The sequence below is a fragment of the Grampus griseus genome, assembly GCF_964374135.1.
Source record: "Grampus griseus genome assembly, chromosome: 19".
NCBI lineage: Eukaryota > Metazoa > Chordata > Mammalia > Artiodactyla > Delphinidae > Grampus > Grampus griseus.
The window spans coordinates 30036168-30108256 of NC_139013.1; the positions used below are offsets into that span (position 1 = coordinate 30036168).

Here is a 72089-nt window from a genome sequence, read left to right on the forward strand (position 1 = left end):
AGCATTGAGCTGAGATCTGATTGACACATGGGAGTCAGGCTTGAAATGCTTTGGGGGCTGAGCATTCCGGGTGGAAGGAACTGTAAGGTGGTTTAGTAAGTCCTGACAAGTGAGTTATTTAAGACGTGAATGTTGACATATTTGTATTGACATCATTCATTCACCAAATATTATCCGTCATGTGCCAGGAACTGTTGAAGACACTTGGACGACGTTAGGCTGGAGTATCCTTTGCGGAGGCAGCAAGAACATTGCATGACAGTCCTGGTGTCTTTTGTTCCTGCTGCTCTGCCCTGTCTCCTGGGGTGTGCAGCTCAGCCGCCCCCCGGGAGCTGGCCTGCCTATTCCCCCAAGGGTAGTGAAAGAGGCTTGCCTCCCAGGACTTGGCCTGTAGTTTTCCAGTGATGAACAAATCTCCTGATTCTGGTGTTCAGGATTAGGAAGCCTATTTTCTGGCAAATAGAAGTCACATTCTCCATTATCATTTCTTTTTTTTTTCTTAATAAATTTATTTATTTATTTTTGGCTGTGTTGGGTCTTCATTGCTGCGCATGGGCTTTCTCTAATTGCGGCGAGTGGGGGCTACTCTTTGTTGTGGAGCATGGGCTCTAGGTGCGCAGGCTTCAGTAGTTGTGGCACGCAGGCTCAGTAGTTGTGGCTCGAGGGCTCTAGAGCTCAGGCTCAGTAGTTGTGGCACTCGGGCTTAGTTGCTCCGCGGCCTGTGGGATACTCCCAGACCAGGGATTGAACCTGTGTCCCCCGCATTGGCAGGCGGATTCTTAACCACTGTGCCACCAGGGAAGTCCCTCCATTATCACTTCTCACAAAGGAAAAAGTAATACACTGACCTCCATCTGCCTGATTTCTCTTTCTTTCTCTTGAGGTGGGGGTCGGGAGGTACTGGGCTCCCCTACCAAAAGTGGGCAAGACACTTGAATTCTAGTGTGGAGAGACAAAAAAAACAAGTAAAGAAATAAATAAAGAAGATCATCTCAGAAAGAGAGAAACACTTTGAAGAAAATAAAGCAGAATGATGTGAGAGTGAGAGAGATGGAGCAAGCGAGGGCTGGGGCACTGGGCAGGTCTCTCTGAGGAGGGGAGCTTTGAGCTGAGATCTGATTGACACATAGGAGCCAGGCTTGACAAGCTCTGGGGGCTGAGCGTTCCAGGCAGAGGGAACTGTAAGTGCAAAAGCCCATGAGGGGGCTTCCCTGGTGGCGCAGTGGTTGAGAGTCCGCCTGCCGATGCAGGGGACACGGGTTCGTGCCCCGGTCCGGGAAGATCCCACATGCCGAGGAGCGGCTGGGCCCGTGAGCCATGGCCGCTGAGCCTGCGCGTCCGGAGCCTGTGCTCCACAACGGGAGAGGCCACAACAGTGAGAGGCCCGCGTACCGCAAAAAAAAAAAAAAAAAAAGCCCATGAGGTGTGTTGGGATGATTCACAGACGCCAGAGTTCTGTAGGCCAAGTTAAAAGTTTGGATTTTGTTCAACTTGTAATGGGAAGCCGTTGGAGGATTTTATGTAAGGGAGTGACATGATCTTATATTTTGATTTCAAAACGTAAAAAAAAAAAATCTACTTCCTAGAGGCATAATTCACATACCATAAAATTACTTATTTTAAGTGGACAGCTGATGAATTTTGATGAAAATGTTCCATTTTAATATGTGTTTCTCACTTAGTCTGACTTTCAGCATCTCTTCCTGAGGTCATTCACAGACTTAAGCTACAAGCATCTGAGCACCATTGTGGACCCCGGCCTCACCTGGGGATGTGGCAAGAGCCCCAAGAAGAAGGCAATGATGCTTCGAGGGATATGGGACCCTGGGCGCTGGGATTTTTGGCCTCTCCAAGACGTTTCAAGTCCTATGGAAGTATCAGAGAACCCCCCATAACAAGAAACCACTGAGACCTTGGACAAGGATATCGGCAGCAACCACAGGAGACTGGGGGTCAGAGACCCCTCCCCCCATTTTCTGGCATCAGTAGGCCTCCCTAGTTCTGATGGGTCTCTGAGGTTGGGGTGTGGTAAAGTGGGTGATGGGGGGGTACCTAACACTGATGGATGGCATTTCCTACCAGTTCAGTGAAATGTGCAGGTTGGGGAGGAATAAGGTGGGGAGTAGAGGAAAATTGGAGTTGAAATTAGTCTGTGCAAACTGTAAAATGGGGATAATAATATTACCTCTCTCATAGAGTTATTATGAGGATTAAGTGAGATAAAAATACAAGTAAATAATTTAGAGTCTGACACATAGTAAGTGTCCAGCAGATGTTAGCTCCTATTATTACTACTTAGCTTTTCCCTGTCTGCTGACCAGAGGTTAGCTGTTCCTGTTTTGTATAAGTGACATGCTGTGAAGTGGCTTTGCATGTGTGAAATGGGCCGACAGAAGAGACCAACATGAACGGCTTCACCTTCACGGCCCCCAGCAGACGCATCCCAGAGTTACCAGGAGTCATGTGATGAAAGATTGAAGGATGGAGCGTCCGGGAGGGCTACTTGTGAACCGTTCTCACAGAGCCAGGCTCTGTGCCGTCTGCCCTGCCCAGTGGTCCCCAGCCCCTGCCCCTCCATGGCCTAATGGTCACTCGCTTTAAGTTTGGGGAAACTTAAAGCTGGGGTCCCTTATCGGCAGGTTCTGGGGCAATGGGTGGGGAGAGGCTGTGGATCTCTGAAGTTCACAGACAGTCCCCACCCTCACACTCCTTTATTTTCAAGTTGTGCTTATGTGTTAATTACAAAAGTAAACCAAACTCACTATAAAAACAGCCAACACCACAGTGCGTAAAGGTAAAGGCAAAAATTCTTCTCCAGCTGCTCCCCTGCCCCAGTCCACTTCCCAGACGTCAACCCTGTGACTAGACTAGTGGAGGCCACAGGTCCTGGGGGCCCTCTCACCCCGCTTCTGTCTAGGCCTTTAATCCTGAGTCCTAATGTGTGAGAGCCTCCGTTCTTTACACCTGCACACCCTCTAGTGTGGGTGCTTTGTATAGGCGAGGTGAGGACACAGAGATAGAGGCAGGTGGCAGGCATGGCCCCTGTAAGTCAGGATCTGAATTCTTGGTCTCAACTAGGTCCACCAGACCTTGACTAGTGAGGTTGGCTTTTCTAACCCCAGTGCTGAGAGGATATTTGGAACAAAGCTACCTGCTAAAAAAAAAAAAAAGAAGAAGAAAGAAAAGAAAAAAGACACCAACTTTATTACAATAGCAGCCCTAACAAGTCAAAAGCAGCCTTTTCAGCTATAGGTAATAATAATAACCTGATAATAACGACGATAATAACCATTTATGGGGTCCCTTATTAAGTGCCAGGCGTTGCCTCAAGTCGTTTATTTATATTCGTTGGTCTAATTCTCACAGCAACATTCCCCAGAAGTAGTGCTATTAATCTTTCTCTTTTCTAGAAGAGACACTGGTGCTTGGGGTGTTGACTGAAGGAGACAGGACGTGCAGTGGTTAGCGGCTCAGGCTCTGGAGGCCAGACCACCTGGGCGAGCCCTCCTGGTTCTGCCACTTCCCAGCTGTGTGACCTTGGACTGAGGTTATAAAACGGCCCGTGACTCAGTTTCCTCTCTTGTACAATGGGATGATGACAGAATCTCCCTTACCGGGTGGCTGCGAGGATTCAGTGAGTTAGTGTGTCCAGTGCCTGGCACAGAGAAGGCACTCAATACGTGTGGGCGTGAGGACTAAATGATGGGCCCCAGTCTCAACTAGTGATTGACCGAGGAGGAATTTAAAGCCAGGTCTGCAGGTTCTCAAGGCTTGTGGGCTCACCTGCTATGGAATGCTGCCAACCTGGAGCCCACAGGCTCCTCCCCTCCAAGTCTTGGGTTCTCAGGAGCCTCAGATCTCCCTGATGTGAAGATGTGTCCCCTCTGAAAAGCCAGTGATTCCTAGTGGGTGGTGAGAGGTAGAGAAGACTGTTAGGCCAGCCTCTCCTGGCCATGGTTGGAAGGCCTCCAAGTCCCTGCCCTGATCAGCGCTTGGCAGGGAGGATGGGGATTCTCTACGCTTTTGGGGAATCCATTGCTGTTCCTATTTAGGGTTGTGATGCAAAGACTCAAATACCCCCAATATGGCGAATGATATGACTGCTGGGGGACCCATGAAAGCACAGAGAGGAAGGGAGGCTACCTCCCAAGTGTGGTAGCTGCTGTAAGAGAGACCGTCAGACGCGACTCCCTGGAGTGGTGCTGTCCAACCTATGAGGTGAGGGTGAGGACATTCCAGGCAGAGGGCTAGTGTGAGCAAAGGCGGAGAGGCTAAGAAAGCAGCTGAGAAGGGACTGGGCTTGAGGCAGGAGGCAGTGAACGCAGAGGCTGCAGCGGCCAGCAGTGGTCAGAACTTGGAGATCTTTGCGTAATCTGTCAAAGGGCTTCAACTTACTTTGGCCGCAAATGGGGAACCAGTGAAGAGTTATGAAGGGAGGAGGTGACTCCGGGAAGGTTTTGTCATCTGTCAAACGGGATAACAGTGGTATCTGCCTCATAGGGAGGATTAAGAGAGATGATCCGTATAAAGTACTCAGAATGGCACCTAGAAAATGCTCATTAAATGTCAGTGATGGCTGCCACTGCTGCTGGTACTGTCCTGTTGGGAAGAGCGAAAGCAAAGTTGCAGGCCCCCAAGGCAGTACACTGAGTGAGCGAGGCTTCACCGGGTGGATGGAGGCCAAGACCAGCCTTACGTGGATATCCAGCAGGCCATGGACTTGTCTGCCTGCTAGAGACTAAAACCCAAGCTCCTTGGTGTGGCTCACAGTCCTGTGTGTTGTGGCCCCTCCTGGCCTCTCTTTCTCACTCGCTAGGCTCCCGCCACCTTGTCTTCTTCCTGATCTTCAAACGTGCCCAGCCTGGGCCTTTGCTCTTGCTGTTCCCTCTGTCTGGAATGCTCTTCCCTCACATCTTCTAATGGCTGACACTTTCTTGTCATAAAGCTCTTTGTTCAAATGTCACTTCCTCTGAAAAGCCTTTTCTGAGCCTCAGCACATCAGCCATATCAGAGAAAGTGATCTTATTTGCTTTCCTGTTCAGTGTCTGTTTCTCCCTGTCCCCTCCATACAGGCTGAATTGTGTACCCCTCCATCCAAATTCATTTGTTGAAGTCCTAACACCCAGTACTCAGAACGCGCCTATCTGGAGTTAGGACCTTTAAAGAGGTGATTATGTTAAAATGAGGCCCTTAGGGCAGGCCCTGATCCAATCAGACTGGTGTCCTTACCAGAAGAGGAAATTTGGACACACAGAGAAGGGTGCATGCACAGAGGGACAACCATGGGACGAGGCAGCAAGCCAAGGAGAGAGGTTTCAGGAGAAATCAATTGTTTCGGCATCTTGATCTTGGACTTCCAGCCTCTACAACTGTGATTGCATAAATTTCTGTGTTTAAGCTACCCAGTTTGTGGTATTTTGTTATGGTGGTGTATTAGCAAATGAATGCACTCTTAGATGTAAATTCCATGAGGGCACAGATTATGTCTTCCTTGTATACCATGGTGTCCCTAACTACTTGAACACTAACTAGCACACAGAGACCCTCAATACATGTTTGTCAGAAAAATGAAGACTGTGAGATGACCTTTATTAGAGATTTATTCCTTATAAGCTGTTCCTGGGAGGGGTGGCCTGTCAGCCTTGTGATCAGCTATTAGCAAAATGGAGTGGATTCAGTGAGCTGATGCCTCCCTGGAGGCAGAGTCTAGGGGCTGAGGGGAGGGGTAACTCACAAAGTTCTAATGGTAAAAGGCCGGAGGACAGACCCAGGGCAATTTCCATTACAGGGCTGGTTGGGTAAGTGCTACAGGACTGTGGGGTCTAGGCAGTGAAGCAGAGACACCGGGACAGAAAGGAGCTGGGAGAAGTCAGAGGCAGGGCCTATCAGACGGGGTTTATCGGGCTATTGGCTCAGGCCTTACATTCCATCGAGGCCCTCAAATTTAGTCTTTTATAAATTTACTTATTGAATTTATTTATTTATTTTATTTTTGGCTGCATTGGGTCTTCATTGCTGTGTGCGGGCTCTCTCCAGTTGCAGTGAGTGGGGGCCACTCCTCGCTGTGGCGCGCGGGCCTCTCAGTGCGGTGGCCTCTCTTGTTGTGGAGCACAGGCTCCAGGCACGCGGGCTTCAGTAGTTGTGGCTTGCAGGTTCTAGAGCACAGGCTCAATAGTTGTGGTGCACGGGCTTAGTTGCTCCGTGGCATGTGGGATCTTCCCGGACCAGGTCTCGAACCCGTGTCTCCTTCATTGGCAGGCGGATTCTTAACCACTGCACCACCAGGGAAGCCCAAATTTAGTCTTTTGACATTATCTCCAGAAGAGAATACAACTAGTCACAGACCACCCCCAGTACGCTTGAAAAAAAGATGCTCATTTTTACGGCTGTAATTACAAAATGCAAATATCAAGAATATTCTAGAACCCATCTTTCAAGACCCACCTACAGCATCTGACACTCCTGGCAACACTGTCTTCACTTGGCTTCCTTCTCAGTCTCCTCTGTTGCTTCCCATTCATCTCGTCCCTCAGCCCTAACCGTTTATTTCCAGAAGGCAGCCAGAGCGATCCCTTGGTACCTTTGCACCTGAATTTCCTCTGCTGGAACCCTCTTCCTCAAAACTGACTCCCTTACTTCTTTCAAATTCTTGTCTGGACGTGACTTTCTCAGTGAGGTCTCTCACCCACCACCTTATTTAAAACTGCACTACCTCCAAACTTCTATCCCTCTTCCCTCCTTACCACTTGCTACCAAAAGACCTCCCACATGTATTTCTCAGTTAGTGTTTGTCTCCCCCGAAATGGAGGTCAGCTCCAGGAGGGCAGAGGTTTGTCTCATGCTAACTACCATACCTCTGTTGTCTAGAACAGTGCCTGACACATAGTGAACCCTCGTAAATTATCTGAATGAATGTCGAGAAGTTTAATGACTTTTCAATCTTTCGTGTTCGCATTTAAAATTTATAAAGCATCTTACAAAGGAGCATGGACCATTTAAAGGTGAGAGTTTAAAACTTTTTTTAAAAGAGTCTATATATTTAGTAACTACTGTGGGCATCAACGTAACAGCTAAACTAAGGGGAAGAGTAGTCATTCAAGGCATGTTTCTTTAATTAATGACCTTTTGGAGTGTGGTTGACGTGCGCGTAGTCTGCAACGGTGCAGAAGCTTGGTTGTAGTGCTAGAAGAAGCCCCAGGGGTGCGCTGGCTCAGATACCGCCACTGCAGACCTGTTAGTTGAGTCGAATCCAACGCGGATAAGTTACAGCTGCGAAAGACACGACTCCACCACCGAGACCCAGCTTCAGCCTCAGCCGCGCCTGACGCCCGACCGCGCAGCCGCAGAACTAGGTGGGCGGGCCTGCGCAACCGCAGAAAAAGCCAGTGGCCGGGGGTCCAGCTCAGTCTCGCTCAGTTTCCCGCCCGGCCTGGTCCACGCTTTCTTCACCGCCGCGGGTGAGGCCGGCTTCGCTGCACCGGTATCGGACCACTAGCCCTCTTCTCCTGAGCTGTCGCCATCATGCTGCTGCCTGTGTTCACCCTGAAACTGCGCCACAAAATCAGCCCCCGCATGGTGGCCGTAGGGCGCTACGACGGGACTCACCCATGTCTGGCGGCCGCTACCCAAGCAGGCAAGGTAACCGCTCCCACAAGTTCCCACCCGCACGGGGCCCGGGCCCCTGGAGTCCCCACGACCTCTGCCCGCTAGGTCCCTGCAGTCCAGCTCCTCATTCTCAGGCTCCTCCCCCAGCCAGGGTTGCCCGGCAACCTCCGTAGCTCTCCATCCTGCGCACACATGAATAATCACGCAGAACGGCTTTTCTGAGCAGTTAACTTGTCTTCAGGCACTTAGACTCGGACAATGTTGGTGTCTCTCTACAGACAGGGAGCTTACGGAAGAGAAGACCCCAGAGGGGGAATGGCTTAGGGTTAGCAGTAATGGCAGACCCCAGATTAGAGCCCAGGGCCTCTGCCCTTCGCTCTGGAATTCCTGCTATCTCAGACTGCCTCTCAGAGCCAACAACTTTGCGGGGGGGGGGGGGGAATCACAAAGACCCTTAATTTAAGTGATTAAAATTGCACTTTCGGTCTTTATCCACGTACAGTCACGTCTCTCCCTATAATTTATTTACTAAGTACCTTTTGGGGGCTTACTATGTGCCGGGTGCTGGGCAAGGTGTGGGAATCACAGAGATGAAAAAGATATGGTCATTCAGCATTCACCAGACTTACTGGACACCTCCTTCGTGCTAGATCTTGGGGATTCAGAGATAAAGTTGGAGTCCTGACTTTCAGAAAGCTTATAGTCCAGAAGGACAGCAGACAAGGCAAATCAAGAAACTGTGTGTTGATGGAGGCATGCCCCCAAACCGTGGAATACTATGACGCCAAGCGTAATAACTTCTAACAGGTGCAAAGCCTTATTACGTTAATCATCTCAGTATCCTTGCTAAATTGCCAACCGCTGCCATATAGCACAGGTGTCGTAGATTGTGGCTCCGGTACCTACTAAGTTCATGACCTTGAGCAAGGTACTTAGTATCTACCGCATAGGGTTGCTAAGAGGATTAAGTAAGTTACTACTGATACATGGCCTGCGCTTGGCATATAGGCAGTGGTCACTAACTGTTAGCTGTTATTTTCTTCTTATTACTCCCACTTTACTGATTAGAAATAATGGTTCAGAGAGGTTCAAAGCAATGTTTGAGGCTGTTCAACTGGAAAGCGGTAGAAATGAGATTAGAGTGCATGTTCTCTGACCCAGTGTGGATTTAATAAGCTAACATTTATATAATGATTTACAGTTTTCGAGACACTGCCACCTATGTTGTATGTTTTCTCATATGCCATGCCTTGGGATACATAAGTAAAAAGTAGTGATTCAGTTTCATTAAGTTGTGTGACGGAGGAAAGCATTTAGCATAGAGCCTCGTACGTAATGATGTTAGTAGGCACTGACAAATACCAAGAATTCATATTGGTTCTGCTGTAGGTGCACAGCAGCTACATAAGTGGGTTGAAAAGATCCCATTGATATTAGCTCAGCCCCTGATTTATTGAGGGCTTGCTATGTGCTGGGCACTGTTCTTAGCTGTGCAGTTACAAGGGTGAAGGTGACAGACAAGTCTCATCCCCTTGGAGGTTACTTTGAGAGGGGAAGCCAGATAGTTAACAGAAACACACACACTGTCTCCATGGGAGAAAAACAGAGTAAGGGGTTGGGGGTGATGGGAGATTGCTATTTTAGACAGGGTGATCAGATAGGCCTCTGATAACTGTGGATCAGAGGTTTGAAGCAAATGAGGAAACCAGCCCTGCAGATAGGGGGAGTAAGTGTATCAGCAAGTACAAAGGCTCTGAGGTAGAGATATACTTGGTGTGTTCCAGAAACACAAGAAAGTTGCTGGGGCTGGAATGGATTGAGGGAAGCAGTGCGGTAGCCAGCAGCTGGATCATATAGGGCCTTGTAGGCCACCGTAAAGACCTTGGTTTTAATAAAGTACGTGATGGGATTCGGTTTATGTTTTAGATAAAGAATTACTGGCTGGTGCTGCAACAGAGCTGCAGGGAGGGGAGTATAGGAGTGGAAGCGGGAAGATCAGGCAGAGGCTTCTATGGAAGCACTTTCATTAGAATGTGACCTGGAGTGGGAGGCAGGGACGCTTGACTCTAAGTCTCTTTCTGAAGATGGGGGGAAAAAAAGGGAGAGAGAGAAGTTCCTGTGTAATTGGACACTTTACATTCGGAACTTCAAAAACAAATCTGGAGTTCTGACCCGATCTTTTATCTTTAGACTTAAAGAAAAAATTGGTACTATTTTATGATCCAAATAATACACAAATATATTTTCCTTTAAAAACAAACATTGCAGGTAAGGCTAAAGCCCTCCTTGACTGTCGGGCTCCGTGTCTCTAAAAACAGGATTTTGTCATTTTCAGTGGGACTCTGTTGTGAATGGGGGGCTGACTTACTGGGATCTGGTCTCTGAACCTGAGCAAGGATGTTTTAAAAAGGGGTTTCTTGCAGGATGAACATTAGTTCATCGGGGGACAGGTTTCCTCTCACCATGGAATTGGAGGGCCTAGTTGGAATTTATATTGTCAGCAACACCCCCTCAGCCAGAACAGATATGTGAACTTCAGCCAGTCCTTTGGCTGAAGGCACTGGGAGTGATCTGTTTGTTGTGTGACTGAGCCTGAGGGACAGGTGAGTCTCCAGGGCACTGATTGCTGTATGCAGAGAACAAACAGCAGGAGGGGAACTAGGGAGAAACCAGACTCCTGGGACTCTTGCTCATGACAGCAACCTCCAAACTCTTTTCATCCCAATAACAGTGAACATGAAGTCCACAGGTTATTTTTCCTCCAGTTCTTTCTCAGCCTGTCTAATTACTAGAAGACTCTGTAAGAATTCTTTTGTTCAGAACTGTTATAAAAGGAAGGAAGATGTGGCTAGAGATTACTGGAGCCAGACACCAGGCTTGCATCTTAGCCCTGTCACTTATCAGTGGTGAGACCTTGGGAAAGGGCCTTAACCCTTCTGACCTCCTCTGTATATCAGGAGGACCAAATGTTGTGAGGACCAAATGCAGTAATGTTGATAAAAGCATGTTGTAAAGTATTACACAAATGAGAACATGAACACAGTATTCAGTAGCTACACACACTATCTCTATGTATCTAACCAATCTTTTAAAAATTATTTTTTGTCGAATAGGTTACCTTGTTTAGATAATAATTTAAAACTAATCCTGCTTGGATTTAAAACCGAGTCTCCTAAAACTGAGTTCCTCTGCTGAGTTTCTAATTAACTTCTCTATCCCAAACTTTGTTGCTTTTCTTGTTCCACACCTGTTCCTCCTCAGGATTGAGGATTATCAAAGAAAAGCAGGCATTGTAACCAAGCTGGACCCTATGGGGCCTTCCTGGGACAGACCCCTCCCCTCCCCGTCCTCTACCTGCCTCTTGTTTGTAGAAAAGCTTTAGTCTCCCAGGCCTGCCCTGAGTCTCAGAAGGCTGGCTCAAGAGTTAATTATTAGGAATGGGAAGATGGAGAAACAAGCTGTTGAGCTGGGAAACTGGCAACAATTTAGACTCTAAACCAGCCATAAAGCGTCACGGGGAGCTCCCAGCTCCCAGTTCCCTGAAAGCTATAAAAGTCTGACACACATTCCTAAGCTGTTTTTACAGGGAGCAGACTCCTACCAGATGAAAACTGCTGATCACAAGCACATAGACCCCAGACCGGTTGAAGCCAGAAGATAGGTGATGCTTGAAACTTCAGCTTGTGGCCAGCCAATCCAGGAATTGTGCACGAGCTGCTCATGCACCCTGCGGATCCCTCCCTCACACTGCCTTTAAAACCTTTGTCTCCTAACTGGCAACTTGGAGGTGGTCTTAGGACATTAGTGCACCATCTTCCCAGGTTGCTGGCCTCTTGAGTAAAGCAAAGTTTCCTTTTCCACCAACGCTTGTCTCTCGAGTATTGGCCGTTTGAGTGGAGCAACCAGACTGGCCTCGCCTGGTTACAGGTTTATACCAGGGGTGAAATGCTCATTTAACATTAGCAAATTTTAGAACTAGAAGGGGCTTAAGGCATCTCTAGTGCGGTTTCTCATCCTTTTCTTTTTTTCCATATTGCCTCCCATGGAGCTTTTTTCAGAAAATTAAAATTTCCCTAATGAAATTTTAATACCACAGATGTGCAGTGTATCAGTTTTTATAGAGACCCTTTGGAGGCTACAAGCCATTCTAATGTATAAGATCCCCCCCACCCCAAACCCAGCCACGCGTCTTGAGAGCAATATCTGAGAATGCATGTGTTAGTCTAAACCTCCTTTTACAGAAGCCCAAGGAAATTTAAAGATTTGTAGGGATACTCAGATGATTGTTTATGACAGCTGAAACTGCTAAATTCATTACCTTTGAGCTAATTATTTAATTCTGTCTTACTAGTATAGACTATGAAAGCCTTCAAGAAGCTTGCTTTGTGTGACTCAGTTTAGGTTTGTAAGAAAAATCTACTACCTACGAGTTTTAAGGGTTAGGAAGTGAACTAGTTAGGTGCTTGGATGGAAGATACTAAAGGAAGTGTTTATTATTCTATTTTCTCTGATCTTCGTGTGTAGCAATCACATGGTAGCTGGTAGCAGCTTCCTACAGGTTGACCAGGAAAAGGATGGTTTGTAAGAGTGCTTTAACACTCTACTGGTGGGTAGTATATAAGCTGCCCTGGGAAGCAACAACTAGATCTTGGCTATTACCTTGTTCTTTATAAGGCTAAGAACCACTGGGTTTCCACAGTTTGCAGTGACTGAAAGCCAGCCATGCACAGAACTGTGTATGGGCGTTTTAAGTTTTGTAGATGATTAAAGTCACTTCTTGTTAATGTTGATATCTGTTAATAACCTGAGTCTTTTTTAAAAAGATGTATGTTAATTTTACATTTTTGGTATTTTAAGGGGATGTAATTAACTGTTTTTGTTTTAGGTTTTTATTCACAACCCTCATACCCGGAGCCAGCATTTCAGTGCATCCAGGGTCTTCCAGAGCCCCCTGGAGTCTGATGTTTCACTTCTCAACATTAACCAGGCAGTCAGCTGCCTGACTGCAGGAGTATTGAACCCTGAACTTGGCTATGATGCTCTTTTAGTGGGGACACAGACTAATCTTCTGGCTTATGATGTCTACAATAATTCAGATTTGTTCTACAGAGAGGCAAGTATACCCCTTTATAACCATAAAACTTCCGTTACCCATTAGTGTCCACTTTTTCTTTTTTATGATTAAAAGAGATCAGACATTTATTTTGGATTTTTATGTGGTTGTTGTAGTTAAAAAAACATGCGGATTTTGCCATTTACATCGCCTTTGTGTACTTGACATTTATTTGGTCATGGTTGGTAACCACTTTTTGACACTCCAGTTTATCTCTCAGGAGGTATATCTGTGCTACTACCATCTGTGAAGATTTGCCATTGAGAGTTCTGCCAACAGCCAGGGAGCCAGCAAACAGGACTCCTGGTGGCTTTGCATTAAAGTTTAGTATAGTAGTTTCTAGGAGGAGCACTTACTGTAGCCTGCCATCTACAGGCTACTGCAACTTTAATACTCAGATAATCCAAATTTATTATAGAAAAGATATAGAAGCAAAATAAAAATAATTACGCATGGTTTCTTCATTTGGAAATAGCACTTAACTCTTGAATTGAGTTATCCCGACTTTTTACTAAGTATTTGTGAGTGATTTTTTTTTTTTTTACAAAATGGGATCACACTATATATATGTAGCCTTTTACTTTTTTTCTGTAATAGCTTTATTAAGATATAATTCATATACCATACAATTCACCTATTTAAAGTATACAATTCAGTGGTTTATTCAGAGAGTTGTGTAACTACACCACAATCAATTATAGAACATTTTCATTATTCCAGAAAAAACCCATACCCATTAGTAGTCACTCCCCATTTTCCCCCAACCTCTCATCCTTAAGCAACCACCAGTCTACTTTCTGTCTCCATAGATTTGCCTATTCTGGACATTTTCTTTTATAAATTTATTTATTTTATTTATTTATTTTTGGCTGTGTTGGGTCTTCGTTGCTGCGCGCAGGCTTTTCTCTAGTTGCGGGGAAGGGGGGATACTCTTCGTTGCAGTGCATGGGCTTCTCATTGCAGTGGCTTCTCTTGTTGCGGAGCATGGGCTCTAGGCGTGTGGGCTTCAGTAGTTGTGGTGCGCAGGCTCAGTAATTGTGACGCATGGGTTTAGTTGCTCCACGGCATGTGGGATCTTCCTGGACTGGGGCTCAAACCCGTGTCCCCTGCACTGGCAGGAGGATTCTTAACCACTGCGCCACCAGGGAAGCCCTATTCTGGACATTTTGTTACATGTATCATACTTCATTCTTTTTATGGCTGAGTTATTTTCCATTGTATGTATAAACAACATTTTATTTATCCATTCATCATTTAATAGACATTTGGGTTGCTTCTACTCCCTGGATATTATATGTGGCCTTTTTATTCAGAAATATGTGTACTGTATTGAACTTTATATTGAAGTTACTATATATCTATGCTTTATTCTTATTGGGTCTATAGTATTTCATTGTGTTAAAATTTCATATATCATAATTTGTTTAACCCTTTCCATATTGTTTCATATTTATGTTATTTCCATAGTTTCTCTATTACAATTGATAATTTCATAAGCATATATCTTTGCCAACTTCTCTGATTATTTCCTAAGGGTAAGTTCTTAGAAATGAAGTTTTTTTCCTTTGGTATTTTTTAATTGAGGTAAAATGTACATACAGTGAGATACACAAACCTTAAGTGTTCAGTTCAATGAGTTTTGATCCCTGTAATCAACACCCCCCAATAAAAATATATCGGGGGTGTTATGGAAGCATCTTATGGAAAAACCGGAACGAACAACTTTTTGGCCAACCCAGTAGAACATTTTCATCACTTCAGAAAATTTTGCTGTGCCCCATTCCAGTCAATTCCTATTCCCTATAGATATTCACTGTTTTGATTTCTGTCACCTTAGACTAGTTTTCCCTGTTCTTGAACTTCATACAAATGGAATCATACAGAATGTACTCTTTGGTGTCTGGCTTCTTTCACTTAACGTCTGTGAGAATCATACTTGTTGTTGCATTTAGCAGTAGTTCTTTTTTTTTTTTAATATTTATTGTGGCTGCGCCGGGTCTTAGTTGTAGCATGCGGGCTCTTAGTTGCAGCATGTGGGCTCTTAGTTGCGGCATGCTGACTCTTAGTTGCTACATGCGTGTGTGCTATAGTTCCCCAAGCAGGGATCGAACCCGGGCCCACTGCATTGGGAGCATGGCATCTTACCCACTGGACAACCAGGGAAGTCCCTACCAGTTCTTTCTTGTTGCCGAATAGTAATTCCATTGTGTGAATATGCCACAATTTGTTTATTGTTCTGTTGATGGACATGTGGCATGGACATCCGGGTTGTTTCCAGGTTGGGGCAATTATGGATAAAATTGCTGTAAACATTTTTGTCCTAGTCTTTTTGTGGACATATGTTTTAGTTCATCTTGGGTGAATACCTAGGAGTAGTTGTACCGTTTTACACTTCCATCAGCAATGTGTGAGAGTTCCATTTGCTCCACATTTCTTGTCAGCATTTGGTGTTGCCAGTCTTTGTAATTTGAGTCATTTTAGTAGGTGTGAAGCAGTATCTTACTGTGGTTTCATTTTGCATTTTCCTTGTGACCAGTGATGTAGAACACTTTTTCTTGTGCTTTTTTTATTGGTATGTCTTCTTTTGTGAATCATCTGTCTTTTGCCTATTTTTATTGGTAGTTTGGGTGTATTATTGATTCGTAGATGGTCTTTGGATATACTGGGTACAAGTTCTCTGTCAGATTCATGTAAAATAAATATTTTCTCTCAATACGTGGCTCATTCCAATAGGTAGGTATCTTCTGATGAGCAAAAGTTTTCAATTTTGATGAAGTCTTGCTGATCAATTTTTTCTTTAATGGTTAGTGCTCTTTCTGTCCTAGGAAATCTTTGCCTATTTCAGTGTGACAAAGATACTGTTGTATTTTTGTATAAGACTGAAATTGAGTTTAGGACTGTATTAGGATTCTTCAGAGAAACAGAACCAATAGGATGTGTATATATATAGAGAGAGGGAGTGGAGATGGATTTATTTTAAGGAATTGGCTCATGCACTTGTGGAGGCTGGCAAGTCCAAAATTTGCAGGGTATGCCAGCAGGATAGAGACAGCGGAAAGAGCTGATGCTGAAGCTCAAGTCCAAAGGCAGTCTGGTGGCAGGATCCTTCCTTCCTCAAGGCAGGTCAATCTTTTTTCTATTTAGGCCTTCAACTGATTGGATGAGGCTCACCCACATTCTACAGGGTAATCTGCTTTACTCAGAGTCTACTGATTTAAATGTTAATCTCATCTAAAAAATGTCTAGAATAATGTTTGACCAAATATCTGGGTACCATGGCCTGGCCAAGTTGACACATAAAATTAATGATCACAAGAATTCAGCTTTACAATTGCTGAGTTAAAAACCTTTTCTAAGTGAAATTTTTGTTAGATATTGCTAAACTGCTCTCTGGAAAGACTACTGTTTCCCCACCTCCCCCTCAGAATATGAGAGTGCTTGTTTTATCACACCCTAACGAACAATAGGTCTCATCTTTGCTAATCTGGAAAGTGGAAAATGATGTATTGTAGAATGAACATTTTTTCATACTTGTTGGCTATTTGTATTTCTTCTCTTGTGAATTTCCTGTTTATTTTATTTATTTAGTTTTGCTTGGGGTGTGTTTACCCATTTCTTATTTATTTACTTTGTATTAACTCTCTTATTAACGAGAAATATTAACTCTTTGTCCTATGTATTGCAGTTATTTTTCCCAGTTTATTTTTTTTACCTTTTAACTTGATTGATTGATTGACCAGTTAGTAGTTTTGGCTTATGAATTCTTTTCTTTCTTTTATAGCCAATCTATTCTTTATAGTTTTCCTACTTAAAGATTATGTAAGTAAGGACTATTTTCCTATACAATAAACAGTGTTTACAAAGATGTCCTCGAATCTTCCAAAAATAAATTGTGCTTATGTACTTTATTCAAGAAGTCAAGACACTTATTATTTCTGGATGGTGGGTCTATAGGTGTTTGTAGTTTTTAGTACTTTACAATTTACTTTACAATTAAAAAGAGCAGTAGTAAGAGAACTGATTAATAAGTATTAAAAAGATTTCCATCTAAAATAGTTAAAATAGGTTACAAAAGTTTGGGTGTTTAAAGGCATAAGTCTTGATTCTCTGGGGAATTTGGCCTTTAGAACCTGGTGGTCCAAGAGAGCCTGGGATTTTGTAGTAGGTTATCGTAGCAGGTTAGTGTGAGAGACCAAGAGCCTGAGTTTATCCTGGGTCTGTGCTCATCCTTGCATGAGCACGCATAAGCCACAGACGCGGTCCTCAGTGGACAGCCCTGGCCTGCCTCTCAGGAGACCATGTGGCTTCTCAGAAATGATGACAGACGACTCTGAGTATCTAAATAAAAGGGACATATGTTATCTCCAGTGTGCCCGTGCAGCATTGTGTTTGAGAGTTTCTGTCTTTTTTCCCTTCTTAGGTAGCAGATGGGGCCAATGCAATTGTGCTGGGGACATTGGGAGACATTTCCTCTCCTCTTGCAATTATTGGTGGAAATTGTGCTCTGCAGGGTTTCGATCATGAAGGAAATGATCTCTTTTGGACGGTATGAAGAACGAAATACTCTCTTTAGTACTCTTAAACATTTTTACTTTTAATATTCTTTATGTCTTGTTTGTTTTTTACCACTAACTGTAATGAATAATAGAAACAAAATAGAACAATGTTTATAATTCTGTACATTTTAAAAAAGGATATGAGGGCTTCCCTGGTGGCGCAGTGGTTGAGAGTCCGCCTGCCGATGCAGGGGACATGGGTTCGTGCCCCGGTCCGGGAAGATCCCCTATGCCGTGGAGTAGCTGGGCCCGTGAGCCATGGCCGCTGAGCCTGCGCGTCTGTAGCCTGTTCTCCGCAACGGGAGAGGCCACAACAGTGAGAGGCCCGCGTACCGCAAAAAAAAAAAAAAAAAAAGGACATGAGTAATTAGAGTTTTAAATTAGTGGTTTGTATCATCCTCTCTTTCATGTAGCTCCTGTGTTTGGGATTAAGTGAAAAAAGATGGTATAGTAATGATTTTGGTTCTATTTTCAGGTTACTGGAGATAATGTTCATTCCTTGGCCTTGTGTGACTTTGATGGTGATGGGAAGAAAGAGGTATGTGCGGGAGGAGATACTTCACTTGTGTATACTTCTCAGCTGAGTACAGACATTTTCCCATGACGGTGACATTAGTGTTGAGAGAGCTGTTAGCTTCTCACAGGGGATTTTGGTGCTCTGTTGCCTAAATGATGAGCTAACTGGCCTCATTCATCTTTCTCCTCTCTTTTCAACAATAATTTACTTGTGTTTGTCTAATACAGAGATCAAGACCACGATGTTTCAAAGACACCTGACAGGGAGAGAAGGCAGAACATTTGATGGGATCGCAGTCACATTCACAGTCTTATAACTTGATTCCAATGCTTTTAAATTGTACCTAGTTCTCAGTTTTAGCCAACTTTTTCAGGAATCTGAAAGTTTTAGAGATTGGCTCTTAGCCTTTTTAAACTATTCTAATGGTTTCTCTAGAAATTAACTTCTTGAGCAGCCCGTGAAGTACTGTGTTGGGCATTGACTTACCCTCCACTTGTCCACGGATACTGGGCTCTGGCTTTTAAACAAGGCTTCCACCTGCAGGCAGACAGACACCAAACCAAGCACATTTTCAGGTGCCTGGTGAAAGAACTTGTTCTGGGTAGGAGGTGCAGCCCACATGGGAGGATCTATAGTAACCACTTTTTCTTCACTGACTGAATCTTAACCTCCTCAATGGAAGGAACCTTTCTGAGCATCACATTGCTGGGAAGTTGGAACTCCTGGGTGGCTGTAGGAACATACGAAGTATCATGCGATTTTTTTGTTTTAGTTTTGGAAATTTTGCTGTGTTCACTCGCTGAGCTAAATATGTATGATTTTTTTCCTTTCAGCTTCTTGTTGGATCTGAGGATTTTGATATCCGAGTTTTTAAAGAAGATGAGATTGTGGCAGAAATGACAGAAACAGAGGTAAGAAGTGTAAGAAGGTATCAGAATTATGATAACCTTGACAGATTAGCATAGTCAAATGTAACATTAAAGGAGAGTGCTGGGATATCTTCTCACAGCCCAGACAGTTTTAGGGTAAAAACTCTGGGGATTAAACAGAGTTGTGCAATACAGAGAAAGAAGCATTTTAAATATCATTTATCAAGATATATCTTGAAAAGACTGATTAAATAGAGAAAAATTATTGAGCACATAAAGGTATTTCTTTTAATGAGCTAATACATGCTACTGATAATAATAGCAACCATTTATTGTGCACCTGAAATATGCCAGGCACTGAACTTACTCATCCTACAACAACCCTGTTATGAAGGTATTATTAGTTCTCATTTTACAGATGAGGGAACATGTTAAGTTTCCCTGTTAAGTTTCTCTCACAAGCTCATGGCTGTTAAGTGGCATATGGTCAGGATTTGAAGCTTTGTGCCTCCGCCTCCTCATGTGTCTTAAATGGGGTTGAATATTGAATAAAGTGTGTAAATGAGATTTTTATACTTTTTCTCTTAATTCAAATTAAGTACTTCTTAGGCACATTTCTATAGGTAAACTTAGAAATCAGATGTTAGAGAACTTGACTAGTTTCTTTGTGATTAGAATTACTCATGTAATTGAACCTGAGATGTTTCTTAAAGAGTTTTTTTTTTTTTTTAAAACAGTGAAGATTACTCTCATCCTTTGTAGTTTTGGTATTCTTAGGATATTTATTTGCTGCTGGTTTTCTAGGATTGGGCAAGATGGAAACAGAAAAAAGAATTAGGATATTCTGAATTAAGGAAGGAGAAAGGGATAAAGGAGCAATGGCTGTGACCATTGTAAATGGACAGAAAAAAAAAAAAACAGAAGGAAGTCTTGGAGATCAAAATGATGGGACTGTGCAAAATTGAATCAGGTGGTGCTTGGAAATCTGTATCAGAAAAGCTTGAGGGCACCAAGTTCTGAGGGCACCTCAGAACTCACCTTGGCTACTCATCCTCGCTTCTCGCCACTTACAAAGCTGTCTAGGGACGTCAGGCTTCTATTTCCCTGACTACAGAAGGGAGACCACAAAGCAAAACCTGCATATTGATATATAAAAGTGTTATCAATCAGTTTTAACTGGTTTACCTTTATTATAGATTTTTACTTCGACTTACTATACTTTTTATGCAGTCTTAGTTATCATGGTTGTAAACTAATAGCTTTGGGTGGAGGAAAATGAAGGGGAGAAGTGAGTGCCAAAAGCAACAGTCTGAAGATGTGTGTCCATATGGGGGCGGTTTTGTTTATGTGTATGTGTTTAATGTGTGCTTTTCTAGAGAGAAGATCCTTAGCTTTCATTAGATTCTTGAAGGGGGTTGCCACCACCCTGTTAAAAAAACAACTTGAGGATCACTGGCCTGTAGGTGCTGTGTCCTGCATTACCATTTCCCTTTCATTCAAATTTGTAGTAAATTGGGACTTCCCTGGTGGCGCAGTGGATAAGAATCCGCCTGCCAATGCAGGGGACACGGGTTCGAGCCCTGGTCCGGGAAGATCCTACATGCCGCGGAGCAACTAAGCCCGTGCGCCACAACTGCTGAGCCTGCACTCTAGAGCCACAAGCCACAACTACTGAGCCCACGTGCCAAAACTACTGAAGCCCGTGTGCCTAGAGTCCGTGCTCCGCAACAAGAGAAGCCACCGCAACGAGAAGCCTGTGCACCGCAACGAAGAGTAGCCCCCGCTCGCCGCAACTAGAGAAACCTGCGAGCAGCAACGAGTACCCAACGCGGGCAAAAATAAATGAATAAATTAAAAAAAATTTTTTTGTTTAAAAAAATTTTTGTAGTAAATCTTTTCTCTTTTAGGGAATCATTGAGGTGTTGTTGGATATCTGTTTATTGTCAATACTAGATGTGAGGGGAGTGCATTCTTTGAAACACCTCTTTCCTAAATCCTGGAAAAGGACAGAAGAATATGAAATAGAGCAAGGGATTTGAGGTGCCTCTTGATCCTCTAGTCCGCAAAAGAAGAAACTAGTGAGCTAATGAAGGACTAAGGGACCGAGGGAAACTGGGGCTAAATTTACGAAAATGTGGACTTCATAAGATTGTGCATTTCAGGGCTGTTTTCCTGTCCTCTTGGTTTGATTTTGCTCCTAGTTCAAATGTCTTTTCACACATCAGCAAAATTATAATTTATTTGGCAGTTAAACAGCACTGCCAAAAGAATGCCTTGAGCTAAATAATTCTGGAGTCCTAGCCAGCACTTTGTATTCAGTTAAGTGAAGTGGGTGGTTTTGTAGAAAAGCTGTAGGTGTAGAAGAAATTACATAACTATTCTCTGCTTTACACAATTTATTTCTTTATATCTCTTGTATTAGTGTCAGAATTAGGAAGTAGATCTGCAGGATCATAGATGTCATTAAACTTTGGTTTTAACTTTTAAGGATAATTTTTTTCAGTATCTAAAATTTTATCCTCTTAAGTATGTTAAATCCTCTAATAATTCTATAAATATTTCAGTATAATATATACATTATATATATTGTTAGATACGTACCGAAATCCACGTGCTGGGTTTTTGCTTTTCAAAGGATTATGTTTTCTTCTAAAAAATGTCTTTCATCTCTAGCAAACAATAAATTATGTCATAGAAAAGTATACACTTAAAAGATGTTTAATTGTGGATTTTACAAGTCCTTTTAAAATTTAGACTGTAGGGTATCATAAGTTAAGGAAACTGGAATAATTAAAACATTTTGAGTTAGTGTGTATAACGTCTATTGTACATATTCCAGATCTTGTGTACGTGGCTTATTCCCTCCTTAATTCCTTAATTTTATTATTTAAAAAATACTAATTTGTTGAAACTTGCTACATATGCTCAGTCTAAAACAGTAAATTTTGTGAGTTTATTTAATTCTGATTATCCAACTCTGAAATAGATGACACGGCTCATAGAGAAGGGGAATGCATTCCCCTCTAATGGTTTGGAAGTGCATTTAAATCTAATTTTAACATACTTATAGCAAGGCATGCAGTTTTTGTTTTTGTTTTTGTTTTCGGTATGCGGGGCCTCTCACTGTTGTGGCCTCTCCCGTTGCGGAGCACAGGCTCGGGACACACAGGCTCAGCGGCCATGGCTCACGGGCCCAGCCGCTCCGCGGCATGTGGGATCTTCCCGGACCGGGGCACGAACCCGTGTCCCCAGCATCGGCAGGCGGACTCTCAACCACTGCGCCACCAGGGAAGCCCCCAAGGCATGCAGTTTTATAAAGCCACACTTTGCACTAAATTGAGCCTTAATGAACTGTGTGTTTATCATTATTTTTTGCAGATAATCACCTCTCTTTGTCCCATGTATGGCAGTCGATTTGGTTATGCCCTTTCCAATGGCACAGTTGGAGTTTATGACAAAACAGCCCGATACTGGAGAATTAAAGTTAGTATGATTAAGCCTCTGAGATTCAGGGATTTTATACTTATTGAGAGACTTATGTACTAATTGTTGAAATTCCTTTTCAGTCCAAAAACCATGCCATGAGCATTCATGCTTTTGACCTTAATTCTGATGGAGTGTGTGAACTGATAACCGGTTGGTCCAATGGGAAGGTAAGTTTAAACAGAGTTCAAGTATGATTTAAAGTAATAATTGTCTGAGATACATTGGCTGTATGACTCAGCAGTAACACGAGAATATAAACTTGAGTTCCTTGGCTGTGCTTTCAAATGTAACTTTATAATCTTCCCATGTATTTTTATTCTTGCTCTAGTTATCAACACTGCGGAGTGAGTGAGTGTCCTTTCTGTCTCATAAGCGCTATTTGGGGGAAAATCTCTAGGAAGGTTCTTTCTAAATCTCTTCCTTGAAGGAATAAGAATCAATTTAATCAGGTTGATCCTAAGCATAAGCACGTTAAAAAAAAAAAAAAAGGATTTTTAATAAGCTAATAGTGAACTGTGTATAGCTCTTTTCTAGTAAATCTTCAAGTCTGACTAAAAACAGAATTAATGGGAAGAATTATGTTAGCATATTGTTTTCTGAGCTAGAACTTCAAAATAGAATTTTTTTGCTTCTCTCCTTTTTTAACTTCAAATCAGAATTTTCTACAGTCTTTTGGCAAGTCAGGATTATCTTGTTAGCAACTGCTTCAGTAGCTGTCAGATCTCCATGGATACCATTTGCCCTAGCTCTTTCATCTGTCAGTGCCGATTGCCTGGAGGAGATCAGCTAATTCTATCTTCTTTGATTTTTCTTTACTTTTGGCCAGTGCCTTGTAACCTTCCTTTGGTGTTGTGTGAAAAACAGATTCTAAAAAACTGTTACGTTGGTTGCTACTTCTCCACTTGGTTTTGTCTTTGGTAGTAGATGTTAAAAATGATAAAAGAAGACCATGTAGTTGCTTATTAAGAAACTGGAAAATCCATAAAGGGGACCCTGTTCTGGAGGAATATAAATTATTATGGTTGATTCGAGAATTAGAAACTACTTGACTTGAGAAGTTATCAAAAGTAACCTTCAGATCTGACTCTGGACCTAGATGTTTTTCTTGTTAAATGCTTTCAAAATTTTAAGAAATTTCTATTATATAATCTGTTGTAGGGCATAAAAAAGATAAGAAAACTATACACTTCACTATATAAGTAGAAAAGTTGATATCTGCACTTAACAGAAATAGCATTGAAAGGAAAATATACAGATCCAACAGGTGAATATAGGTACAAAATTACTAAATTAACTGCGACTAGTCAACTGACTTTTTCTTTAGTAGGTCATTTGTTGAGTTGGAGGCTCATCTTCTCTTCCAAGGCAAAACCTTCATGTTGGATAAAGCAAAAGAATAGAAAATCCACAGAAATATAAATTCGTAGTCCTGTTTCTTAGTTAGCAAATGAACCTTCTTGTTTGCTAAATATTGTGGAAATGCAATGCTGAAGGCCATGGAGTAGTGAGAAAGAAGCAAGTTCAGTTCAATCTGAGTTCGAGCGTTCTGTTACCGTGCGAAGAGCTTTGGTTAATACGGGCCATTCATTACCTTACAGGCTTTAGCATCCATAATTTTCAGCCTTAACTGATGTTGTTATTAAGAGCATGGTATTCTTCAGACATGGGGTAGGAACTAGTAGTAAGCTATGACCTAAAATTAGTGTTTTTCATTGCAAAGTTTTGCCCAGAAGGATGTTTATGAAAAGACAGAAATAGTGGTCACTGAGATGCTTGCCCTATTAGATTTTCTGTAGCTAGGCTTTTATTAATATAATGCATATGTTCTTGCTTAGAACAAAGTCATCATTTTAAGTGGTTATCCTTCATTGTCGTTCTGAGATGCTTTTGTTTCTGATGGGTTGGTTATTTGCCTCCCTTGGGAAGAGGAGACTCAGAGGATAGTAGGGCTCTCTGAGGTGTCTCAGTAGTGTATGTGGGAGAGGGACTCTTTTTTAAAAAAATATTTATTTATTTATTTGGCTGCACCAGATCTTAGTTGCAGCATGCGGGCTCTTAGTTGCGGCATGTGGGATCTTAGTTCCCTGACCAGGGATCGAACCCGGGCCCCCTGCATTGAGACCACCAGACAAGTCCCGGAAGAGGGACTCTTAAACAGGGCTATTACAAAAGGTTATATGGTGGAAGATTGGGCTAGGTTGGCATTTTTCAAACTTTAGCTATAACTATATTGTATACATTTACATATAGTAAAGATAAAATTTGTATATAGAGCTAACATGTCTTGTATGCCTCTATGTGCTAGGCCCTGTTCTGAGTGCTTCCCACGTGTTAATTCCTTTAGGCCTCATTACACCTCTGAGGTGTGGATACAGTTATTTTCCTCATGTTCTTATTATTGATCTCCAGATCAATCAGTTATTGACCTCCAGATGAGGAGGTCAAGCACAGAATGGTTAAGAGACTTGTCCAAGATCCCACAGGCAAAAAAAGCCCCCAGTGGCAAAGCTGGAATTCAGACCCACGCAGTTTGGACTTTTGCACTGTCCTGTATATTCTGAATGTACTGCCTCTCAGGCAACCCACTTCTTCAAAGGAAGTACTACGTGCAGGCCAGTATGTAAAACAGCTTTTACTTAATAAGAAAAAGAAAACAGAGCTGATTGCGGCCCCTTGGCCCTGATGGTCGTAGGTACGTCCTGAGAAGCCACAGGGCCCCATGGAATACTCTGGAAAACTTCTAGACCATAGCTGACTTTAAAGCTGATTCAACTTTAAAATTTTGTGTTATTTTAAAAAAACTGTAGCATAAGCTATTTTTCAAGTTCTTGTTTTATTTTTAGGTCGATGCTCGAAGTGACCGAACTGGGGAGGTCATCTTTAAGGACAACTTTTCTTCTGCAGTTGCTGGTGTGGTGGAGGGAGATTACCGGATGGATGGCCACATACAGTTAATCTGCTGCTCGGTGGATGGGGAAAGTAAATCGGGACAGGAAAAATCCTTGAAAAGTCAGATTTTGATTTGGGTCCGAATACCGGGAAATTCCACTATAAAGTGTTTGTGTTGATATCCTTTCATCCTAATAAGTTCACCTAAGTTGGGGAAATGAAAACTTAGCTTTTAAGAACAGGTAATTGATGACTTAAAAGTAGACCTGGCTGTACCTGGGCTTATCCCTCAGTCTGGTGAGTGTTGTTTCCTCTTGTCAGTCCGGGGCTACCTGCCAGACACGGCGGAGATGAGAGGGAACCTCATGGACACCAGCGTAGAGCAGGACCTGATCCGAGAGCTGAGTCAGAAAAAGCAGAACCTGTTGCTGGAGCTCCGTAACTATGAGGACAATGCCAAGGTAGGTCCTAATGTGGAGGGCCCATGGGAGTCTGAGAAGTTGAGAATGACCAGGAGGATTGGCAGCTGTGAAAGAAGAGTTTCAGCGTCTGCCACGGTGTGGGCTCCCCCTCCCCGCTGGTGGAAGCCCAGATGGTTTGCCTTTTTGCTAGTGTCAGAATGAAGAGGGTGTGTATCCTTTAACCTAGAAATTCCACTGCTGGGCAGCTAAACTATGGAAATATTTGCATGAGTGTTCAGAGACATTTACTGCAGCACTATTTGTAGCAGGGAACAGTTGGAAGCAACTTAACTTTTGATCAGTAGTAGGGACTGTGGGCTGGGGAATATTAAGCAGCCCAAAAGAATGAAGTATATATATGGGGACTGATATGGAAGGGTATCTGTGGTATTACTGAATGAAAGGAAGCGAGAACAATATGTATAGAGTAACTTATCTTTTTCAACAACAAATAACATAAAAATTGACAACTGCAGAAGCTCTGTGTGTGCGTGCGTGTGTGTGCGTGCGTGCGTGTGTGTGCACGCGTGCGCGCGCATGGTGTGTATATGTACATGTATGTACCAAACTGGCTGGAGGATGAGCTGGGGAGTAGGATTTTAATTCGTCCCATGATGCATAACTGTATTTGTATTTGCTATACTAAGTGAATTTCTTTAGTTACTAAAAGAAATGCAGACAAATGTAAAAGACATGCTGGGGGACACTGGACCCTAACCACAGGAAGGGATGAGAGTATTTTCCTTCGGAGAAAAAGCCAGGTTAGGGTGAGAGCACTAATGAGGTGAGTCCTCTGAAGTCTAAAGAATCAGGTGAATAAGATGATGGGGGATCTGTCTTCTGAAGCTAAATAGCCATGTTATTTAAAATTAACATGAGTTCACTGTTCCGGTGACTGAGCTGGAAGTGGGTGGGGCGTTTTGCAGGCCGAACTGAGCAGTCCACTGAATGAGGCTGATGGGCATCGGGGCATCATCCCGGCCAACACCAAGCTCCACACTGCCCTCTCCGTCAATCTGGGGAGCGAGGCGCAGGCTGCCCATGCAGAGTTGTGCATTTCCACTTCTAATGGTAAGTCGTTACTTGGAGCTGGTGTGTTGGCACCTGTGCCATCTTGGAGTGGTTCTTGGACTGCTGTCTTCTCTCTTCCCCGCAGACACCATCATCCGAGCAGTATTGATTTTTGCAGAGGGAATTTTTCTAGGCGAAAGCCACGTGGTGCATCCCAGCATTCACAACCTTTCCAGCTCCATCCGCATCCCAATTACACCTCCCAAAGATGTCCCTGTGGATCTGCATTTGAAAACCTTCGTGGGCTACAGGAGCAGGTGACCCTTTGCAAGTCACAGTTCATTTCCAGAGAGCAGTTCGAGAGCAAAATGTGTAGATTGCCCATTATGTCATGGATTCTGTGGGGCCGGAGAAGCCGTTTAATGGTTCTTCCCACCCAGGCAGGGTTTCCTGTGACCTCTTATTTCTCTAATTTGAAATCTTTCAAAAAAAAATAACGAGTATATAAGTTTAAGATGGTTATTTCTGGTTTTAGTCAGGTGATCTCATATTCACAAAAGTTCCAAAAATACATTTAAAGGATGAGTTAGTTTTGGCCACTAAGACTACAAGGTTAGGTTGCACCTTTACATGAGAGTCATATGTAACCTCAGCTAGTGAAAGAAAACCACTAGATTTTTGGAAGATAAAAACCTTGTCACGTTCCTTTTAGAGTGTTTTAAACCCTTGGTGCAGGCGTGTATTGGGTTGGCCAAAAAGTTCGTTCGGGGTTTTCCGTAACATCTTACGAATGAACTTTTTGGCCACAGACTCACGATGTCACTAAACCCCAAACACCATTACATATGGGACTTTAACCCTCAAGTCTTTTTTGGGCAGGGGGAGTTTCTTTATTGAAACCCTTAAATGTCAGCTTGATGACCTGGTAGTGACGTTACATTTATTTTCTGGGCCTTGCCCTTTGAAATAAATTCTACATAAACAGTTCTCTTGTGTTCCGTTGGTTGGCCACAGCACCCAGTTTCATGTGTTTGAGTTGACAAGACAACTCCCCCGTTTCTCCATGTATGCGCTGACCAGCCCGGACTCTGCCAGTGAGCCGCTCAGTTATGTCAACTTTATCATCGCAGAACGGGCACAGAGGGTGAGTATCTGGCTTTTCTCTTTCAACACTTTTGCACTTTAGAATCCTTTGGATGTTTTTTTGTAGAAAGGGGGAAATTACATGAATGTGTTATTTGGTAGCAGTAAATATGACATGAAAGGGTTATGTAGCCTGGAGTTGGATTGTTTATAACCTGTACCAAAAATGTTGCTAAAATATCTTCTCCCATTTTGAAAAATTATTCAAAAATATTTATTTTTGATAATCAATTCAGAAATATTTATTTCGAATAATTTATTAGTAATAATTAATAATTATTAATAATTTATTACCTAAGCAATCCTTAGCCACAGGTGAATTCTTCCCAGTTTTCAATTCCTCTCTTTCTTACAGTCTTAGTGTGATTGGATCTAGTGTTCCAAGAGGAGCGTGCATCAGAATGGAAAGAGAGTGGGGACTTGGAAACGGGAACGTTTTGGGGGTTCAAGTGCTACCTTAACTAGTAAATTCTTAGCGATCTTATGGAATTCCCCTCAACAGTCTGAGCCCAGGTTTTCTTATCTGTAGGTGAGGATAGTCTTACCTCACAAGGGAGGCCCTGAGGATTACATAATTGGTATAATAGCATTTTGTAAAGTTTAAAGGGCTAATACCTGTGGATTTTAACATTGGCTGGACTTTGGAATTCTCAGTGAGGCTTTTAGTCATATAGATTCTCAGGCCCCTTCCTGGCCTGTGAAACAGGAAACTCTACAGGTGGCCCCTTCCAAAAGGCCTCACAGGTGGATCTTATGTGGAACCTGTGTTGCAAACCACTGTAAAGTATTATTATTTATATTAAAATTAATTATTTACTTATAGTGTGGATGTATCTCTGTGTTTGTGCTGTATGTGTGCAAACTTCATTTAAATTTTTTAAAGAGTGGAATGGAATGATTTTAAGCAGGATATAGCCACAGAAGAGCTATCATGTAAACAGAATTACCCTCATACCTGAATCATTTCCACATTGCATATAAGATTATGTCTAAGTAGAAAATGCTATAAAATTACGCATGCTGTGGGACCAGACATAATTATGAACGTTACTTAAGAACATGCATGGGGTGGGGAAAAGGAGTGTGAATAGTGTTTTCTTGGTGGGGGTGAAGTATAATTCTTTGTTTTTTGTTTGTTTGTTTTGTTTTGTTTTTCCAAGGAGTAAAACTAGAAAGCAGGATAACTCTTAATAATGACTGTACTTTCAAAATGGAAATTCATTTCATCCTGTTCATCTTTAAGGTTTTTATGTGGCTCAACCAGAACTTTCTGTTACCAGAGGACACTAACATTCAGAATGTTCCATTTCAAGTGTGTTTCACATCCTTACGGAATGGTGGCCAGCTGTGTATAAAAATAAAACTTAGTGGAGAGGTAATTTTTACTGTCACGGGCACAGATTTCTCACATAACATTTAACGTTCAGTGTAAAGTGAGGCAGGTGAAACCAATCTTGAAGGTCATAAAACCACGTGTTTCAGCCTAGTCTGTTAGTGTTATCATCTCTGACACGGGCGTATAATCTAGAACAGTGGTTTTCTGCCTCTCTCCCCCCTTCCCTTCACCCATTCCTTGCCTTATCACGGGCGTATAATCTAGAACAGTGGTTTTCTGCCTCTCTCCCCCCTTCCCTTCACCCATTCCTTGCCTTATTTGGGACGGTTAGGAATACAGAGGAGGACAAAACATTTTCCCTGTCTGCATGACCTTGTTGTTCAGTTTATAAGGGAAGAGGATTGATTTTTTTTTGCCTGCTGCTAGAAATAATTAATGTGGTTTGTAATTTCCTTGAGGGCTAGACCTTATCTTTATTTATCACCACATATACATTTATGTTCAATAAATGTGCTAGATATGGGGAATTTCAGGTAGTTCCAGCCAAGTTTGTCTTTAATGTCCAAGGATGCTAACTTGTCTTTTTTTCTCTGGATAGATCACTATAAATACTGATGACATTGATTTGGCTGGTGATATCATCCAGTCGATGGCATCATTTTTTGCTATTGAGGACCTTCAGGTAGAAGCCGATTTCCCTGTCTATTTCGAGGAATTACGAAAGGTGCTAGTTAAGGTGAGGGCACCTGGTGGGTGCATTTGAGAGAACACTGTGGTCTAATAATGTTTGAAATATTTCTTTTAAATTAGTGTTACTACAAATGTACATATGTTACATGATAGTCATGTTTTAAAGAACTTTTGAAAATTCTTAAAATAAAAATTTAGCTAGTATTGGAGAGTTCATTAGTTAAAAAGATACCTTTTATAAAAGTGAGTGGTTAGCTCTTGCACCCTGCTTTCTGTTTGGTTTGGAGGGACACTTTAAAAACAATAAATGAACATTTTCCTTTGCTAGCCTTTCATCTTATCTGTTGTATCTACTTTGCTTTTTGGTTTAGTGCTTTCCAAGAACCCAAAATCAAAAAAGAAAAGGATTGTGATTTGTCCCCACTTATAACAACATCCCTACCCCAGATCTCTAAAATGTTAATATTTGTGTTGCTTGGGCTCACGCTGCTAAGACGTGGGTAAGATTCACATCGAATGTCATTTTGAGTGTTGGGGGCAGCACAGGAGGAGATGAAACCCGGGAGATAGTTAAGATGGGGCAAGTGAACGGCAGAAAGAAAAGGGCGGGGCTCCCCTGGTGGCGCAGTGGTTAAGAATTCGCCTTCCAGTGCAGGGGACATGGGTTCGAGCCCTGATCCGGGAAGATCCCACATGCCGCGGAGCAACTAAGCCCGTGCGCCACAACTGCTGAGCCTGCGCTCTAGAGCCACGAGCCACAACTACTGAGCCCATGTGCCACAACTACTGAAGCCTGCCCGCTTAGAGCCCGTGCTCCACAGCAAGAGAAGCCACCACAATGAGAAGCCCATGCACCGCAGCGAGGAGTGGCCTCCGCTCGCCGCAACTAGAGAAAGCCTGCGTGCAGCAATGAAGACCCAACACAGCCAAAAATAAAATTAATTAATTAATTAATTAAATAAAAAAGAAATAAAAGGGCTTTGGTATATAATACATAGCGTCTTTTCAATTTATCTAGCTTTCAAGACGCTTGTGAGGCTTTTTTTTTTTTTTTTTTGGCCGTACGTGGGCCTCTTACTGTTGTGGCCTCTCCCATTGCGGAGCACAGCCTCCGGACACGCAGGCTCAGCGGCCATGGCTCACGGGCCCAGCCGCTCCACGGCATGTGGGATCTTCCCAGACCGGGGCACGAACCCGTGTCCCCTGCATCGGCAGGTGAACTCTCAACCACTGCACCACCAGGGAAGCCCTGTGAGGTTTTTTGGGTTTTTTTTTTTTTGGCCACCATGCGGCATGCGGGATCTTAGTTCCCTGATCAGGGCTCAAACCTATGGCTCCTGCAGTGGAAGCTCAGAGTCTTAGTCACTGGACTGCCAGGGAAGTCCCTGTGAGGTCTTTCTAATTCCTGGCTGTTCATGGTCTCCAGGTGGATGAATATCACTCAGTGCATCAGAAGCTCAGTGCTGACATGGCTGATAATTCTAATCTGATCCGAAGTTTGCTGGTTCGAGCTGAGGATGCTCGTCTGATGAGGGACATGTGAGTATTTACCATGGCTAGGACAGGTACATGGTTGAAAGCATCAGCGATATGGAGTAACATCTCTCAGATGCTACTAGTAGGAGTGTAAATAGGTACAGAGACTTTGGAAGGTAACTTGGCATCATCAGTAAAGTTGAACATGTGCACACCCTATGACCCAGCAATTCTCTTGGTTTATAACCTCGAGAAACTTGTGCATATAAACCAGGATATTAGTTCAAGAATGTTCATAAAGGCGTCGTTCATACGAACCCCAAAGTGGAAACAATCCATACTAATATAACTGATAAATTATATATCTGTACAGTGGAATACTACATGCAATGAGAATGCACATATCTGGATGACATGTAACAACATGGACAAATCTTACAAACATAATGGAGATTGAAACAAGTAAGACTCAAAAGAATATGTACAAAATGCTTTCATTTATTTAGTTTGGAAACAGACAAAACTAAGCTATATCATTTGGGAAGCATACATAGATGATAAAAATATAAAGAAATACAGGGAAGAGATTATCATTTAAGATAGTATATTCTCCTTGAGGAGGAGGGGACTCTATTCAGAGAGAACACATTGGGAAGCTTCTTGAATGTTGGCAATGTCCTATTTCTTGACCTAGTTAACAAGCATTTGTTTTGTGAGTTTTTCTGAATGTATTAAAATATATTTATTTATATATTTTTAAATTTTTTTAAACTTTGGCTGCATCAGGTCTTAGTTGCGGCACGCAGGATCTTCGTTGAAGCATGCGGGATCTTTCATTGTGGCGCTCGGGCTTCTCTCTAGTTGTGGTGCGCGGGCTCCAGAGCACATGGGCTCTGTAGTTTGCAGCATGCGGACTCTCTAGTTGAGACGCACGGGTTCAGTAGTTGTGGTGTGCGGGCTTAGTTGCCCCGTGGCATGTGGCATCTTAGTTACCTGACCAGGGATCAAACCCATGTCCCCTACATTGGAAGGCAGATTCTTTACCACTGGATCACTGGGGAAGTCCCTGAATATGTATTATATTTTAGAATAAAAAGTTAAAAACAGGGGCTTCCCTGGTGGCGCAGTGGTTGAGAGTCCGCCTGCCGATGCAGGGGACACGGGTTCGTGCCCCGGTCCGGAGGATCCCACATGCCACGGAGCGGCTGGGACCGTGAGCCATGGCCGCTGAGCCTGCGCGTCCGGAGCCTGTGTTCCACAATGGGAGAGGCCACAACAGTGAGAGGCCTGCGTACCACAAAAAAAAAAAAAAAAAAAAAGTTAAAAACAAATTTGTGCACGTCTGGCTTCTTGCTAAGATGCAAAATTTATCTCGGCAATAAAATGTACTGAGGTGGATTCAGTAAAATAGTTCACCAATGACAGGTGAAGTTTATGTGTGCATTTTAGAGGCAAGAGTTCGCCTAAGGCGCTGCTTGTTTTTTCTGAAAGGCCTGAATCATTAGCAGATAGTTAAAATGGTCTTGCTCAGAAGTAAGTGATTTCTGAAAGTTATATTGTTGAAGATTTCAAACACAAAAGTAGATTGAATTATATAATGATTTCCTCTATAGCAGCTACTTAGCTTCAGTAGTCATCAACTAAGGGCTCATCCTGTTTCATCTCCACATTCACCTTCTTCCTCTTCTAGGTACTGTATTATTTTGAAGCAAATTCCAGACATCATATAATTTTAGCCACAGATATTTCAATGAACCTTTAAAAAACAATAACCACAATACCATTATCACACTTAGAAAAATGTAAAATAATTTCTTAATATCACAAAATATCTAGTCGGTGTTTAAAATTACCGCAGTTGTCTCAAATGTATGTGTGTGTTTGGTGTTTTGTTTTGTTCAAATCAAGATTCAAAGACCAAAGACCATGCATTGAATTTGGTTGATAAATCTCTTTTGATCCGTATGTTTGCTTGCTCACTTTTTCTCCTCTCTCCTTCTTCTGTAGTTTCCCACCTTGGATTTTGTTGATTGTATCCTGTGGTAATGTTTAGTATTATTCTTCTGTCCCCTATATTTCTGTGAAAATGGTAGTTAGATATAGAGGATTGATCAGATTCAGGTTCAGTTTTTTAGCAAGAATGCTTCATAAGTGGTGCTGTGTACTTCTGTGAGGATGCATGTAACGTCTGGCTGTCTCTTTTTATTATGTTATCAGCTGTTGATGATCACTGCTGAAATATTTCTTCTGGGGTTTGCAAAATAGTGATATTTTAATTGTTATTTTTTCTTTGTAAATTGGCTGAAGTACTTCTATAAAGAGTAACATTCCCTCATGAATTAATTATTTGGTTCCCTGAGGTACAGTTTGTACTGGAATGACACACTCTCAGCTTTAAAATAATGAGTTGGTTCCCTAGCATCTCTAAGTTGACCAATGAGATTTTTAAAATCCTATTAACATTTTTAATGTGCTTCAGGCCATTTCAGTTATTCTTTATGGTGGCTCAGTTGTCCTGTCTTTGGCCAGTAGAAGCCTTTTCAGGTTGGCTGCAGTTATCAATACCTTTGGACAGACCTATTAGTTTCATTAGTTTGTTTTCTTGTACAAGATTTTTTAGGCTTATCTGGTATATATCCTCTTCTGAATCTGGAATCAGCTATTTCTTCAATCCTGGTCCTTTATAGTGGGAAATGGAGATCACAGTCTGAGCATTAGAGATGCTCATTGCTACTGGGTTGGATATTGATTTGAGACCTTTTCCACAGATAAAGCTAGGTAATGTATATATTTTTTTCAGTGAGCAAATATATCATGAATTCATACTATTTCCAATTCAAATTTATGAATACAGGCTCTTAATTTTGATGTTAACGGTGTATCTCTTCTCTCTCACAGTGGAAATCATGTCTCTAACCACTGTCAACATAACTATTGGCTTTATCTTATGGTACACACACAACATTTAAGGATAGTACCAACATTACTGTCAACAATATGACTGCCGAAAATGGTGTAAGACTTTTTTCTAGTTCTTTGTGTCTTTAGAGTGTGTTCTAGTAGGGAGTTTTAGTCAAATGACTATATTTTAAAGTCATTTGAAATAATTCCTCTTTTTTTGGTCATACTACAAGTGTGATATACAGTTAGATTCATTTGGTTCATTTTGCTGTCAATCTTAGGGGACTGACATTTTTTCCTTTTTGGTTTTATTACATATTTATTAAAACCTTATATGGGGGCTTCCCTGGTGGTGCCGTGATTGAGAGCCCGCCTGCCGATGCAGGGGACACGGGTTCGTGCCCCAGTCCAGGAAGATCCCACATGCTGCGGAGCAGCTGGGCCTGTAAGCCATGGCCGCTGAGCCTGCGCATCCGGAGCCTGTGCTCCGCAACGGGAGAGGCCACAATAGTGAGAGGCCCACGTACCGCAAAAAAAACACACAAAACAAACAAAACCTTATATGGGTCCAAAGTCGGCCCTAAAAAACATGTGCAGAAAAGTCTAACTTCTCTTTCCCGTCACCTCCATCCTGTTTCCTCCCTTTCACTATAAATAACCAATCAAAAATTTAAATATACATACACACATCTCCTCACATGGTAAGTAAATCATAGCAAATTACTCTTATCCACCTTGGTTTTTTTTTTTTTTTGGTACGCAGGCCTCTCACTGTTGTGGCCTCTCCCGTTGTGGTGCACAGGCTCCAGACGCGCAGGCTCAGCGGCCATGGCTCACGGGCCCAGCCGCTCCGCGACATGTGGGATCTTCCCGGACCGGGGCACGAACCCGTGTCCCCTGCATTGGCAGGCGGCCTCTCAACCACTGCGCCACCAGGGAAGCCCTCCACCTTAATTTTTACACTTAAAAATATATCTTGGAGTTCATTCCACAGTAGTACACAGAGAGACTTCTCATTTGTTTTTACAGCTGCACAGTACTCTATTCTCTGGATGTTTATTCAGCTAGTTCTCCACATTTGGGTTGCTCTTCTGCTATTATATTGCAGTGAATAATTTCGTTACATAAATCTTTTCATATTTTTACTCAGGTATCTTTGGGGAAAAGTTCTAAAATGGGATTGCTGGGGAAAATGATAAAATGTGTATACAGTTTTGCAAGATTTTGCCAAATTCCCCTCCATAGCTGTCAAATCATTTTGCATTCTCCTCTGAGAGTGCCTGTTTCCCTTAGTCTTGTCAATGGAGTATGTTGGCAAACTCTTGGATACTTACCAATTCAGTGGGTGAGAAATGGTCTCATTGTTGTTTTAATTTTCATTTATTATGAGCAGTATTGAGCATCTTTTCATTATTTTAAGGGCTTATTTGCGTTTCTTTTGGTGTGTAAATTCTTTCTTTTTTTTTTTGGCCATAGCAGGCAGCATGAGGGATCTTAGTTCCCCAACCAAGGATCAACCCGTGCCCCCTGCAGTGGAAGCTTGGAGTCCTAACCACTGGACTGCCAGGGAATTCCTTGTAAATTGTTTATTTCTTTAGCCTATTTAGATTTTTGGTTTTGCTTATGAAAGCTTTTAAAATTTTTTATGTAGTCAGATTGATCCATCTTTTCCTTGGTACTTCTACATTTTGAGTTCTAGTTACAGAAGTTTCCTTACTTCCCATTTGTAGAGAAATTCTCTTTTAGTATTTTGTATATTTACATTTAAGTCTGTTACAGTTGGAGTTTATCCTGGTGTTCAGTGTAAGTTATAAATTCAGTTTTATCTTTTTCTATGTGACTGTCACATTGTTTCAGTAATACTACTTTAAAAGCCTGTTTTCCCACTGATTTGAGATGCTGCCTTTATAATAATATAATGTATTTCCATATGCAGTGGGTCTATTTCTGGATTTTCTATATTGCTCTATCCGTCCGACTTGTCTCTTCATTTGACAGTGCGATTCTTTTCTTAAAAATGCTTTGTGTGTTTTAATGTCTAGTATGGCTAGGTGCCCCTCTCCCAACCCTTTTGCTCTTCTTTTTCATGGTTTTCCGGGCTACTCATGCTTGTTTGTTCTGTGAACTTTATCAGTTATTTTAGCTCCAGAAAAAAGTAGGTAGTTTTACTGGGATCACATTAAATTTATTAACTTAGGAAGAATTGACATTGTTACAGTGATGTTTGGTCTTACTAAGAATGTGGTATGTCTTTATATTTTGTTCAAGGCATGTTTATGTGTTTCAGGAGTTTTATGGTTTTGTTCTTGTAGGTATCAGACATTACTTGTCAAGTTTAGGTGTAGGTATTTTCTTTTTGCAATTGTAAATAGGCTCGCTCTTCCACATTGTATCTTCTAACTGGTTTTTTGTTTGTCTATATGAACACTTGAGTTTTCTATGTTGATTTTGTAGTCTACTACTTTACTGAATTATCTTATAGTTTAGTTTTTCCAGAGATACACTGTATTATTTGTAAATTGAGATAGTTTTACCTCTTTCCAGTTCATTTTCTTCCAGTTGTTTTCTCTGAGGTATATAAGATTTTTGCTTTTTTTGCCAACTTTATCTACAGAGCTCCTTTTTTTCTCTCTCTGGCTTTTTTTTTTTTTAAGTGAAAGAGATGTTGCTGGCTTTAGGCATTTGACTGTGCTAAACTGGAGAGAGGTGACCAGCAACCTCTAAATTCCTTTTTTCTTGATTTATTTATATTTCATTTAGAGACTATCAAATATACATTGTATTTTTTAAAGCCAGGTTAGTTGATATATAATTTATAATATACATGTAGATAATTCACCCTTTTTAGGTTTACAGTTCAATAAAATTGGGGAAATTTATACTACCAGAATCAAGTACCTCTCCTAACCTCCAGGCCCTGGCAGCCACTGATCTAATTTCTCTTCCTATAGTTTTACCTTTTCCTAAATGTCATATAAATGGAATCATACAAATATATAGCCTTTTGGGTCTGGCTTCTTTCACTTACCATAATGCCTTTGAGATTCATCCATATCGTCGCAAGTTATCAGTAGTTCATTCCTTATTATTGCTGAATAGTATTCTATTGTATGGATATCCATACTTTGTGTATCCATTCACCAATTAATTGACATTTGGGTTGTTTCCAGACTTTGGTGATTGAGAATAAAGCTGCTATAAACGTTTGCATACAGGTTTTTTGCAGACATATTTTCATTTCTTTTGGGTGAAATGTGGCATAATGTGATTGCTGTGTTGTATAGTAAGTATATGTTTAACTTTACAAGAAACTGTCAGTATTAATCTGAAGCTTGGAAGATAGCCTATCACCTTACTCACTTTTCCCCACCCCTTATATCATGGGCATGAAAATTCTTGGTTCCTAAGTTCAAACAAACCATGGATCAATAACCAAGGAAGGCCACTTGTCTTCCATTTATTTGGAAGAAGCAGAGTATTTCATAGAAAATTCTCAATGTTTTCAAAGCAGACTTTAGCAGTTACCCTGTTTTAATGACAATACAGCTAAAAATCTGGTTTGTTCCTTTTTTTAATGTCTAAGAAGTTTGCAGGTCTTTTCATTTAAGCCTGCCATACTGAGGTACAGTGGTGTTAAATTTCTCTTGATGTACACAGGAGAACAATGAAGAATCGCTATATGGAACTATATGACCTTAATAAAGACTTGCTCAATGGATATAAAATTCGCTCTAACAATCACACAGAGCTGTTGGGAAGCCTCAAAGCAGTAAATCAAGCGATTCAAAGAGCAGGTCGTCTACGTGGTAAGTCTCTGTTTGTAGCACTGTATTTCGTCTGTAATTTTGGGGTGAGAACCATTGAAGATGGTGGTAGCTTCAAGAATTCGTATCAGGGCTTGTATCTATAAAGATGCCTTTCATACTGAAGTTAGCACCGTTCACTTGAGTTGCAGTCAGCCTATTGTTTGGCTTTAGTCTGCAGACTTCAGAGGGAAAGAACACTTTCAGCATCTTTTCTTAGATCTTGCTGCATCCTCTAAAGAAAAACCTAGTGACATATACTCAAGAGGAAAGCCTTAAATACTCCTATTAGAAAAAAATAAAAAAGACTGAAAATTAATGAGTTAAGTGTCCAACTTAAAATTTACAAAAAGAACAACAGAATAAACCAAAGGAAGCAGAAATATCAGCCAGAGATTTATACTTGGAATCTGCTGTTTTGGGTCAGTGCTTTGACCTCCTTTTATAGAAAAGGATCAAAGCTCATATCCACTTAGCAAAGATTATTTCTAAAACTGACTCTTGGTTTCTAGGTGTGAGATAGTTTCTAAGCTTGGTTTGTGTTTGTGATAAAGTCCCTTACAAGGGTATGTATCTTTTTTAGGGAATGGTAAGATAAATTGGTTAAATTTGTACTTACCTATAACTCTTTTCTACCCTAGTTTTATGTTGTTTTTATAGATAGCCTCTGATTCATAATTTCACTTTTAATAATCTTTTGGCTCATATGGATTTGATGTTTCTTCTCTTACAGTTGGAAAACCAAAGAACCAGGTGATCACTGCTTGTCGGGATGCGATTCGAAGCAACAACATCAACACGCTGTTCCGAATCATGCGGGTGGGGACAGCTTCTTCATAGGAGAGGAAAGAATAGGTAACTAGGTTGCTAGAAGGGGTTTCTCCTTAAACTTCTAGGCTGGTTTGCTTTGGATCACATCCCGGTGAACCCAAGGTGCTGAGAGCGAAAACCACCTTGGTGAGTTGTACAAATGAAAGACAAAGCATTGCATCTGAAAAGTGTATTCACTTCCTTTTTTTTAAAATCAGTAGTACTGTTGCAGAATACACTACGTTTGTATGGAGGGAAATGAATACTTTTGAAACATTAGGGCTTCAAAGTCCAGTTTTTCTGTACATATGTAAAGTCAGTGTGTAGATGCATCTTTTTTCTTGAAATTGTAATTAAAGTAGATTATCTACTTTTTCATTAAAATTTAAAGGTGTTGCACTATGTGTTTACTGATTTGTAAAATCACCACATCAGAATTGCATAAAACCATTTGTGTTATGTGGAGAAAAACAAAAACATGGATATTCAATTTGTGCCCCTTTTTTTAAACCTCACGTCATTTTATTGAATATATACTTATTAAGAACTTACTTACAGTAGGAATGTTCTAGACTTTGGTCCAAAGATGGGCCATATATATAATTCTCTGTATAACAAAAAAAGTTTGGAATTTTCAGAGCTGAATGTGGAGAAGTGAGAGTGAAGTCTAAAGCAATTATGGAGGTTTCGCTCAGAATATCTGTTCCAATTTTCTTCTAGTGTGACTTCCCTTTCTGGTGAAGAGCAGGAAGCTAAAACAGAAGTTTCTCCAATTCGTTTTCAGCTGGTGATCCAGGTTTGATTCAGCTTGCATTTCAGATGCAATCACATGAGACTTGAAATTTGAACTGAGATAAATGGGATATTGGGCATGTATTGGATCAGTGTGGATTATAGCAAACGTAGCGTGGTTCTGGAGCCAAACTCTGTCTCTGAGTCTTGCCGATGTGGCAGAAATAGATTCTGGGTAGTAGAAAAGCTGGCATGACTGGGGGACCTTGAAGCTGGAGTGGCAGCTTCCTGGTTTTGCACATGAGGTCTCCTGAATGGAGCACTGTGATGCTGTTCTGGAACTGTAAATGGTAGCTGATTTAGTGGCTCAGCCTGAGGCAGTCCTATGTTTATATATGCAATAAAGGGTGCCTCCTGGTTTCACAAGCAGCTTCCTGATCTGGCAGGAGCAGCTGCTTTGGCAGCCTGGTTCTGCAGTACAGACTTGAGCAAAGATTCTGGAATTGCATCCTACAGGTTTTTATTCGACAGCCTTAATAATTCTGTAAACTATCTGGCAGGCTGTAATCCTTTTATTCAAATTGTCTAGTGAGGAATCTGTTCTCTGCATCAGAATACTGACCTGTATGAAACCCCAAAGAGACTATACAGAACACAGGCCTTTCCTCTGTGGTAAGTTAACTTCATAGTTTCCTCCGTTTGGCCATTTAGGATTACCTCTTCTATTTCTGAAATGTGAGCTTTAAGGAGCCCTAATTTTTATGAGACTGTTAGGCCCCTCTAATACCTTTGTTTTGCATTTTCAACCTGTAAGCTCAAAAGACATCCACATATACTATATTATCTTCAGTAATCTCCAAAGTAGTAATCTTTTATACCTGCTTCAGAGATGAAGAAACTGAAGCGCAGGGATTAATTACTTGCCAGAGCCACAGAGCTACTGGCAAGACGCAAGTCCCACCGTGGGGTCTTTTTCTGTTTTAGCCATAGTCTAACTTACACCCTTTGAGATTAAAATCTCTAGTTGGTGCTGGTTTTAAATTGTATGGCATTATTCATTTTTAGGGACCCTTAAAGAATCATTTCATTAAAGGTCATTCTGTTGTACTTCAGCCCCAAAACTTCCTTCTTATACCTAAAAATATTCATGGATAAGGCTTGAAGGAGTCGACCTGCAGCAAGATTATTTTTTATAGCCCTGACTTACAGATTACAAATAGGTTATTTTCACATTAATTTAATCCTCTTGGTATTAGTATCTCTGAGCTCAGACAGGCAGAATGTTTTCTACAGGGTCCTACAGCTTGGTTAAGTCGCAGTGTAGAAGCTGGAAACCAAGTAGTCATGGCCCTTTCTGCTATTTCAGACTGCTCCCAAGTGAGTGAAGACTAGATGAGATGAAAATGTTCATAGTATTCATCCTTTTTATCCTCTTAGAAGTCATGTTCAGCTTAGGGAAGAGAACAACTGTTTGGTTATCAGCTACTTCTCTATTTTGTTGCCGTATTTTTCTGTCCTGATAGAATCTGAGTGCCTTCTACAAGCTACAGCTTAAGCTCTATTTTGTTGCTGAATTTTGTTGAAGCTTTAAGTGAACACTCTGCCTTCATTTAAAAGCTGATCTTGAGGATTCTGGTATCTGGGAGAAAGCTTTTTAGTCATTTTTAAAGCATCCCTTATAAAGTCACCCCCCTTATCCCTAGATTCAGGTATTCAATATTTTAGAGAGAGTATGGTCTTTATTCTTTCCCACCATGTCTGCCTGTTCAAATACTACATCAAGGCTCAGTTCAAATGCTCTCTCAGGAGACCTTTCCTCTCCCGTGTCTATTCTTTAACCCTTATTACATTTTGTGTTTATATATATCTCAATCCCCGATTAAGTGAGAGCAGGGGCTACATCTTAATCAGCTTTGTCCTCCCCATGGTGCTAAGCCAGTGCCTTGAGCATAGAGAAGCATCTGCTGCCCCCCATGGAAGTGTTTGTCCTCAGTAAGCCTGTCAGTGGCTTCAGAAATCAAAGAACTAGGAACTTTACAACTATTAAGCAACCCTAGAAGTACTTTACAAGAATGATTTTCAACATTATTAACATTTCAAATTTTATAATTAGCAGTTATAAATCTGCCAGTGCAGAGTCCTGTGATCACAAAACTAAATTATCGAGTTTCACTTTGACACTAAAGTACAGTAAGACACCCACTGCAGCCTGGTGTTTTGCATTTTTGCCTCTTCCCCATCCGACCCCTGCCCACACTATATGCTCTAGCTCATGAGTCATCTTTTTATTTGTGTGGTAAAGAAATGTACTATTCCTGACATGAAGCTACATGGGCAATTTCCAAGTAGTTTTCAAAATTGGCTATGTGGACTGATTTTTTGTCAGTCAGAGAAGGAATTATCTGTTTTTGTAGGAATGTCCAGTTCACGCAGGCTGGAGAGCCTGCCGCTATCATTTCTATCAAGGACTCTTTTAACAGGGTTTGATTTTCTCATTCAGTTGCAGTAGTGGCCAGTATGTAATGGTACTGAAGAGGTACCGCAGCCAAAACTTACTTGCTGAGGAAATGCTGGTCTGGGAGAGGCAGCCCAAGCATTGATTTGTTTTTCAGTATTCTATGGGAAAGAAACACCACATTCAGAGGAGTTTGAGGCAGTCAGTGAGCTGTAGAAAAGCCAGGTTTAAAACGTAACAGCCTCTTTCTCTCGTAGGTTTCGTTTCATTTTTCTACATCTTTAAGTGAGGGACTGAAATTAGATTTATAGGGTTCTTCCTTAAATACTTTATTTTTCCTTTGCTTAACAGAAATACTAATATGCTTTCAAAGTAACTTTCTGAAAATGTTCTTATTTACATAATGGTTAACATGATAAGGGGAATGTGTCATGGGGACCGGACCTTACACAATTGTAGGAAGTGGCAAAGTGTAGTCTGTCAGTTTTCTAGTCTGAGGCTGGAACTTGAAGCCCACGGGACAGGCAGTCAGAAAGGATGTAGAGTTGGGAAGAACAGGAACAAGCTGGAACCCAGAGGCATGAGCTGGAGCCCACAAGGACACATTAAAATCTCAGTTCTTGCCTCTGACCTTGATGGTGTGGGGAGACCCTTCATCAGAGAAGCTGAAGGAAGAGCCAGGGACGGTGGAGCAGTTGGAGGCGCAGACGTGGAATCACACTGAGAAGGTGAGCCAGCAGGTAAGCTACAGTGTGTGTGAGCTACAAAATGGCTACTGCTTCATTCTGGCCCTCCATATCTCGCACAAGGATGTGTGGCTCATCCTAACTGGAAACAGAGGGAAGGGAGTCCTGGGAAATGTAGTTCAGTCTAGCCAAGTTGATGTATCACATAGCACACAGTGGCTATCACAGTATGGTGGGATTCCAGGTGCCCTTTACTTCATATTTTTACATGTTGTGTTCTTCACAACAAACATGTATTATATAGATAATCTAAAAAAAATATATAAAGCTATTTGGGAAAAAAAATCTTCCTTTATTAAAAGGAATTATAAGAATTAAGAGATGACATATTGTACAGGTGAATAGCATAGCTTTTCTCTGCAAGAAGTATAAAAAGGATGCCCGTGTTTTAATTCCTCTGTTGCTACTTAACAGTTGTCAACATCGGCTCTAGGCCCTAAAAGTCAAGATGAAGAATGAAATGCTGAGGAAAAGCAACTTCTTCATCACTGGGTACCTTCAGTGGAGAAAACTGACCTGCGAGTTACACCATCCTTCACAGTCTAAGAGGTACCACTGTAAATGATGTAACTAACAGCAGCACCACAGTCTGGCTCTCAGGGATTCTTTCCCCTTGGGCACCAGAATCCTTTTTTGTAGTGCGTAGATGATTCTGCTGTGTTGACAGACCATAAACACACTGAGATTAAGGAGAATGTAATAAACACATTTTCATGCTTGTGTAGGATGCTACGACTTAGACTCAGTGCTCCAGAACTCTTAGATGTTACCTACAACCATGAGTCTCAAACTGTTTTCTAAGCTTGGCACACGTGGTGGTTTCACCTGCTCAGCCCTATTCCCCGGGGCTTCCTGGGGTTATGCCGCTAAGACGGTGTTAACTATCTGCAGGAACTTAAAAGAAAAGGCAAGCTTTGAAATTTAAACCATTAGCAACAGAGTAGTACTTGTAATCCCACTTGAGTGTCACCACACTATGGTTAAAAAATTGTGCTCCCCAAAACAGTATGCATGTAAATGCTCCCCCCCATGTTGGTGAGGAAAGACAATATGAGAACTAGTGCTAGGTATTTCTTTTTAGCTCAAGTTTTAAAAATTAGTGTTTGTTTTATAACAACTAATACTGAATATTAGTACATGTGTAAAATTTATAGCTAAATATCCATATAATGAGCATACGTGCTACAACTTTTTTTTACTGATTGGGTACAAGATCAAAATTTTGAAACCATCAACCTAAAAGAAAGTGCAACTCGTTTTCTTCATTTAAGTTCAAATTTTAGTACTCAAAGTTTTAGGAGATTAAAAAAAAGATAAAGCCAAATGCTTTTCCTATTAATGAGTAAAATCCAAAATAAAAGCTACTGCAATACCTAATAATACACGTAAGAAAAGAGGAAGTTAACAGGGAGACAGCACTGGAATGGAATGAGAATAGCATCTTTCTACTAAAGATGCAGTGACACCTTACACCTATCCATGCACGCCCATGCACATGGGTAGCAGTTATTATATAATCCCCTTGAACAGTTCAGGGGAAAAAGAATGTAACAAAATGGACAGCTTCTTGGCATTTTGCCATGGTCTTTAGTCTTTGGTCTCTTCAAGAAAGGCAACTAGTTTGATAGTTGACCCTACAATATTTAGGAAATGAAAGCCATATGTGAGATTAGAAAATCATATAGTCATAGTGGAGGCACAACTCCAGGATGGAAGAGCAGTGGGCACCTGAAAACTACTGCACATCTTCTTTACTGACCAGAAGTTTCTTGTGGCCACGTGGTTTTAGGCCAGGCTTTTTCCAAGGGAACAGACTACACATCGCCTAGTCCATACAGTCCACAGAGAGTCACAGTGGGACAAAGCCACAGGCAGTGGGAGGAAGTGCAATGGGCCCAGAATGAACAGGGTGTAAGGTTCTGTAATCTTCTAAACCTGTGAAATTAGGAAGGACAGAATCTGCAGTCATAAATTCATGAGTCCATATTTTTAAAAAAAAAGTCACTGGAAACATGGATGAACCTTGAAGATTTTATGCGGAGTGAAATAAGCCAGTCACAAAAGGACAGACATTCTATTATTTGTCTTATGAGGAATATGAGTTGTCAGATTCATAGAGACAGAAAGTAGAATGGTGGCTGCCAGAGGCTGGGGGGAGGGGAAAATAGAGTTACTATTTAATGGGGACAGAGGTACAGCTGGGTAAGATGGAAGGGTTCTGGAGATGGATGGTGGTGAAGGCTGCACAACAATGTGAATGTACTTAATGCCACTGAACTGGACACTTGAAAAAGATACATTTTATGTCACGTATATTTTACCACATATTGTTTTTTAATCACTGAAGAAGCCAATATGGAAAATGAACTGAATGTTAAAGAAAAAGACAAAACCCCTTTTTATTTTACATCAAGAGATGAGTACCTAGCTCCAAGGTCAAGGTCTAGGTTGAGAATGATCATCATGAGCCCTACTAAAGGACAACCACACACAGCTTTAAGAACGCTGTCACACAGCTCACCTTGTAGCTCTCCTTCACTCGATGCCTAACTCTTCCAGACGTCCCAGTACTGAGGAAGGGTCTCCTCTTTCCAGCTTTGCCCAACCTTATTCATAATAGACAAATGAAAAGTCCCAGAAACCTGTTCTGTTTGGGAAAGTTTTCTTTTGTTCTAGGCTTCGGTGGTTAATATGCTTGACGAATTTCAGAGTTTCCCTATCTCTGTAGACCAAGGCCAAAGAATTGTTTTCTGGATTCACTGTTAGCAGCTGAAATAGGCAAATACAGTGATACATCAGAACACGGAGATTATATTCTCACCTCTTTTCTTAAACAGACGGTTCCATATCAAATACTCAGCCTCCGGCAATAGAGGATCCTTTAAAGTATCCTTTACTAGGAGGAGCTATTGATCTTGCTGTCCAGACATTTTCCAATAGGCCCCATTCCAGTACATACCCAGAAAAGTTTTATCTAATGCATTGATTTCTTACTACATTGAAAGATTCATGGGAATGCACCATCTGACTCTTAATTTATTTGGAATTTCTTTTAGCTGGGTAGAATGCTTAGTGATTATCCTTTAGCCTCTTTATTCCATGCTGAATACTTTCTACTAGAAATTAGAACCACTGCCAGCCAGACCAATGTGGATTTATCAGCTAAAGACACTGGCAGAAGGTCGTAAAAGTTGCGTCTCTGAAGAATGAAAGTGTCTTCAAGAACTAAAAAAGGATGGTTTGCTATCAGAAGCAACTTACCTCTTCATCTTCTCCTTTGGCAATGTAGGAGGTAAAGCCACCATACTCTGGCTCCCAGCCTTATGAAGGGAAAACAAAGAGCATTCAGAAAGCTCTCACTGCAAGAGTTACATTGATCTGTTTGAATCACTGATCCCATGCTGCTTAAAACGGGGATCTGGGAGTTCAGTAGAACTAACTCTGACTTATGAGCCTGACTTTATCATTCAACCAACACTGAATAAGAACTGAAAACTAAGAACTAAATATAAAATACACCTAGAAGGACAATTACATAAAAGTGCTGGGGGGTTCATTAGATGGAAATTATGATTTAGTTCATCTCCTATACCCTGGTCACAGATACAAATAGTACTTTGAGTTGGGAGATGACTGAAATTCTTGACCCCTAAGATCCCTTCCAGCAGAGCTCCTGTGATCTGAGATCCTGGCCAAGGCGAATTACTTGTGATCTTGGTTCAGTTAGAGAGGGTCACTCAGGAGAGACTGTCCCTCTTACCTTCACAGCCACAGTAGAGAAGTAAGTCCAGGGCAAATTCAGTCTTGCTGTTGTCATGGATTAAAGTGTAGTGACCAGTCTTCCAATGCCTCAGTTCCCCCTGGCATGTGGGAACACTTGAGTCTAAGAAAAAAAACAACAGAAGGCCAGAAAAAAATAACCTTGATACCACTGCAGATTGCAAAAGAATGATAATTAGGAATAGTTATAGCACTAAAGAGAAACTATTTCCATAAACCTTCAGCTGACCTATTGCTCCATTATATTATTAAATATATAAGCCTTATAATGAAAAAAAGTTGACTTTCTATTTCTCTTTACCATGATTTTCAGATGGAGTATATATTTAGCTGCCAGAAATTTTCTCTAAAATAACATGAATATTATTGTTAACTAGACTTTACTTTTTAGAGCAGTTTATAGAAAAGTTTCCCAGAAAGTACAGTTCCTCTTCTCCTGCCACACACAACCCCTGCCCCTCCCCATCAGTTTCCTCTATTATTAACATCTTGCCTTAGTGTGATTTATTTGTTACAACTGACCAATACTGATGCATTATTAACTGAAGTCCACAGTTTACGTTAGGGTTTGCTCTTGGTGTTGTACATTCTACTAGTTTAATGTCATGTGTCCATTCCATCTTGTTTGGAGATGATTAAACGTCCTCTGCTTTTAATAATTTCCTTCTACCTATCTGTCCAAATTCAAGCAAGTTTTTCTTAGGCTGATATTGGTTCTTAGCAGAAAGAAGCCACTCACCTTCCTCTTTATGTTCTTGTGTTTCAAAGTAGGTTTAGGTAACGCCAGTCATATTTCTCTCCACCATTTGTACTACTGTTAGCCTAATAAAATGTACTAGCTGTTCTTCCTACCCGGAATGCTGTCCTAGCAGATCCTTCTTGTCATTCAGATCTGAGCTTGGATGACAGCTCCTCAGACAGGCTGGTCCAGATTGCCCATTCACCTAAGAGGCCACCCAGTCATTCCTCAGCACATACCCCTATTCAGATTTCCTGCAGAGCACCTAGCCTTATTTGATGTTTTCTTGTTGTTCGTGTATCATTTAATCTCTGTCTTCTCCTACTATCAATAGACTGTAAGCCAGGGAGAGCAGAGACCTTGTCTGTCTTCTTCTCCAGTTCCAGAAATAGGGCCTAGCATATAGTAGGTGCTTAAGAAATGTTTGTTGAATGAATAAATGACTGAATTGTGAATACCTAATAGTAAAAGAAGGACAGAACGTAACAGCAGCTTACCTTTCTTTGCATCGTTTTCCTCTGGCTCTGGGTCCATCTGTTCATTGCTCTGCTGACTGCTGTTGCTGATGGCCACCTGCCTGCTCTCTGGCTCAGAACTGTGGCTAGGCCCTTCTTCAGTGTTCTCAGCACCAGAGGCTGCTTCTCCCTCCTTTTTGTCCTCAAGCTCACCTTCTTCTGAAGGGGCCAAGAAGTGAAGTTTCAGGCCTGTGAAGTTGGAGAGCAGCAAGAAGATTGCCTCGGAGCGAAATAATGCCATGCAGTCCTTCAAGATGTCAGGAAGTTTGCTCTCCTCAGCCTTCTCGTAAAACCTGGAAAGCAGCGATGCCAAGGTGTTCATCAAAGCCACAGATGTAATATTACTCATGGGATGAAAGCTGATCATTAGCTTTGTATCTCTCTCCCTAAACCTTGCATAGCTTACTAATGTCCAAGTTGTTACAATAATGAGGTTTTGTTAGGGCCTGCTACTGGATGTCCCTGGGAACAAAACATCATTAGGGCAAATGCCCTATTATTGGAGGTGAGCCTTGCAGACAAACAGGCAGGTGTTGAATGCAGAAGCAAATGTCTTGGATGATGGGTTCTACCTTTTGTTAGGGGGACCTCGGCTGCTCCATTCCACATCTCCTTTCTCCAAAGCCTCACACACCTCTGCAAATTTCTCAGGCTGGAAAAGGAGCAAATGAAGCAGCAGTTAGCAGATCTCCCTATGATCCCACACTGGTCTTGCAGGTACAGCAGCTCTGCGGAATCATGCTGGCTGATTCCTAAAAGGGCCGGGTGACTCTCATCCCTTTCACACAACCTCCCCCAGTCCTGATACACTGAAGCCAGAGCAAAGACTGGATAAATCGTCAGCATGCTTTAGCCAAGTCACCTGAGTGTCAATTTGGGCCATTTCCTTAAGTAGTTGTATGTCTTACGTCAAATTGGTAAACCTCTCAAATTCCTGCATTTATTATAATGAAAATGTCTATATAATAATACAGATTCTTTAGGCCTCAGCTCATTCCCTTGATTTAATCAGCATTCTAAACTTAAAAAGTCCAGTGTAGTACAAGAAGCTGATTAATCTGTTAAAATATTCTCCACAAGAGCCTTTATAAGTACTTGTTTAATGCAGTTTCCCAAGAGTATTCTACAAACAGTAATCCTATCAGTTATAAAACAGGAAAGAGGATCCCGAAGGATGGTTTAGGTGAGCTGAATTAAATAGGGTTAAACAAGTTTATTTACTATTAATACTTCTCAAATTCCTTAATATGCTATGTCAGCTATATAATTCAGAGACAGAGGCAGTATGTAGTGTCTCTCAACCTTTTTTTCAAGGAGGCACCAACTCTTGGGACTGATTCCATGGGACCCAGGGTCACCTGGGAAAAACCACACTCGCATATGTGATCTCATTTGGCCCTCACAACAACTCTTCAAGACAGGCAGGGCAAGTATTATCCCAGTTTAACTGATGATGAAATAAAACTGAGACCTTAGTAATTTGCTCAGGTCAGTAAAACCACGGAGCTAAGACGTGAATATAAAGTCTTCTAGGGCTTCCGTGGTGGTGCAGTGGTTAGAAATCTGCCTGCCAATGCAGGGGACACGGGTTCAATCCCTGGTCCGGGAAGATCCCACATGCCACTGAGCAACTGAGCCCGTGTGCGCCACAGCTACTGAGTCTGCACTCTAGAGCCCACGAGCCACAACTACTGAGCCCATGCCCCTAGAGCCCGTGCTCCGCGACAAGAGAGGCCACCATGGTGAGAGGCCCACGTACTGCAGGGAAGAGTGGCCCTCGCTCTCTGCAACTAGAGAAAAGCCCATGCACGGCAATGAAGACCCAATGCAGCCAAAAATAAATTAAAAAAAAATAAAGTCTTCTAACTTCTAACCTGGTTCTCTCTCCACTATAATGTGCTACCTCATCATTCTCAAAACATTTGTTACTAATTTGTTAATCAGCAATCTTTCTGTTATTTAAAAGTAATTGGTAAGTACCATAGTCATCAAATGACTAGGATGGGAACTACACACCACTCATCCCCAATATAGAAGTGTATGTGTGGGACTTCCCTGGTGGCGCAGTGGTTAAGAATCCGCCTGCCAATGCATGGGACACGGTCGAGCCCTGGTCCAGGAAGATCCCACATGCCGCGGAGCAACTAAGCCCGTGCACCACAACTACTGAGCCTGTGCTCTACAGCCTGCGTGTCTAGAGCCCGTGCTCCGCAACAAGAGAAGCCACCGCAATAAGATGCCCATGCACCGCAACAAAGAGTAGTCCCCACTCACTGCAACTAGACAAAGCCCCCATACAGCAGTGAAGACCCAGTGCAGCCAAAAATAAATAAATAAAATAATTTTTTAAAAAAGTGTGCGTGATTAAGATTCTAGAGAACTGGGGAATACCCAAGGGACTCGACCCACTAACATACGACTGATACCAGTGTTAGCTATTATCATCATTTCTATACTTAATTTGAAGAAGAGGATGACGTAAACATGCTAACCAGGAACAAAACAAAAAGCAACAAAAGCTCTTAGTGATGCCTCTTCACCCACCCAGGAAGCAAGGCTGCACGCCAAATGTGGTATATCGGACAGGATTTGCTGGCCTACCTTAAGGAACTCTTTTAGGAGAATTTCAGAGCTTTCTTCAAATTCTTCTTGAATTTGAACTTGGTACTCCATGTCGAGATAAGTAGGGTTGATCCAATCATACAAAATTTCATGCTACAAAGCAGCAGCAGATGCAAAGGGTGAGTTAATAATTCCTACTGCTTTTGTTCTGAATCATTTTACACTAGTAAAATATATGCAAATCTTCACTTTATAATTTTCTCCTTGTTAAATAAAGTTCTGGAAAGCTCTGCCTTAGACAGACACTATCAAAAGTGTATCTAAGAAGGGTGGAAAGGCAAGCTCAAAGCCTAGTTCTGTTAGCAGGATGAGCCACTTTTAAAACCAGAAAAGCAAATGATACGCCACAGCTTTTCTAAGACAAGAATCCCAGCAACAGGAATTTATCCTTACATCTTGTGGGACGTGAGGGCTCCGAGGTATGAGAGGTTCAAAGTAGGTGGGAGGCCTGGTCAGTAAAGGACCATGAAACCAGCCGCTGATGGACAAACGCGACTTTTCTTCAGACAGGACTTCAGAAACCTGAAAGGACAAGACCAGTAGCACATCAATGCAAAGACCAGCAGGGAAGATTACCAGCCAAGGCTCACTAATTTCAGGACCCTTCACACTAGGTGTGAAAACAACCTGGCCGGACAGTCCAACCGGAAGCCGTCACATTTAGAGAACGGGCGACTGAAAAGCATGCTCTTTGGCCCTCTATGTATTTGTGGTTCACAGTCTTTACCTGGTGAAAGGATACTGGAGACACTTCAAAGAAAACCAGTGTGTTCCACGAAGGGATAAGAGACTTGACAATCTGCTTCGGCTGAAAGTGTTCTGCGTGGGGCGAGAACACATCTGTAAATGTGCTTCATCGTCATTAACCACTTCCCGGCCGCCTCGTTTCACCTTGACAATTTGCCAATTTCTAAGGGTAGCTAAATGTCCCCTCCAGATCCCCATATGCCACCCGTTCCATCTGTTTTATATAGTTCTCCTAGGTGATATCTGTTCTTACTCCACCATCCTCTATTACTGATGAAGGCTGGAAAAGGTTCTGAACATTTTCTGGAGTCGAGCTCTGGTGTCAGTCATTAAAAAAATAAAAAAGACCCTGACCTCCTATCAGAGGCACTGGTCCTGGCAGATTCATAGCCACGGGTGGCTGCACATGTTCTCTACCCTCCCACGGCCAGCATTCAGAAGCAGGGTCTGACTATTCCTCATCTTAACTCGGCTCTAACTTATCTCTGGAGTAATGATTATTTCAGGCACAACTCAGGAGAGGTGGCTGTCAGGGCTGGCAATTATCCCCCTGCAGTCGCCACTGTAATGAAGAGCTTCCATCTCCCGAGGCGCACAGACAGAGCGCCTAAGGACCCGGAAGTGGCTGCTGGTGTTGAAGAGCACGCCTTTGTCTTACCGTCAACGTTGTACAGGTCCAGGGTGCCCCCCAAGCTCCTGTCCCAGGGAGGAACCAGGTAAAGAATGAAGGCAATCCGGCGTCCTTCCAGCTCGTCGTCATGGCAGAGCAGGGCATCTGCAATAGTTCAGCGCACACCGTAACGTCCCTGTGCGGCAATGAGCAGCGGACATCTGACTCTGCGCTCACTATCAGTCCACCTGCTATTCCTCCATAACGTCAGCTCCTCCAGCTTTAAAATGACACTTACTTCTCCTCTTTTATAATTACAGAAATAAAACTGTCAATATAGAAAACTCTTAAAAACGCTGAAGAACATATATGTAGACTCAGAGACAATCACTACTAAAATTTTTACATATATTCTTCCAGTATTTTTCAACATACATGTATTTGCTTTTTAAAAAATTGCATCCTACAGTGGTTGTTTTGTGGCTTTTTCTTTTATTACATGGCAAATGTCTTTTCTGTCATCTCTTTTAATGGCTGCATAGTTATTCTAGGACTGAGCAAGATAGGCATCCGGGCAAGGTGGGAGAGGGGAGGGGATGCTATGGGTGAAGTGAGATCATTCCACACGGAGGGGTTGTTTTAATAAACAAACATATTGAAAATAATGGAAGGCAGATTTCTCAGGGTTGAAGAATGGCATTGCAAATATGGAAAAGGAGAAATCTAGAATGAACCCTGTGGTGTGGAAATGAAACCAGAGGAATCAATGTGACTTGTCTAGAGCACAGGAAATACAAGATAACCCTGGAAAATCTTGTTTTGCTAGGAAGTAAGATATAATAAGAATGATGAGTGAAAGTGAGTGAAACCCACGTAGGGGCCTTCTCGGTGACAGACCTCTTGGTGTTCCCTGCTTATTGCTGATTGGAAAAAGAGGCTATGGAAATAAGCTGTGACTTCCTAGGCCCTCCATGAGAAGCAAAGAGCAGGCCCCAGCAGCTAATGACTGAGGAATAAAGAATGCAGAAACAAAGACAGGGCAGGCAGATGAGAGTAGCCATAACTTAATAAGTCAGTCACAAGGACTCCCAGTTCTGCTTCAATGGTAAAGGTAAGTCTGACACACATTCCTAAGCTGTTTTATAGAAACCAGACCCCCCACACCAGATAAGAAAAGCTGACCACGAGCATGTAGCCCCCAGACCGGCTGGAACCTGAAGATTGAGGATGCTGACCCCTGTGACCTCACCTTGTTACTTCACCATGCACCAATCAGAACTGTGCACGAGCTGATCACACACCCTGTGACCCTCTCCCTTACCTTGCCTTTAAAAACCCTTCCCTAAAACCCATCAGGGAGCCTGGGTCTTTTGGGCATGAGCAGCCCGTTCTCCTTGTCTGGTGCCCTGGAATAAACTACTTTCCCTCACCACAGCCTGGTTTCAGGCTGGCTTTGCTGTGCATTGTGAGCAAACCGAGTTTGTTTCAGTTAACAGGACATACTAAAAGGATACAGAAGTCAGCTTAAAGGGGCTCCTCTTGATCAAATCAGGGACAATATGAGCATCAACATAATGACAGTAACCATTACATAAACAATAATCCTTAAATTCACACTGACATAAATGAGTGGGGAGAGGGAAAGGTTTTCTTTACAGTAGAATGACAACTAATAAAGAAATGATTTTATTAGGAAAGAAATCACCATTTGGCAACCTGCATAGTAATACTGTAGTAAGAAATATCAGTGGGGGCACGAGGGGAAGATGGCGGAAGAGTAAGACACGGAGATCACCTTCCTCCCCACAGATACACCAGAAATACATCTACACGTGGAACAACTCCTACAAAACACCTACTGAACGCTGGCAGAAGACCTCAGACCTCCCAAAAGGCAAGAAACTCCCCACGTACCTGGGTAGGGCAAAAGAAAAAACAGAGACAAAAGAATAGGGACAGGACCTGCACCAGTGGGAGGGAGCTGTGAAGGAGGAAAGGTTTCCATACACTAGGAAGCCCCTTCGCGGGTGGCGGAGGGGGGGGGAGCTTCGAAGCCGCAGAGGAGAGCACAGCAACAGGGGTGCGGAGGGCAAAGCGGGGAGATTCCCGCACAGAAGATTGGTGCCGACCGGCACTCACCAGCCCGAGAGGCTTGTCTGCTCACCCGCCGGGGCGGGCGGGGCTGTGAGCTGAGGCTAGGGCTTTGGTCCGAGCGCAGGGAGAGGACTGGGGTTGGCGGCGTGAACACAGCCTGAAGGGGTTAGTGCACCACGGCTAGCCGGGAGGGAGTCCGGGGAAAAGTCTGGACCTGCCGAAGAGGCAAGAGACTTTTTCTTCCTTCTTTGTTTCCTGGTGCGTGAGGAGAGGGGTTTAAGAACGCTGCTTAAAGGAACTCCAGAGACGGGCGCGAGCCGCAGCCTAAAAGCGCGGACCCCAGAGACGGGCGGGAGACGCTAAGGCTGCTGCTGCCGCCACCAAGGGGCCTGTGTGCGAGCACAGGTCACTATCCACACCCCTCTTCCGGGGAGCCTGTGCATCCCGCCACTGCCAGGTTCCCGGGATCCAGGGACAACTTCCCCGGGAGAACGCAGGGGGGCCTCAGGCTGGTGCAACGGTCATGCTGGTCTCTGCCGCCTCAGGCTCGCCCCACACTCCGTGCCCCTCCCTACCCCCGGCCTGAGTGGGCCAGAGCCCCCGAAGCACCGGCTCCTTTAACCCCGTCCTGTCTGGGCGAAGAACAGATGCCCTCAGGTGACCTACACGCAGAGGCGGGGCCAAATCCAAAGCTGAGCCCCTGGGAGCTGTGAGAACAAAGAAGAGAAAGGGAAATCTCTCCCAGCAGCCTCAGAAGCAGCGGATTAAAGCTCCTCAATCAACTTGATGTACCCTGCATCTGACACGAATAGACAACGAATCATCCCAAATTGAGGAGGTGGACTTTGAGAGCAAGATTTATGATTTTTTCCCCTTTTCCTCTTTTTGTAAGTGTGTATGTGTATGCTTCTATATGAGCTTTTGTCTGTATAGCTTTGCTTCCACCATTTGTCCTAAGGTTCTATCCGTCTGTTGTTTTTTTTAAAACTTTTTTCTTAATAATTATTTTTTAATTTAATAACTTTAATATATTTTACTTTATTTTATTTTACTTTAGCTTCTTTTTCTTTTTTCCTTCCTTCCCTCCTTCCTTCCTTCCTTCCTCCCACCATCCCTCTCTCCCTCCTTTCTTTCCTTCTTTTCTTCTTTTTCTCCCTTCCTTCCTTTTCTTCCTTCCTTCCTTCCTTTCTTCTTCTACTAATTCTTTCTCTCTACTTTTTCTCCCTTTTATTCTGAGCCGTGTGGACGAAAGGCTCTTGGTGCTGTAGCCAGGAGTCAGTGCTGTGCCTCTGAGGTGGGAGAGCCAACTTCAGGACACTGGTCCACAAGAGACCTCCCAGCTCCACATAATATCAAATGGCGAAAATCTCCCAGAGATCTCCATTTCAACACCAGCACCCAGCTTCACTCAACGACCAGCAAGCTACAGTGCTGGACACCCTATGCCAAACAACTAGCAAAACAGCAACACAACCCCACCCATTAGCAGAGAGGCTGCCTAAAATCATAATAAGTCTACAGAGACCCCAAAACACACCACCAGATGTGGACCTGCCCACCAGAGAGACAAGATCCAGCCTCATCCACCAGAACACAGGCACTAGTCCGCTCCACCAGGAAGCCTATACAACCCACTGAACCAACCTTAGCCACTGGGGACAGACACCAAAAACAACAGGAACTACGAACCTGCAGCCTGCAAAAAGGAGACCCCAAACACAGTAAAATAAGCAAAATGAGAAGACAGAAAAACACACCGCAGATGAAGGAGCAAGATAACCCACCAGACCTAACAAATGCAGAGGAAATAGTCAGTCTACCTGAAAAAGAATTCAGAATAATGATAGTAAAGATCATTCAAAATCTTGGAAATAGAATAGACAAAATGCAAGAACATTTAACAAGGACCCAGAAGAACTAAAGATGAAACAATGATGAACAACACAATAAATGAAATGAAAAATACTCTAAATGGGATCAATAGCAGAATAACTGAGGCAGAAGAACGGGTAAGTGACCTGGAAGATAAAATAGTGGAAATAACTACTGCAGAGCAGAATAAAGAAAAAAGAATGAAAAGAACTGAGGACAGTCTCAGAGACCTCTGGGACAACATTAAACGCACCAACATTCGAATTATAGGGGTTCCAGAAGAAGAAGAGAAAAAGAAAGGGACTGAGAAAATATTTGAAGAGATTATAGTTGAAAACTTCCCTAATATGGGAAAGGAAATAGTTAATCAAGTCCAGGAAGCACAGAGAGTCCCATACAGGATAAATCCAAGGAGAAACATGCCAAGACACATATTAATCAAACTGTCAAAAATTAAATACAAAGAAAGCATATTAAAAGCAGCAAGGGAAAAACAACAAATAACACACAAGGGAATCCCCATAAGGTTAATAGCTGATCTCTCAGCAGAAACCCTGCAAGCCAGAAGGGAGTGGCAGGACATACTGAAAGTGATGAAGGAGAAAAACCTGCAACCAAGATTACTCTACCCAGCAAGGATCTCATTCAGATTTGATGGAGAAATTAAAACCTTTACAGGCAAGCAAAAGTTGAGAGAGTTCAGCACCACCAAACCAGCTTTACAACAAATGCTACAGGAACTTCTCTAGGCAAGAAACACAAGAGAAGGAAAAGACCTACAGTAACGAACCCAAAACAATTTAGAAAATGGGAATAGGAACATACATATAGATAATTATCTTAAATGTAAATGGACTAAATGCTCCCACCAAAAGACACAGATTGGCTGAATGGATACAAAAACAAGACCCATATATATGCTGTCTACAAGAGACCCACTTCAGACCTAGAGACACATACAGACTGAAAGTAAGGAGATGGAAAAAGATATTTCATGCAAATGGAAACCAAAAGAAAGCTGGAGTAGCAATTCTCATATCAGACAAAATAGACTTTAAAATAAAGACTATTAGAAGAGACAAAGAAGGACACTAGATAATAATCAAGGGATCGATCCAAAAAGAAGATATAAAAACTGTAAATATTTATGTACCCAACATACGAGCACCTCAATACATAAGGCAAATACTAACAGCTATAAAAGGGGAAACTGACAGTAACACATTCATACTAGGGGACTTTAACACCCCACTTTCACCAATGGACAGATCATCCAAAATGAAAATAAATAAGGAAACACAAGCTTTAAACGATACATTGAACAAGATGGATTTAATTGATATTTATAGGACACTCCATCCAAAAACAACAGAATACACATTTTTCTCAAGTGCTCATGGAACATTCTCCAGGAGAGATCATATCTTGGGTCACAAATCAAGCCTTGGTAATTTTAAGAAAATTGAAATTGTATCAAGTATCTTTTCCGACCACAATGCCATGAGATGAGATATCAATTACAGGAAAAGATCTGTAAAAAATACAAACACATGGAGGCGAAACAATACACTACTTAATAAAGAAGTGATCACTGAAGAAATGAAAGAGGAAATAAAAAAATACCTACAAACAAATGACAATGGAGACACGACAACCCAAAACCTATGGGATGCAGCAAAAGCAGTTCTAAGAGTGAAGTATATAGCAATACAAGCCCACCTTAAGAAACAGGAAACATCTCGAATAAACAACCTAACCTTGCACCTAAAGCAATTACAGAAAGAAGAACAAAAAAACCCGAAAGTTAGCAGAAGGAAAGAAATCATAAAAATCAAATCAGAAATAAATGAAAAAGAAATGAAGGAAACAATAGCAAAGATCAATGAAACTAAAAGCTGGTTCTTTGAGAAGATAAACAAAATAGATAAACCATTACCCAGAATCATCAAGAGAAAAAGGGAGAAGACTCAAATCAAAAGAATTAGAAATGAAAAAGGAGAAGTAACAACTGACACTGCCGAAATACAAAAGATAATGAGAGATTACTAGAAGCAACTCTATGCCAGTAAAATGGACAACCTGGAAGAAATAGACAAATTCTTAGAAATGCACAACCTGCCAAGACTGAATCAGGAAGAAATAGAAAATATGAACAGACCAATCACAAGCACTGAAATTGAGACTGTGATTAAAAATCTTCCAACAAACAAAAGCCCAGGACCAGATGGCTTCACAGGCAAATTCTATCAAACATTTAGAGAAGAGCTAACACCTATGCTTCTCAAACTCTTCGAAAATATAGCAGAGGGAGGAACACTCCAAATTGATTCTACGAGGCCACCATCACCTTGATACAAAAACCAGACAAGGATGTCACAAAGAAAGAAAACTACAGGCCAATATCACTGATGAACATAGATGCAAAAATCCTCAACAAAGTACTAGCAAACAGAATCCAACAGCACATTAAATGGATCATAAACCATGATCAAGTGGGGTTTATTCCAGAACTGCAAAGATTCTTCAATATACACAAATCAATCAATGGGATACACCATATTAACAAATTGAAGGAGAAAAACCATATGATCATCTCAATAGATGCAGAGAAAGCTTTTGACAAAATTCAACACCCATTTAAGATAAAAATCCAGCAGAAACTAGGCATAGAGGGAACTTTCCGCAACATAATAAACGCCATATATGACAAACCAACAGCCAACATCATCCTCAATGGTGAAAAACTTGAAGAACTTCCACTAAGATCGAGAACAACACAAGGTTGCCCACTCTCACCACTCTTATTCAACATAGATTTGGAAGTTTTCGCCACAGCAATCAGAGAAGAAAAGGAAATAAAAGGAATCCAAATCGGAAAAGAAAAAGTGAAGCTGTCACTGTTTGCAGATGACATGATACTATACATAGAGAATCCTAAAGATGCTACCAGAAAACGACTAGAGCTAATCAATGAATTTGGAAAAGTTGCAGGATACAAAATTAATGCACAGAAATGTCTTGCATTCCTATACACTAATCATGAAAAATCTGAAAGTGAAATCAAGAAAACACTCCCATTTACCACTGCAACAAAAAGAATAAAATTTCTAGGAATAAACCTACCTAAGGAGACAAAAGACCTGTATGCAGACAACTGTAAGACACTGATGAAAGAAATTAAAGATGATACAAGTAGATGGAGAGATATACCATGTTCCTGGATTGCAAGAATCAACATTGTGAAAATGACTCTACTACCCAAAGCAATCTACAGATTCAATGCAATCCCTATCAAACTACCACTGGCATTCTTCACAGAACTAGAACAAAAAATTTCACAATTTGTATGGAAACACAAGAGACCCCGAGTAGCCAAAGCAATCTTGAGAACGAAAAACGGAGCTGGAGGAATCAGGCTCCCTGACTTCAGATTATACTACAAAGCTACAGTATCAAGACAGTACGGTAGTGGCACAAAAACAGAAAGACAGATCAAAGGAACGGGATAGAAAGCCCAGAGATAAACCCATGCACATATGGTCACCTAATCTTTGATAAAGGAGGCAGGAATGTACAGTGGAGAAAGGACAGCCTCTTCAATAAGTGGTGCTAGGAAAACTGGACAGGTACATTTGAAAGTATGAGATTAGATCACTCCCTAACACCATACACAAAAACGAGCTCAAAATGGATTAAAGACCTAAATGTAAGGCCAGAAACTATCAAAGCCTTACAGGAAAACATAGGCAGAACACTCTATGACATAAATCACAGCAAGATCCTTTTTGACCTAGATAAATGGAAAAAAAAAAAAAAGATACACAAATGGGACCTAATGAAACTTCAAAGCTTTTGCACAGCAAAGGAAACCATAAACAAGACCAAAAGACAACCCTCAGAATGGGAGAAAATATTTGCAAATGAAGCAACTGACAAAGGATTAATTTCCAAAATTTATAAGCAGCTCATGCAGCTCACTAACAAAAGAACAAACAACCCAATCCAAAAGTGAGCAGAAGATCGAAATAGATATTTCTCCAAAGAAGATATACAGACTGCCAACAAACACATGAAAGAATGCTCAACATCATTAATCATTAGAGAAATGCAAATCAAAACTACAATGAGATATCATCTCACACCAGTCAGAATGGCCATCATCGAAAAATCTAGAAACAATAAATGTGGGAGAGGGTGTGTAGAAAAGGAAGCATTCCTGCACTGCTGGTGGGAATGTGAATTGGTACAGTCACTATGAGAACAGTACGGAGGGTCCTTAAAAAACTGAAAATAGAACTACGGTATGACGCAGCAATCCCACTACTGGGTATATACCCTGAGAAAACCATAATTCAAAAAGAGTCATGTACCAAAATGTTCACTGCAGCTGTATTTACAATCGTCCGGAGATGGAAACAACCTAAGTGCCCATCATCGGATGTGTGGATAAAGAAGATGTGGCACATATATACAATGGAATATTAGCCATAAAAAGTAAGGAAATTGAGCTATTTGTAATGAGGTGGATAGACCTAGAGTCTGTCATACAGAGTGAAGGAAGTCAGAACGAGAAAGACAAATACCGAATGCTAACACATCTATATGGAATTTAAGAAAAAAAAATGTCATGAAGAACGTAGGGGTAAGACAGGAATAAAGACACAGACCTACTGGAGAACGGACTTGAGGATATGGGGAGGGGGAAGGGTGAGCTGTGACAAAGCGAGAGAGAGGCATGGACGTATATACACTACCAAACGTAAGGTAGATAGCTAGTGGGAAACAGCCACATAGCACAGGGATATCAGCTCGGTGCTTTGTGACCGCCTGGAGGGGTGGGATAAGGCGGGTGGGAGGGAGAGAGACGCAAAAGGGAAGAGATATGGGAACATATGTATATGTATAAATGATTCACTTTGTTATAAAGCAGAAACTAACACACCGTCGTAAAGCAATTATACCCCAACACAGATGTTGAAAAAAATAAAGTATATTTTTTAACATGTTACATCAATAAAGAAGGGGAGAAAATTGAGGGTAGTGAAGTTATGATATTAAACATAGTAGAAAGAGTCTACAGCAATATAAGACTGTGAACTTGTATTTGACAAATAGATGCAATAATGAGATAACTTGTAAAAAAAATTAATGCACAGAAATCTCCTGCATTCCTATACACTAATGATGAAAAATCTGAAAGTGAAATCAAGAAAACACTCCCATTTACCACTGCAACAAAAAGAATAAAATTTCTAGGAATACACCTACCTAAGGAGACAAAAGACCTGTATGCAGACAATTGTAAGACACTGATGAAAGAAATTAAAGATGATACAAGTAGATGGAGAGATATACCATGTTCCTGGATTGCAAGAATCAACATTGTGAAAATGACTCTACTACCCAAAGCAATCTACAGATTCCATGCAATCCCTATCAAACTACCACTGACATTCTTCACAGAACTAGAACAAAAAATTTCACAATTTGTATGGAAACACAAGAGACCCCCGAGTAGCCAAAGCAATCTTGAGAACGAAAAACGGAGCTGGAGGAATCAGGCTCCCCGACTTCAGACTATACTACAAAGCTGCAGTAATCAAGACAGTATGGTAGTGCCAAAAAACAGAAAGACAGATCAAAGGAACGGGATAGAAAGCCCAGAGATAAACCCACGCACATATGGTCACCTAATCTTTGATAAAGGAGGCAGGAATGTACAGTGGAGAAAGGACAGCCTCTTCAATAAGTGGTGCTGGGAAAACTGGACAGGTACATTTGAAAGTATGAGATTAGATCACTCCCTAACACCATACACAAAATTGAGCTCAAAATGGATTAAAGACGTAAATGTAAGGCCAGGAACTATCAAACCCTTACAGGAGAACATAGGCAGAACACTCTATGACATAAATCACAGCAAGATCATTTTTAACCCACCTCCTAGAGAAATGGAAAAAAAAAAAGATAAACAAATGGGACCTAATGAAACTTCAAGGCTTTTGCACAGCAAAGGAAACCATAAACAAGACCAGAAGACAACCCTCAGAATGGGAGAAAATATTTGCAAATGAAGCAACTGACAAAGGATTAATTACCAATATTTATAAGCAGCTCATGCAGCTCACTAACAAAAGAACAAACAACCCAATCCAAAAATGGGCAGAAGATCGAAATAGACATTTTTCCAAAGAAGATATACAGAGTGCCAACAAACACACGAAAGAATGCTCAACATCATTAATCATTAGAGAAATGCAAATCAAAACTACAATGAGGTATCATCTCACACCAGTCAGAATGGCCATCATCAAACAATCTAGAAACAATAAATGTGGGAGAGGGTGTGTAGAAAAGGAAGCACTCCTGCACTGCTGGTGGGAATGTGAATTGGTACAGTCACTATGAGAACAGTACGGAGGGTCCTTAAAAAACTGCAAATAGAACTAAGGTATGACGCAGCAATCCCACTACTGGGTATATACCCTGAGAAAACCATAATTCAAAAAGAGTCATGTACCAAAATGTTCACTGCAGCTGTATTTACAATCGTCCGGAGATGGAAACAACCTAAGTGCCCATCATCGGATGTATGGATAAAGAAGATGTGGTACATATATACAATGGAATATTACTCAGCCATAAAAAGAAAGGAAATTGAGCTATTTGTAATGAGGTGGATAGACCTAGAGTCTGTCATACAGAGTGAAGGAAGTCAGAAAGAGAAAGACAAATACGAATGCTAACACATATATATGGAATTTAAGGGAAAAAAATGTCATGAAGAACGTAGGGTTAAGACAGGAATAAAGACACAGACCTACTGGAGAACGGACTTGAGGATATGGGGAGGGGGAAGGGTGAGCTGTGACAAAGCGAGAGAGAGGCATGGACGCATACATACTACCAAACGTAAGGTAGATAGCTAGTGGGAAACAGCCACATAGCACAGGGATATCAGCTCGGTGCTTTGTGACCGCCTGGAGGGGTGGGATAGGGCGGGTGGGAGGGAGAGAGACGCAAAAGGGAAGAGATATGGGAACATATGTATATGTATAAATGATTCACTTTGTTATAAAGCAGAAAGTAACACACCACTGTAAAGCAATTATACCCCAATAAAGATGTTGAAAAAAATAAAGTATGTTTTTTAACATGTAACATCAATAAAGAAGGGGAGAAAATTTAGGGTAGTGAAGATACGATATTAAACATAGTAGAAAGAGTCTACAGCAATATAAGACTGTGAACTTGTATTTGACAAATAGATGCAATAATAAGATAAGTTGTAAAAAAAAATTAATGCACAGAAATCTCCTGCATTCCTATACACTAATGATGAAAAATCTGAAAGTGAAATCAAGAAAACCCTCCCATTTACCACTGCAACAGAAAGAATAAAATTTCTAGGAATAAACCTACCTAAGGAGACAAAAGACCTGTATGCAGACAATTGTAAGACACTGATGAAAGAAATTAAAGATGATACAAGTAGATGGAGAGATATGCCATGTTCCTGGATTGCAAGAATCAACATTGTGAAAATGACTCTACTACCCAAAGCAATCTACAGATTCAATGCAATCCCTATCAAACTACCACTGGCATTCTTCACAGAACTAGAACAAAAAATTTCACAATTTGTATGGAAACACAAGAGACCCCGAGTAGCCAAAGCAATCTTGAGAACGAAAAACGGAGCTGGAGGAATCAGGCTCCCTGACTTCAGATTATACTACAAAGCTACAGTAACAAGACAGTACGGTAGTGGCACAAAAACAGAAAGACAGATCAAAGGAACGGGATAGAAAGCCCAGAGATAAACCCATGCACATATGGTCACCTAATCTTTGATAAAGGAGGCAGGAATGTACAGTGGAGAAAGGACAGCCTCTTCAATAAGTGGTGCTAGGAAAACTGGACAGGTACATTTGAAAGTATGAGATTAGATCACTCCCTAACACCATACACAAAAACGAGCTCAAAATGGATTAAAGACCTAAATGTAAGGCCAGAAACTATCAAAGCCTTACAGGAAAACATAGGCAGAACACTCTATGACATAAATCACAGCAAGATCCTTTTTGACCTAGATAAATGGAAAAAAAAAAAAAAGATACACAAATGGGACCTAATGAAACTTCAAAGCTTTTGCACAGCAAAGGAAACCATAAACAAGACCAAAAGACAACCCTCAGAATGGGAGAAAATATTTGCAAATGAAGCAACTGACAAAGGATTAATTTCCAAAATTTATAAGCAGCTCATGCAGCTCACTAACAAAAGAACAAACAACCCAATCCAAAAATGGGCAGAAGATCGAAATAGACATTTCTCCAAAGAAGAAACACAGACTGCCAACAAACACATGAAAGAATGCTCAACATCATTAATCATTAGAGAAATGCAAATCAAAACTACAATGAGATATCATCTCACACCAGTCAGAAAGGCCATCATCGAAAAATCTAGAAACAATAAATGTGGGAGAGGGTGTGTAGAAAAGGAAGCATTCCTGCACTCCTGGTGGGAATGTGAATTGGTACAGCCACTATGAGAACAGTACGGAGGGTCCTTAAAAAACTGAAAATAGAACTACGGTATGACGCAGCAATCCCACAACTGGGTATATACCCTGAGAAAACCATAATTCAAAAAGAGTCATGTACCAAAATGTTCACTGCAGCTGTTATTTACAATCGTCCGGAGATGGAAACAACCTAAGTGCCCATCATCGGATGTGTGGATAAAGAAGATGTGGCACATATATACAATGGAATATTAGCCATAAAAAGTAAGGAAATTGAGCTATTTGTAATGAGGTGGATAGACCTAGAGTCTGTCATACAGAGTGAAGGAAGTCAGAACGAGAAAGACAAATACCGAATGCTAACACATGTATATGGAATTTAAGAAAAAAAAATGTCATGAAGAACGTAGGGGTAAGACAGGAATAATGACACAGAGCTACTGGAGAACGGACTTGAGGATATGGGGAGGGTGAAGGGTGAGCTGTGACAAAGCGAGAGAGAGGCATGGACGTATATATACTACCAAACGTAAGGTAGATAGCTAGTGGGAAGCAGCCCCATAGCACAGGGATATCAGCTCGGTGCTTTGTGACCGCCTGGAGCGGTGGGATAGGGCGAGTGGGAGGGAGAGAGACGCAAGAGGGAAGAGATATGGGAACATATGTATATGTATAAATGATTCACTTTGTTATAAAGCAGAAACTAACACACCGTCGTAAAGCAATTATACCCCAACACAGATGTTGAAAAAAATAAAGTATATTTTTTAACATGTTACATCAATAAAGAAGGGGAGAAAATTGAGGGTAGTGAAGTTATGATATTAAACATAGTAGAAAGAGTCTACAGCAATATAAGACTGTGAACTTGTATTTGACAAATAGATGCAATAATGAGATAACTTGTAAAAAAAATTAATGCACAGAAATCTCCTGCATTCCTATACACTAATGATGAAAAATCTGAAAGTGAAATCAAGAAAACACTCCCATTTACCACTGCAACAAAAAGAATAAAATTTCTAGGAATAAACCTACCTAAGGAGACAAAAGACCTGTATGCAGACAATTGTAAGACACTGATGAAAGAAATTAAAGATGATACAAGTAGATGGAGAGATATACCATGTTCCTGGATTGCAAGAATCAACATTGTGAAAATGACTCTACTACCCAAAGCAATCTACAGATTCCATGCAATCCCTATCAAAATACCACTGGCATTCTTCACAGAACTAGAACAAAAAATTTCACAATTTGTATGGAAACACAAGAGACCCCCGAGTAGCCAAAGCAATCTTGAGAACGAAAAACGGAGCTGGAGGAATCAGGCTCCCCGACTTCAGACTATACTACAAAGCTGCAGTAATCAAGACAGTATGGTAGTGCCAAAAAACAGAAAGACAGATCAAAGGAACGGGATAGAAAGCCCAGAGATAAACCCATGCACATATGGTCACCTAATCTTTGATAAAGGAGGCAGGAATGTACAGTGGAGAAAGGACAGCCTCTTCAATAAGTGGTGCTGGGAAAACTGGACAGGTACATTTGAAAGTATGAGATTAGAGCACTCCCTAACACCATACACAAAAATGAGCTCAAAATGGATTAAAGACCTAAATGTAAGGCCAGGAACTGTCAAACCCTTACAGGAAAACATAGGCAGAACACTCTATGACATAAATCACAGCAAGATCCTTTTTGACCTAGATAAATGGAAAAAAAAAAAAAGATACACAAATGGGATCTAATGAAACTTCAAAGCTTTTGCACAGCAAAGGAAACCATAAACAAGACCAAAAGACAACCCTCAGAATGGGAGAAAATATTTGCAAATGAAACAACTGACAAAGGATTAATTTCCAAAATTTATAAGCAGCTCATGCAGCTCACTAACAAAAGAACAAACAACCCAATCCAAAAATGGGCAGAAGATCGAAATAGACATTTCTCCAAAGAAGAAACACAGACTGCCAACAAACACATGAAAGAATGCTCAACATCATTAATCATTAGAGAAATGCAAATCAAAACTACAATGAGATATCATCTCACACCAGTCAGAAAGGCCATCATCGAAAAATCTAGAAACAATAAATGTGGGAGAGGGTGTGTAGAAAAGGAAGCATTCCTGCACTCCTGGTGGGAATGTGAATTGGTACAGCCACTATGAGAACAGTACGGAGGGTCCTTAAAAAACTGAAAATAGAACTACGGTATGACGCAGCAATCCCACAACTGGGTATATACCCTGAGAAAACCATAATTCAAAAAGAGTCATGTACCAAAATGTTCACTGCAGCTGTTATTTACAATCGTCCGGAGATGGAAACAACCTAAGTGCCCATCATCGGATGTGTGGATAAAGAAGATGTGGCACATATATACAATGGAATATTAGCCATAAAAAGTAAGGAAATTGAGCTATTTGTAATGAGGTGGATAGATCTAGAGTCTGTCATACAGAGTGAAGGAAGTCAGAACGAGAAAGACAAATACCGAATGCTAACACATGTATATGGAATTTAAGAAAAAAAAATGTCATGAAGAACGTAGGGGTAAGACAGGAATAATGACACAGAGCTACTGGAGAACGGACTTGAGGATATGGGGAGGGTGAAGGGTGAGCTGTGACAAAGCGAGAGAGAGGCATGGACGTATATATACTACCAAACGTAAGGTAGATAGCTAGTGGGAAGCAGCCCCATAGCACAGGGATATCAGCTCGGTGCTTTGTGACCGCCTGGAGCGGTGGGATAGGGCGAGTGGGAGGGAGAGAGACGCAAGAGGGAAGAGATATGGGAACATATGTATATGTATAAATGATTCACTTTGTTATAAAGCAGAAACTAACACACCGTCGTAAAGCAATTATACCCCAACACAGATGTTGAAAAAAATAAAGTATATTTTTTAACATGTTACATCAATAAAGAAGGGGAGAAAATTGAGGGTAGTGAAGTTATGATATTAAACATAGTAGAAAGAGTCTACAGCAATATAAGACTGTGAACTTGTATTTGACAAATAGATGCAATAATGAGATAACTTGTAAAAAAAATTAATGCACAGAAATCTCCTGCATTCCTATACACTAATGATGAAAAATCTGAAAGTGAAATCAAGAAAACACTCCCATTTACCACTGCAACAAAAAGAATAAAATTTCTAGGAATAAACCTACCTAAGGAGACAAAAGACCTGTATGCAGACAATTGTAAGACACTGATGAAAGAAATTAAAGATGATACAAGTAGATGGAGAGATATACCATGTTCCTGGATTGCAAGAATCAACATTGTGAAAATGACTCTACTACCCAAAGCAATCTACAGATTCCATGCAATCCCTATCAAAATACCACTGGCATTCTTCACAGAACTAGAACAAAAAATTTCACAATTTGTATGGAAACACAAGAGACCCCCGAGTAGCCAAAGCAATCTTGAGAACGAAAAACGGAGCTGGAGGAATCAGGCTCCCCGACTTCAGACTATACTACAAAGCTGCAGTAATCAAGACAGTATGGTAGTGCCAAAAAACAGAAAGACAGATCGAAGGAACGGGATAGAAAGCCCAGAGATAAACCCACGCACATATGGTCACCTAATCTTTGATAAAGGAGGCAGGAATGTACAGTGGAGAAAGGACAGCCTCTTCAATAAGTGGTGCTGGGAAAACTGGACAGGTACATTTGAAAGTATGAGATTAGATCACTCCCTAACACCATACACAAAATTGAGCTCAAAATGGATTAAAGACGTAAATGTAAGGCCAGGAACTATCAAACCCTTACAGGAGAACATAGGCAGAACACTCTATGACATAAATCACAGCAAGATCCTTTTTAACCCACCTCCTAGAGAAATGGAACAAAAAAAAGATAAACAAATGGGACCTAATGAAACTTCAAGGCTTTTGCACAGCAAAGGAAACCATAAACAAGACCAGAAGACAACCCTCAGAATGGGAGAAAATATTTGCAAATGAAGCAACTGACAAAGGATTAATTACCAATATTTATAAGCAGCTCATGCAGCTCACTAACAAAAGAACAAACAACCCAATCCAAAAATGGGCAGAAGATCGAAATAGACATTTTTCCAAAGAAGATATACAGAGTGCCAACAAACACACGAAAGAATGCTCAACATCATTAATCATTAGAGAAATGCAAATCAAAACTACAATGAGGTATCATCTCACACCAGTCAGAATGGCCATCATCAAACAATCTAGAAACAATAAATGTGGGAGAGGGTGTGTAGAAAAGGAAGCACTCCTGCACTGCTGGTGGGAATGTGAATTGGTACAGCCACTATGAGAACAGTACGGAGGATCTTTAAAAAAACCGCAAATAGAACTACGGTATGACGCAGCAATCCCACTACCGGGCATATCCCCTGAGAAAACCATAATTCAAAAAGAGTCATGTACCAAAATGTTCACTGCAGCTATATTTACAATCGTCCGGACATGGAAACAACCTAAGTGCCCATCATCGGATGTATGGATAAAGAAGATGTGGTACATATATACAATGGAATATTACTCAGCCATAAAAAGAAAGGAAATTGAGCTATTTGTAATGAGGTGGATAGACCTAGAGTCTGTCATACAGAGTGAAGGAAGTCAGAATGAGAAAGACAAATACCGAATGCTAACACATATATATGGAATTTAAGGGAAAAAAATGTCATGAAGAACCTAGGGGTAAGACAGGAATAAAGACACAGACCTACTGGAGAACGGACTTGAGGATATGGGGAGGGGGAAGGGTGAGCTGTGACAAAGCGAGAGAGAGGCATGGACGTATATATACTACCAAACGTAAGGTAGATAGCTAGTGGGAAGCAGCCCCATAGCACAGGGATATCAGCTCGGTGCTTTGTGACCGCCTGGAGGGGTGGGATAGGGCGGGTGGGAGGGAGAGAGACGCAAGAGGGAAGAGATATGGGAACATATGTTTATGTATAAATGATTCACTTTGTTATAAAGCAGAAACTAAAACACCACTGTAAAGCAATTATACCCCAACACAGATGTTGAAAAAAATAAATTATATTTTTTAACATGTAACATCAATAAAGAAGGGGAGAAAATTGAGGGTAGTGAAGTTATGATATTAAACATAGTAGAAAGAGTCTACAGCAATATAAGACTGTGAACTTGTATTTGACAAATAGATGCAATAATGAGATAACTTGTAAAAAAAATTAATGCACAGAAATCTCCTGCATTCCTATACACTAATGATGAGAAATCTGAAAGTGAAATCAAGAAAACACTCCCATTTACCACTGGAACAAAAAGAATAAAATTTCTAGGAATAAACCTACCTAAGGAGACAAAAGACCTGTATGCAGACAATTGTAAGACACTGATGAAAGAAATTAAAGATGATACAAGTAGATGGAGAGATATACCATGTTCCTGGATTGCAAGAATCAACATTGTGAAAATGACTCTACTACCCAAAGCAATCTACAGATTCAATGCAATCCCTATCAAACTACCACTGGCATTCTTCACAGAACTACAACAAAAAATTTCACAATTTGTATGGAAACACAAGAGACCCCGAGTAGCCAAAGCAATCTTGAGAACGAAAAACGGAGCTGGAGGAATCAGGCTCCCCGACTTCAGACTATACTACAAAGCTACAGTAATCAAGACAGTACGGTAGTGGCACAAAAACAGAAAGACAGATCAAAGGAACGGGAGAGAAAGCCCAGAGATAAACGCAGGCACATATGGTCACCTAATCGTTGATCAAGGAGGCAGGAATGTACAGTGGAGAAAGGACAGCCTCTTCAGTAAGTGGTGCTGGGAAAACTGGACAGGTACATTTGAAAGTATGAGATTAGATCACTCCCCAACACCATACACAAAAATGAGCTCAAAATGGATTGAAGACCTAAATGTAAGGCCAGGAACTGTCAAACCCTTACAGGAAAACATAGGCAGAACACTCTATGACATAAATCACAGCAAGATCCTTTTGGACCCACCTCCTAGAGAAATGGAAAAAAAAAAAAAAAGATAAACAAATGGGACCTAATGAAACTTCAAAGCTTTTGCACAGCAAAGGAAACCATAAACAAGACCAAAAGACAACCCTCAGACTGGGAGAAAATATTTGCAAATGAAACAGCTGACAAAGGAATAATTTCCAAAATTTGTAAGTAGCTCATGCAGCTCAGTAACAAAAGAACAAACAACCCAATCCAAAAATGGGCAGAAGATCGAAATAGACATTTCTCCAAAGAAGATATACAGACTGCCAACAGACATATGAAAGAATGCTCAACATCATTAATCATTAGCGAAATGCAAATCAAAACTACAATGAGATATCATCTCACACCAGTCAGAATGGCCATCATCAAAAAATCTAGAAACAATAAATGTGGGAGAGGGTGTGTAGAAAAGGAAGCACTCCTGCACTGCTGGTGGGTATGTGAATTGGTACAGCCACTATGAGAACAGTACGGCGGGTCCTTAAGAAAACTGCAAATAGAACTACGGTATGACGCAGCAATCCCACTACCGGGCATATCCCCTGAGAAAACCATAATTCAAAAAGAGTCATGTACCAAAATGTTCACTGCAGCTGTATTTACAATCGTCCGGAGATGGAAACAACCTAAGTGCCCATCATCGGATGTGTGGATAAAGAAGATGTGGCACATATATACAATGGAATATTAGCCATAAAAAGTAAGGAAATTGAGCTATTTGTAATGAGGTGGATAGATCTAGAGTCTGTCATACAGAGTGAAGGAAGTCAGAACGAGAAAGACAAATACCGAATGCTAACACATGTATATGGAATTTAAGAAAAAAAAATGTCATGAAGAACGTAGGGGTAAGACAGGAATAAAGACACAGACCTACTGGAGAACGGACTTGAGGATATGGGGAGGGGGAAGGGTGAGCTGTGACAAAGCGAGAGAGAGGCATGGACGTATATATACTACCAAACGTAAGGTAGATAGCTAGTGGGAAGCAGCCCCATAGCACAGGGATATCAGCTCGGTGCTTTGTGACCGCCTGGAGCGGTGGGATAGGGCGAGTGGGAGGGAGAGAGACGCAAGAGGGAAGAGATATGGGAACATATGTATATGTATAAATGATTCACTTTGTTATAAAGCAGAAACTAACACACCGTCGTAAAGCAATTATACCCCAACACAGATGTTGAAAAAAATAAAGTATATTTTTTAACATGTTACATCAATAAAGAAGGGGAGAAAATTGAGGGTAGTGAAGTTATGATATTAAACATAGTAGAAAGAGTCTACAGCAATATAAGACTGTGAACTTGTATTTGACAAATAGATGCAATAATGAGATAACTTGTAAAAAAAATTAATGCACAGAAATCTCCTGCATTCCTATACACTAATGATGAAAAATCTGAAAGTGAAATCAAGAAAACACTCCCATTTACCACTGCAACAAAAAGAATAAAATTTCTAGGAATACACCTACCTAAGGAGACAAAAGACCTGTATGCAGACAATTGTAAGACACTGATGAAAGAAATTAAAGATGATACAAGTAGATGGAGAGATATACCATGTTCCTGGATTGCAAGAATCAACATTGTGAAAATGACTCTACTACCCAAAGCAATCTACAGATTCCATGCAATCCCTATCAAACTACCACTGGCATTCTTCACAGAACTAGAACAAAAAATTTCACAATTTGTATGGAAACACAAGAGACCCCGAGTAGCCAAAGCAATCTTGAGAACGAAAAACGGAGCTGGAGGAATCAGGCTCCCCGACTTCAGACTATACTACAAAGCTGCAGTAATCAAGACAGTATGGTAGTGCCAAAAAACAGAAAGACAGATCAAAGGAACGGGATAGAAAGCCCAGAGATAAACCCACGCACATATGGTCACCTAATCTTTGATAAAGGAGGCAGGAATGTACAGTGGAGAAAGGACAGCCTCTTCAATAAGTGGTGC

The 72089-nt window shown here is 41.3% G+C and overlaps 2 protein-coding genes across 3 annotated transcripts in view; one reads left to right on the forward strand and one right to left on the reverse strand.

Moving 5' to 3' along the window:
* The first annotated feature begins 7401 nt into the window (after positions 1-7401).
* Positions 7402-38991, forward strand: BBS2 (Bardet-Biedl syndrome 2). The gene is made up of 17 exons (XM_082676417.1): positions 7402-7638; positions 12491-12722; positions 17143-17264; positions 17750-17812; positions 18625-18702; positions 22039-22143; positions 22227-22313; positions 24990-25125; positions 25357-25496; positions 26423-26567; positions 26653-26824; positions 27522-27651; positions 28894-29025; positions 29585-29722; positions 31103-31215; positions 37711-37859; positions 38590-38991. Exons 1-17 carry the CDS (start codon positions 7522-7524, stop codon positions 38694-38696), a joined length of 2166 nt encoding a protein of 721 aa, XP_082532543.1. The 5' UTR covers positions 7402-7521; the 3' UTR covers positions 38697-38991.
* Positions 38992-44447: 5456 nt separating this feature from the next.
* OGFOD1 (2-oxoglutarate and iron dependent oxygenase domain containing 1) overlaps positions 44448-72089 on the reverse strand; it is a 52272-nt gene continuing 24630 nt past the window's right edge. The window contains exons 5-13 of one of the 2 annotated variants that reach the window (XM_082676421.1): positions 51661-51777; positions 50983-51074; positions 50649-50777; positions 50235-50348; positions 48206-48285; positions 47616-47926; positions 46360-46482; positions 45861-45919; positions 44450-45368 (exon numbers count right to left, since the gene is read on the reverse strand). In XM_082676421.1, the coding sequence (XP_082532547.1) occupies positions 45207-45368; positions 45861-45919; positions 46360-46482; positions 47616-47926; positions 48206-48285; positions 50235-50348; positions 50649-50777; positions 50983-51074; positions 51661-51777 (1187 nt within the window). In that variant the 3' untranslated portion in view covers positions 44450-45206. Of the gene's footprint in view, positions 45369-45860; positions 45920-46359; positions 46483-47615; positions 47927-48205; positions 48286-50234; positions 50349-50648; positions 50778-50982; positions 51075-51660; positions 51778-72089 lie in introns of both variants that reach the window. The other variant, XM_082676422.1, reaches the window with a different exon arrangement.

What these genes read in the sequence shown, in the direction of transcription:
- BBS2 (XM_082676417.1), top strand. Translation starts at nt 7,522, where the DNA reads ATGCTGCTGCCTGTGTTCACCCTGAAACTGCGCCACAAAATCAGCCCC. An exon ending in ACTATGAGGACAATGCCAAG is followed by an intron (nt 25,497 to 26,422) that starts GTAGGTCCTAAT and finishes GGCGTTTTGCAG; the next exon opens with GCCGAACTGAGCAGTCCACT. An exon ending in TCGCAGAACGGGCACAGAGG is followed by an intron (nt 27,652 to 28,893) that starts GTGAGTATCTGG and finishes TTCATCTTTAAG; the next exon opens with GTTTTTATGTGGCTCAACCA.